The 60,948-nt window shown below is 46.3% G+C and overlaps 1 protein-coding gene across 1 annotated transcript; it reads left to right on the top strand.

Annotated features, from left to right (window-relative positions):
* The first annotated feature begins 14,379 nt into the window (after positions 1-14,379).
* Positions 14,380-33,222, top strand: LOC141050041 (olfactory receptor 6B2-like). The gene is made up of 3 exons (XM_073546876.1): positions 14,380-14,513; positions 19,355-19,373; positions 32,305-33,222. The coding sequence occupies exons 1-3, from the start codon at positions 14,380-14,382 to the stop codon at positions 33,220-33,222; spliced, it is 1,071 nt and encodes a 356-aa protein (XP_073402977.1).
* The last annotated feature ends 27,726 nt before the right edge of the window (positions 33,223-60,948 follow it).

Here is a 60,948-nt window from a genome sequence, read left to right as displayed (position 1 = left end):
CGTGTGCAACAGTGGCAGCTGCAGATGGAGTGCTCGTACGACTGCGCTCTGTGGATGAGCTTTCGCTTCTGGAGGAGGAGGAGGAGGAGGGTCGAACGCCTAAAGCCAACTGTTTCCTATACCGTGGGCTAGGCAGCACTGTCCCACCACCGCTGTCCCCTGTGGACCCTGCATCCACCACATTAACCCAGTGCGCAGTGATGGACACGTAACGGCCCTGGCCATGCCGACTGGACCATGCATCAATTGTGAGGTGCACCTTTCCGCTCACTGACTGCTTGAGTGCATGGACAATGCGGTCTTTCACATGATGGTGGAGGGCTGGGATGGCTTTGCGAGAGAAGAAGTGGTGACTGGGTAGGTCATAGCGTGGTACTGCATAGGCCATGAGTTCGCGGAAAGCTGCGCTTTCCACCAACCGAAAGGGCATCATCTCAAACGAGATTAGTTTGGCAATGTGGGCGTTCAAACCCAGTGTACGCGGATGAGAGACTGAGTACTTTCTTGACCTACTCATAGTGTCTGGGAGGGTGAGCTGGACTTGAGAGCTGCATATGGTGGAAGTAGCGGTGGACAGGGCGGACTGAGAGAGGGTTGATGATGGTGATGGAGTTGTTGTTCTTTCTGATGGCCTAGAATCAGTCTTTCGTTGATATAACAGTGGGATTCCCTGAGTGCTGTGGCCTTGCAACGACACCTCAACATTTGCTGCTGTGCTAACCGGTGGGCTTACAGTGGGGGAAACAATGTAGCGTTGCTGAATACCTTCGTTGTGATCAGTTGCACATGTGGCACTTGAGGTTTGGTGTTGTGTCCACGCATGCAAGTGCATGGTGGTTAAATGTCTAAGCATGCAACTGGTATTCAAATTTTTCAGATTTTTCCCTCGGCTAAAGGTCTTTGCGCACTTCTTACAGATAACCTTGGCCTGATCATGAGGATTTTGTTCAAAAAAGTGCCACACTGCACTCTTCCTACTTTGGCAGACATTTTGCGGCCTAGCACGCTGTGATCTTTTGACCCTCTGGACAAGCTGTCCAGCAACTCTTTTGATTTTTGGAACCTGTCTTTGGAGTGCTCCGGGCCTGCCAGATAACAGCTGTTGCGATGTCGATGTCTGCTGTGGATGCTCCTCATCTGAGCTATTGGAAGCGGCACCCTCTTCCCCCAATGGATGCCAATCTGGGTCAACAACTGGGTCATCCATCACCTCCTCTTCAATGTCATGTGCACCTTCCTCTGTGTCACCGTGTATGGTGGTATAGTGTGCGGGAAGGGGCACCTGAGTCTCATCAGGGTCAGAATCTGGCTCTGTACACTGCGAGGACAATGTAGTGCTCTGAGTGAATGTACCAGCAGAATCATCTATCAGCGGCTGTGCATCAGTGCACTCCATGTCAGATTCATCTTGGCCTGGGTAATTCACCATTTCACTTGATAATCCAGGCATGGTATGTGAAAACAGCTCCATGGAGTAATCAGTAGTATGGCCTGCGTCATCCTTCAATCTTGGTTGGGGTGAAGGACACAAGGAAAGGTGTGGTTCATGAACATGAGCCTCCAATGATGACTCAGTGCTTTTACTTTTTACAACTTCAGAAGAGGAGGCGATAGAGCTGGAGGCTGAGTCAGCAATGTAAGACAAAACTTTTTCCTGATGCTCTGGCTTTAAAAGCGGTGTGCCAACTCCTAGAAAACTAAGCCTTCGAAGCCTTATGGAGCCAGACGATGACGCAGGCTCAACACCTCCTGCATTCGGTCCTATTTTGCTCTTGCCACTACCATCAGATCCACCACCAACACCATCATTACCAGCTGCCAACCCCCGCCCAATTCCACGGCCTCTTCCACCAGCCTTCCTCATTTTTTGTAGAAATGTAGACAAAATCCAACAAACTATATAGTAATGTAAAACAAGGTACAAGGTGTCTATAGGACAGGGGAGATTATGATTTTCTGCACACACTTGTGGACACTGGACACTTTTGGATTGTGTGAGGCCCACTGAATATCTGAGCGCTATGTCACAGGCTCGATGGCACAGGTGTGAAAAAAGTGACTAGAGGATAAGGGAGATTTTGAATTTCTGCACACACTTGTGGACACTGGACACTTTTGGATTGTGTGAGGCCCACTGAATATCTGAGCGCTCTGTCACAGGCTCGATGGCACAGGTGTGAAAAAAGTGACTAGAGGATAAGGGAGATTTTGAATTTCTGCACACACTTGTGGACACTGGACACTTTTGGATTGTGTGAGGCCCACTGAATATCAGAGCGCTCTGTCACAGGCTCGATGGCACAGGTGTGAAAAAAGTGACTAGAGGATAAGGGAGATTTTGAATTTCTGCACACACTTGTGGACACTGGACACTTTTGGATTGTGTGAGGCCCACTGAATATCACAGCGCTATGTCACAGGCAGAAATTGGCTAGTGTATCACAAACTACAAGGTGTATGTAGAATTGGGCAGAATAGGAATCTCCCTAGAGTGTAGGTCTGTAAGAACGGAACAAGTCCTCCACTTATCCTTCCACAGTGACACACAGATAGCTTCACTGTGGCCGTGATAACAGCCGTTACACGGTACTGAGAGGAGCGTGCACGTACACAGCTGTCCGGTGTACGTTAAATTGTCAAGCTCCGTGTTTTTTAAGTATACGGACTGACACACGCTGTCTCTCTATAGTTTTGAATGCGATCAAACAGCAAATATATTTAACTGTTTGAAAGCTAGACAAAACTAGTAGGTGCAGGTCTGTAAGAACGGAACATGTCCTCGACTTATTCTCACAGAGTGACACGCAGATAGCTTCACTGTGGCTGTGATAACAGCCGTTACACGGTACTGTGTGAGGAGCGTACACCGCCGTGTGGTGTGAAAAAATGCACGCTCAGTACCTCAGCAGGACAAAAAAAAAAATTGGGATTGCTTTTAAAAAAGCAGTTTGCAGAGCAGTGGGTAAACAGCAATGCAGCCGTCAGGAAGCCTTAGAAGGCAGCCTAACAACCAACACCACTGATACACCACAATATAGCCTCCCCTTGCACTGCACACACAGTGACTGGTGTGTTGTACAGGCAAAATCGCTAGCAGCAGAAGCAGGTTTTTTTTCTTCTTCCCTGCCTAACGCTCTCTCTACAGAATCAGCAGCAACCTCTCCCTATGCTAAGATCGGCAGAAGTAAGATGGCGGTCGGCGTGCACGCCCTTTTATACCCCCTGTGACGCCCACCAAAGCAAGCCAATCACTTGCATGCCCTTCTGAAAGATGGTGGTGACCCGTGCCTATATCATCACGTTGCCCACAGTGGATCCTGATTGGCTGAAAAAGAGCGCAAAACAAACTTTTGAAACGCAACTTTGGCGCGTAAGTCGCCGACCTCGTGGCCAACCTCATCCTAGGGTCGGGTTTCGTTTCATGAAACCCGACTTTGCCAAAAGTCGGCGACTTTTGAATTTTTTCGACCCGTTTCCCTCAACTCTACTCTCAATCCTGAATATTTTTCTACACAACTCCATTAACCCAAGAATGAAAAGTTTAGAGGAACTAGAAAGCAACCATTTATTTTTTACAAATCTGCTATTTGTTTTCACCATTAAAAAAAACTTATTCTAGTATGGTATCATCATAATCACAAAAAGATAATTTCTGAATGACATTTGTTTTTCACAGTTTCAGCCCAGCTGAATGTGTTTCTTCAGTTTTCAGTGAATGTAATAATTACTGTAAGTGTCATTCAAAACTCCTTATAAAAGAAGCCCTTTTACAGTATGTCTTTATGAAAGGAAAAATTATAAAGTTATAGCTTTTTGGATAAGAGGAGAAAAAACAAAAGTATAAAAACTAAAAATTTCCTGTTCAGGAAGGGGATAATTTATATTTGATGAAATTCATGTCACATAAAAGTTAAAATTGGATCATGGTGGTGGCTCCAATCTCTTGACAATTACAAAAAATGGAAAATAATCGCCATGTTCTTCACGATTTCAATAATACCAGCACCTAAGTTTAGATCCTTTCAATTAATACAAAGGTGGGAAAAAGAGTCTAAAGCCTGCTTAATCAGATTCATGCATGCATGCACGCATCCCCTCAGCAAAGCACCCCGGCAGCTAAGCATCTAGAAAAATCAGTTAATCCATGGCAAGAAATTAACATCCATCTTTGCTCTTCACACAGGTATAGAACCCTGGTTCCTGTCTATCATCTACTACCTTGTTATCCTGCAACAACTTTAATGTTATTGAAATTTGCCTGCTTTCTATCATCTGCTGCCTTTTTATCTTGCAACAACTTTAATGGTATAGAACTCTGCTTGCTGAATCCTTACTATAATTCATCTGTTGCATTGTACTCAATACTCACTAATGTATATCCATGGCTGTGGTCACTGTAGATATTATCTTGGGAAAGGTGTTACAGCATAGAGATGGAGCCAGGACTAGTGTCTTTGATCATCTACCCACCCGCTGGTGTGTTGAGCAGCTGCTAAATTATCACAAACCAGCTCCCACAATTGCTCTCTCCTGACCTTGTAGTGTGACCTATAAATTTAGAGTAACTTGGCACTCAACTGAATTGTCCTTTTTAAGTGAAGTTTTTATTTATGTGCAGTCCTACAAAAAGACGTTTCTGCCGCCGTTTGGAAGCTTCCAAATGGCGGTGGATACCGCGTTCAGCCCTGCACACTTGCAACCTATTTCTATAAGCCCCATATTAGCCTTAGGCTGCCGGTCTCACCTGCACACCTGCAAGCTACTATTTTATGCCCCATACGGGCCTTTTGCTACCGGTCTCAGTACAGACATTTTCTACTGGTATATTTTCACACCGGTCTCAGTACAGGCATCTTCCACAGGCAAATTGCTTCAGCAATCCAGCGGGAACCTCTCCTCATTTCCTTATGGAATATATTGTATCAAATTGAATTACCAGCACAGCACGCCTTAAGGGTAGCTGGAAGCCTGCTATATGCCTACACCATATTTAGAAGCAGGAACTTACAAAAAATTATTTTGCTCGTGGACATACGCTTGTTCATACTATATAGACAGCAGTCGGACTGACGAAGGCCAAGTGTAGGCCGAAACGTCTTTTTGTAGGACTGCACATGAATAAAAACTTCACTTAAAAAGGACAATTCAGTTGAGTGCCAAGTTACTTTATTATTATTCACTTGGGTCTGGGTAACCTACTTGTGCACCTTGTGGTAGTGCCATGCTATACTTGACACTATAAATTTAGAAGCATTCTAAGGGGTACACACAGCGTGGGGTGCATGCACGCATTCCCTCAGCAAATAAGCAGTTAATCCATGGCAATTAGTAAGGGCAGGAGACAGGTAACCCACACTTTGCTCTCCTTTTTATACATGTACTTTATTTCTATCCTCCTGTATTCCCTTGCCATCCACATTCACCACCCCATCCCCCCTGCATCACGACTCATACACATCAGCCCCTCTATACTTCCTTGTACCATGTACAGCTCCCATGCACTTCTCACCTTCCTGAAAAACCTCTGACCATCTTGCCCAAACATATTGCACAAAAAAATTTCTTACAATTCCAATAACTACTTGCTGTTTATCATCCTACTCCTACTGATTTTGGGGGACATCTCCCCCAACCCTAGGCCATCATCCCCCAACCTCAACCCCTACCCTACATCACATCAAAACCTTACTAACCTTAATAATATTAGTTGCACTCCTTCATTTCCTTCTTTTAATTGTGCCCTCTAGAGTCCACGGTCTGTATGTAGCAAATTTCCCTCACTGAAACCTGAATTCAGGATTCTGACACTGTCTCCCCTGCTGCCATTTATCATGGTGGCTTACAATTCTCCCATTCCCAGAGACCCACAAACAGACTTGGGGGTGGAGTCACATACTCCTGTCCCCAAAATGCATTTTCCAGGTCATCCTCAAGTTCCATCACTCTCATTCCCTTCTTTTGAGGTCCACACCATCAGCCTCTACCGTCCCCTCTACCTCAGAGTAGCTGTTATATACTGGCCCCAAGGCTCACCCACCCACTTCCTTGATCATGTTTCTGCCTGGCTGCCGCACTTCATGTCCTCAGAACTGCCAACCCTTATCCTGGAAGACTTCAACATCCCATTAACAGCTGCACTTTCACATTTGCATCCCAACTTCTATTACTAACCACTTCTCTTGGCCTCTCACAGCTCTCAACCTCTGAAACACACAAGGACGGTTACACCCTTGACCTGGTCTTTGTCAGGCTCTGTTCAATTTCCTACCTAGATAACTCACAGCTTCACCTCTCTGACCACAACATTCTATCCTTCATGCTCACAAATCCTCACCCATCAAAGCACACTCCTACCCACCACACATTCAGAAATCTACAAGTCATTAACCTTCATACACGTTCAGACTCCCTATACTCATCACTGTCCCCAATCTCCTCTTTTTCCTGTCCGGATCTGGCTATAAATCACTACAATGGCACTCTTAAAAGCACCCTTTACCAAGTAGCTCCCCTCACCCTAAGAACTCTCCGAGCACAGAGTAAAACAGCCCTGGCTCACATCGCAAACTCGATTTCTCTAACGATGCTCTAGGAGTATTGAACACTTATGGAGGAAAGCTCGCACACCAGAAGACCTCATCCACTTCAAATTTATGTTAAGAACCTGTAACTCTGCCCTTCACCTCGCCAAACAGACCTACTTAGTCACTGTGATCTCCTCACTATCCATCAACCTCAAGAAACTTTTTGTCACCTTTCTCTCCCTCCTCTGGCCGAAAGCACAAGCCCCTATCACAGACATCTGTGCTGATGATCAGTCCTCCCAATTATAGAGAAAATAGGTAATATCCATCAGGAAATCTGTTCCCAGCCACCAGGTGCCATGAATTCCATCCCTCCCTGCATCTCCCCTGGCTCACTCTCCACATTTGATCACACCACTGAAGATGAAGTTTCCTGGCTCTTCTCTTCTTCTTGTCCAACTACATGCACTACTGACACCATTCCCTCACATCTCCTCCAGTCTCTCTCTCCATTCGTTACAACTCACCTAACTACAATCTTTAATCTCTCCCTCTCCTTGGGAAATTTACCCTCTGCCTTCAAACACTTTATCATTACTCCATTATTAAAGAAACCCGCTCTCAACCCATCCTGCACAAACAACTACAGACTAGTCTCCAATCTCCCCTTCATCCCTAAATTCTTGGAGCACCTGGTCTACTCCTGCCTTACCCATTGCCTCTCCACTCACTCCCTCCTAGACCATTCACAGTCTGGCTTTCTCCTCCTGCATTCAACAGAAAAAGCACTCATCAATGTGACCAATTACCTTCTAACAGTAAAATGTAACAGTGACAACTCTCTGCTCATTCTGATGTTGATAAACCTCTCTGTAGCTTATAAACATTGTTGATCACCATCTCCTACTCTCTAGGCTCCAGTCACTAGGCATTAAGGATACTGCTCTCTCCTGGTTCTCTTTCTATCTTTCTGACCGGTCCTTCAGTGTTTCGTTCACTGGCTCCACTTCATCTCCTCTTTCTCTCACTGTTGGAGTACCTCAGGGCTCAGTCCTTGGCCCCCTTCTCTTATCTCTTTACACGGCCCCAATTTGACAGACCATCAGCAGATTTGGCTTTCAGTACCATCGTTATGCTCATGACACACAACTATACACATCATCCCATGACCTTACCCCTGCTGTACTATGGAGCGCCAGTGACTGTCTGTCTCCAGTCTCCAACATCATGCCCGTTCTCTATCTGAAACTCAGCCTTTTCAAAACTGAACTTCTTCTGCTCCCACTGTCTGCTACCTCCCTAAATCTGACATTTCCCCCTCCAAAGGTAGCACCATAATAATACCTCGGCAGCAGACGTGCTGTCTGGGTTCTATGTTTGACACTAATCTCTCCCTCACCTCCCATATACAATCTCTTTCCTGCTCTTGCGGCTTACTCTTAAAGAACATCTCTATAATCCTCCATTTTCTCGCCATGGAAACAAAAAAAAACCCTCACTATCACCCTGTTCCACTCCCCCTTGGACTACTGTAGTGCTCTATTAATTGGCCTCCCCTCACTCAACATTCCCCTCTCCAGTCCATCCTTAATGCAGCAGCTTGGGTCATCCCACAGGCCAATCCAGAGCTATCACATCACCAGAACAGGAGACGTCAGACCACCAATAGGAAGAAGCCACATCACGTATATGCTCAGTAGGATGAATTCCAGACTTAGACTCCAGAGCGTCCAGTTGCCGCTGCCAATCGCTGGTTATCATAGACCTGGATGGAGAGCCAGCTTTGAGCAGGGGGTTGGACCAGATGGCCCAGGAGGTCCCTTCCATCTCTACGATTCTATGATTTTAACCAAGTGAATAGCACGAGCCTGAGCAAGATGCGTCTATGCTCAGCAGCACCCGCAGTGGCCGAAGCTGAATAGGAGACTGCAGAGACAGATAAGGCTTAGGATCTACCCCGTGCAATGGGAGAATGCCAGTGCCTAACATTACACCCCGCTAGCATCCTCACGGCGATGCTCACCACGCTCGAAAGCCGTAATAAGCTGGGGGTCACAAATGTCCTCTATAGACTCCCAGGTCCTATGCTCAGGCCCATGACCCTTCCAGTCCACCAAAATAATTTTTTTGCTGTGCACCACCTTGGACAATGGCATTGACCTCAAAATTGTCTGAAGATGTATCCGAGCTCCCAGCAGGAGTCCCAGAAGACCAAGTCATATAAACTGGTTTTAACAGATCACATGGAAGGTGTCGATGATGTTCAAATGTGGTGGAAGGCTGAGGCAATAAATTACAGGATTCACCTGTTCAAGGAGCTTGAAAGGACCTAGGTAGTGGGGAGTAAACATAGAGGACTTTACATGCTGCCTCATGTTACGAGCAGATAACCACATCAAATAACCAGGGGCAAAGACTGGAGCAGGACGACAACACGTGTCAGCAAAGGTCATTAATCTCTCCTTAGAGTCTTGAATTGCATACTGTGTGTGATCCCAGATGGCACGAGCCTTCATTGTCCAATCCTCCACCCTAGAGTCAAAAGATGAGATGGGCATGGGCACCGGAACATGAGGATGTTGCCCATAATTAAGGAGAAACAGAGTCTGTCCCGTAAAGTCAGAAATGGCATTATTCAAGGCAAACTCCACCCAAGGCAGCAGGGATGACCAGTTGTCTTGTCTGGTGGACACAAAATGCCAGAGATATGTGACCAGCATCTGATTGGTCCTCTACACCACTCCATTCGTCTCCGGATGGTACGCAGAGGCTAAATTAGGCTCAATACTAAGTAGATTACAGAGCTCCCTCCAAAATCGAGATGCGAACTGGGGACCGCGATCACTGACAATCTTTTCAGGAATCCCATGCAAGGCCACCAATGCTCGTGCAGAAGGTAAGCGTGGAAGGTGGACCAAATGCCCAATTTTAGAAAAATGATCCGAGAAGACACAGATGACTGTATTATTACAGGACGTCGGCAGGTCCACAATGAAGTCCATCCCAACCATCTCCCAGGGCCTGTCCACTACTGGCAAAGGATAAAGCAAGCCCGTGGGTCTCTGCTTGGATGACCGATTCCTGGCACATGAGACACAGGCTTGCACATAATCCCATATGTCCCGCGCCATCCGAGGCCACCAATACAACCTCACCTGTAACTTAGCAGTCCTTTTGGTGCCGAAATGACCATCCAATTTGGACATTTATGCCCACGATAGAACCTCCAGCTGCAGATTAGGGGAAACATAGGACTTGCCAGGAGGTACCAGCTCTAATGACACCGGAGCCACTGTCCGAAGACTAGATTCCCTGTCGTGAGAAGAGACATGGCTCGTCCCCATCCTCGGACGAGACAACAAAACGGGATAGAGCATCAGCACGTAAGTTCTTGTCCTCGGAAAGAAAATGGATAGGGAAATTAAACCGGTAGAAGAACAAGGACCATCTGGCCTGGCAAGAGATCAGTTGTTGAGCTGTCTGGAGACACCAAAGGTTCTTATGGTCCGTAAATACCATAAAGGGATGCTGAGCTCTCTCCAAAAAATTTCTACAATCTGCAAAGGCCAACCTCATGGGGAGCAGTTCCCTGTCATCGATGGAATAATTCCTCTCTGCTGGAGAAAATGTCTTGGAGGAAAAGAAACTAGGATGTTTCCGACCCTGAGCATCCTTTTGATATAGGACTGCTCCAGCCCCAATGGAGGAGGCATCCACCTCCAAGATAAAAGTTTTATCAACATCGGAATGATGCAGAACTGCCGCCTTGGCGAAATGGGCCTTAAGGGAGGTAAATGCCTTGGAAAAATCCACTCACCACTGCTTAGGATTACCTCCTTTCTTGGTGAGGGCTACCAAGGGAGACGCCAGAGTGGAGAAGTGGGGAATGAACTGGCAGTAATAGCTAATGAATCCCATAAAGCACTGCACCGCTTAAAGAGAGTGAATCTCCTGTCAGTTCAAAACTAACTCCAGCTTGGCAGGATCCATAATTAGGTCCTGGGTAGAAATTAAGTACCCCAGGAATGGTAGGGACTCCTGCTCAAACATAAACTTTTCGAGTTTGGCATAAAGGGAATTTGCGCGTAGAAGCTCAAATACCCTATAAACATCTCTATGATGAGAGTCAATATCTGGAGAATAGATTAAAATGTCATCCAGATATACTACCACAGATGTGGATAACATCTCCCGGAATATGTCATTCACAAAATCCCTGCAACCTATCAAAGAGCTCAGAGATTAGTGAAAAAGGATATTTATTTTTTACTGTGATAATTCAGACCCCTATAATCTATACAAGGGCGTAACTCCCCTTTCTTCTTTTGGATAAAATAGAAAACTGCCCCTGCCGGAGACAATGACTTTCCGATAAACCCCTTGGCCAAGTTCTCCCTGATTTACTCTGACATAGCCTCAGTCTCTGGGAGAGACAAAGGGTAGACATGACCTCGAGGAGGCTCTGCCCCCAGAATGAGGTCTATAGGACAATCATAGGGGCGATGAGGAGGAAGAGTCTCCACGGCCTTTTTGGAGAACACATCCGCAAACTGCCAGTAGTGCTTTTGTAGGGAAGTTAGATCTGTAGGGACCTCAGAGAACCCAATAAAAATTTGGGTCTGATGACACTGTCCTTCACATGTATTACTCCATCCTAGTATGCTCCCTGTTGGGATGCAACCAAGGTATACCCAAAAGTATCTCATCAATGCCCTCAGAGAGTAAAAGGAAAGAAATTCTCTCCTGATGTTTAGGGGACTCCATGAGGGTAAGGGGTATTGTCTGATGAGTAATTTGTTTAGTTAAGGCAGACCCATTAACTACCCGAATAGTGATTGGGCAATAGAGCCTCACCAAGGGAATTGCGTGTCGCAGGAGAAGATAAGAAATTACCCTCAATCGTGGAATCCACACAGGACTCAGCAGTGAGATTTGTCGCACCATAAGACAGGGAGACTTTAAATGTTATCTTGGAGGACAAGTCAACTGAGTCTAGTGATCCTCCTTTGATATCAACCTGACGCAGACATTTTCCCAGACGCTTGGGGCACTTATGGGTGTAGTGACCAGCTTGCCAACATGCAAAGCATGTCAGTTGGAAGCGTACCGGATGGGATTTAGATTTCACCAGGGAGAACTCCATGAGCTGCACCAGATTGCTCATTTGAGGAGGGGAATCCAAAGGATTGGTAAAGTTTGGGGTTAGTCGAATCCTTTGCCTACACTGGGCTCGCTCCAAACTTCGTTCTGTGTTCCAAAGATCAATGCAAGTCGAGATAGATATTAAACTCTCCAGTGTAGCTGGAATCTCCCTCATGGTAAAGCATCCTTTACGTGATTGGATAGGCATCAAGATCCCATCCAACCATTCCAACTTGGCAGCTAAGGTCCGAAATTGTATGGCAAACTGGCTGAGAATGAGCCCTGAGTTAACGCCAAAACTTGTAGCGTGGCACAATAGGTGACCTGAGGGCCTAGAAAGACCTGCTTCAGGGCACCCAGGAAGTGAGAGGCGCTCCGGACCACCTGGTCTTTACGCTCCAATAGCGGCGAAACCCACTCCAATGCCCTGTCTGACAACAGAGACACCACAAATCCCACTTTGGCCCATTTGAATGAGAAACGTGAGGCCAGTAGCTCTAGCTGAATCGAGATGGAAAATTGCTGCTAGTGAATAATGACGGATTACGCGGCGAGTACTAAATGCTTTACCCTGTTAAACAGCACAGGACTAGCATGTGAACAGAACTTGCACACAGAAACAAAACAGCTGCTCTGCAACAGAGCTGTGTCACACGTACACAGAAATGAAATAGATGCTCTGCACCTAAGCTGTGTCACTTGCACACAAAAATGGAACAGATGCTCTGAGCTTATTACCCTTACTAGGGTGATGCTTGCTCTGGAACTCTACTTCACACATGAAGAAACCAGTTGCTAAGCCAACGGCTAATTGCCCCTACTGATGCTAGCTGCCTGCCTACGTGTACAGTTCCAAGCTAGACAGACACATAACACTTGCAGACAGAGTGGTAGAGACTCCCCTCACATAGTCGTACATAAAGTGATACAAGCACGCCCACGGTCACCATTCGGTATCTTTTATACAAAAGGTTCCACATCAAACACTCACACCCATTCAGCCATAACATCACCAGAGCAGGAGACGTCAGACCGCCAATAGGAAGACGCCATATCACAGACATACTCAGTAGGGTGATTTCTGGACTTAGACTCCAGAGTGTCCGGACACCGCTGAAAATCGCTGGTTATCAAAGACTTGGCTGGAGAGCCAGCAGTAACTAAACGAATAGCACGAGCCTGAGCAAGGTGCTGGGACTGACGTTTTTGCTCAGCAGCACCTACAGTCGCTGAAGCTGAATGGGAGACTTCAGAGGCAGATGAGGCTTGGGATCTATGCTGTGCAGTGGGAGAATCCTGGTGCCTAACAGTGACTTTATCTTGTTTTATCCACACAACAAGACTAAATGAACGGCACCCCAAATATACCTATTGGCTCAGTAATTATCCGTGTACTACCAACACTGCTGGCAATTAAACCTGAATCTTCAAGTGCTCATCCAGAAAAAAACAATACTGACAGTCCATGTAAAAGAAGAAGGGATAGCATGCACCATAGAATCATAGAATCGTAGAGTTGGAAGGGACCTCCTGGGCCATCTGGTCCAACCCCCTGCTCAAAGCAGGATTCGCTAAATCATCCCAGTCAGATGTCTGTCCAGCCTCTGTTTGAAGACTTCCATTGAAGGAGAACTCACCACTTCTCGTGGCAGCCTGTTCCACTCATTGATCACTCTAACTGTCAAAAAGTTTTTTCTAATATCTAATCTGTGTCTCCTCCCATTCAGTTTCATCCCATTGCTTCTAGTCTTTCCTTGTGCAAATGAGAATAAAGTTGATCCTTCTACAATGTGACAGCCCTTTAGATATTTGTAGACAGCTATTAAGTCTCCTCTCAGTCTTCTCTTTTGCAAACTAAACATTCCCAAATCCTGCAACCTTTCCTCATAAGACAGGGTTTGCAGACCGGTCACCATTCTGGTCGCTCTTTTCTGAACTTGCTCCAGTTTGTTGATGTCTTTTTTAAAATGTGGTGCCCAAAACTGGACACAATATTCCAGATGAGGTCTGACCAAAGAGGAGTAGAGGGAAATAATGACTTCACGTGATCTAGACTGTATGCTTCTGTTAATACATCCTAGAATTGCATTTGCCTTTTTTGCTGCTGCATCACACTGTTGACTCATATTCAGTCTGTGATCTATTAGTATACCCAAGTCTTTTTCACATGTGCTGTCACTTAGCCCTATTCCTCCCACCAGTCTTCAAAAGTCTCCTATACTCACTTTCCCATTCTCCCGTTGAAGATGTTGAGAAATTCTGTATTAAAGATTAACTTTTGAAGATTGGTGAGTGCCGTCCTTCCTTCTTTTACATGGTTTATCTTGTTTTAGCTTCCTGTCAAAATTCATTCTGCGTACTACACCACTGTCGAACCCAGACAAGTGCGAAGATGTTGTGGGTTGGATGGCAGACAGATGCTCCAGTGTGTTGACAAGCAATACCACCAAGTCTTCCACACAGTCCAAGCTCAGTAGCCAGGAGTCTGGGCCTCTGTATCCTCAACCTGGTCCTCCTTCCTCCCCCATCAAGAGTACCAGGAAAAATATGACCCCAATGCTTGCCACTCTAAGGAACTGTTACATTCCATTGTAATTATTCCGGACTCTCACAGTGCACAGTTAAAGAGCATCAAGAAGAGGAGGAGTTCAGTGATGCACAAACGTTTGAGCACCCATGTCCTGGAGAAAGCCAGGTTTGTGAAAATTAATTCATGTCTGAAATGGTGGAGGATAATCGTGATGCACAGCTGCTATCAGGTCATCCTAAAATCGCAACTCAGAAAGAGGACCAGATTGATGAATTGGAAGATGATGTGGTTGATGATGAAGCCACTGATCCAACCTGGTAGGTGGCACAGCTAGTGATCACAGCAGTGCAGAGAGGGATGGATCCATAGCAATAAAACAGGTAAGAAGAGGTAGTGGCTTGACCAGAGGGAGAACCCGGTCAACTGTTCCACAGAGCCTTCCCCCCACTCGGCTAGATAACAGGCCAAGGGTGCATAGTTCCAAGTATGACATTTTTTTCTGAGAGTCCTTCAGACTAAACAATTGTACTTTGCAACATCTGCCATACCAAGCTGAGAAGAGGCAAGGACACTGCCAACTTGAGCACCACAAGCATGCAGAAGCACATGGCAGCCAAGCACACCAGTAAGTGGGCGAAATACCTGGGTACAAAATCTGTGTCTAAGGATGAAACCACTGCCCCTTCCCCTGTGTTATGGCCTTCCCAATCTGTCAAGGAAGCAGGCACTGATGCCTCCTGCCCACATCCTGTAGTTGTACAGACACAACTTTCAGTAACCTAGTCGAGTTCGTTGTTTCAGCACAGCGTTCATTTGTTCCTGACCCAGATGTTTCACAGGAAGCAGAAATATCCACCCACCAACTGGCCAAAACGCTAAACATTCACATTGCCAAATTGCTAGCCCTGGAAATGATGTCTTTTCGTCTTGTGGGAATTGAGTCTTTCCACGACCTCCTGGTGGTGGAAGTCCAACAGTACTCGATTCTCAGCCACCACTATTTTTCCGGATGTTCCGTCCCCACATTACATAAGCACTAGTGATGAGTGATCATGCTCACCACTACTCGGTACTCACCTGAGTATCGCTGTACTAACGGTACTCTGCAAGCACCAAGCATTTCCGGGATTATTCGGCGGGAGCTCGGGTCTCTACCAGGCAAGATTGGCCCTCTTTAGTTGCCAATCAACATGCAGGGATTGTCTGCCACACACTGTAATGCAACAGCCATCTTTGTTGTGGTATTACAGTGATTGGCTGGACGTACAGCATCATCAGGTCTATTAGGGACCTGCCACTGCCCTGCTCATCACAGTCACGTCTGGAATCAGACAGTGTAGGGAGAGCTGCGGCTGAGATAGGGAGAGATTTGTGCTTTTATTAGTTAGTGTGGGTATACCATTGTTGATTCCAGTAATTACGGGGTATATAGATTGCAGTGCTAGGTAGCAGGGTGATTATGTGCGTATATACACATCAGTGCAAGGTATGCAGGCACTGTATGTGGGCATATAGATATCATTGCATACATCAAAAGGGTCAATTACTTTCTGCTGCTGCTGCACTGTGCCTGTCTGCTCATACTTGTCTGAGCTCTTCTGTCCATCCGCCGGTCACCTGCCAGTGCCCATCTGTCTAACACCTGGTCCAGCTTGCACCTGCAAGTGCTTTTCTATTCCTCAGCCGGTCCCATCAGCACCCGTGGTTCCAGAGTCCCTACAGTGCCTGCCTGCATTTTTAATCCCTCTTTTGGGATGTAGCAGCTTGCCCAAAGTACTAGGCCAGCTGCCACCTTCTGTAGGTCAGTGATAGAGTAGCACCTGGTGCCACATCTTTGTCCCTCCTTGGGTCACAATTTTTGCCTGCTGCCACTTGTGTGAGTAGGGATTTCGTAGGCCACCTATATACTCCCCTTCTGTGGCTACGAAACAGTGATTCCACCACTGAATGAGTATGAAAGCAGGTAGAGGTGTTGCACGTGTTATCAGGGCTCCCAGCAAAGGAGGCCTACACCGATCCCTCACCAACCTCTTCTTACTGTGACGTTCAATTGAAAGCTGTGAATGCTGTCCCGGACGCTGATAACTCATGCCTGGATGATTGCTGCAGTGTCATGCTAAAATCTGTACTGTGGGTGACTTGAGGCCACTTTCCTGGTGTCTGTCCCTCATTTGATGTGTTTTGGCAGCATTTGAGGCCGTTAAAAGGTGTTGTGCATGCGTTTGGTTTTGCCTCCCATTGACATGAATGGCGTTCGGTAATGTTTCTATGAACATTCGACAAATTAATCAGCCAATATTGTAAATTCGGTGAACGAAATCCAAACCAGACATTGAAATATTCGCTCATCTGTATCTATTATTTATTGGTCCTGTTTGTAAAAGATCCTATTTTAAAGATCCCATATGTGATGTACAATGTCTACAAGATATGATGTTTTCGGTTGGAACGTTCTAGAAAAATCCGGCATTCTATGACATTGCAAACTGCCAGCCTGGCAGTGGGGCTGCAGCCCCCTCTCCTCCCCTTCTGAGTTACATGGTACACTGTAGTAGTTTCCCTTCCCCCAAGTGTTATAAACCAGGAGACTTCCTGTTACACCATTTGGCTCCTCTCAGCCTCAGCTGAAGAAAAAAAAAAGTGAGGGAAAAAATTTTGTCTGAAACCAGGAGTTTTGAATAAAACTATGAGAGTTTGTCCCGCAAAAACCATACACAGCAGAAATATAAAAATCATATTTTTGTGATAAGAGCGGTCCCAGCTTCGCTAAAGTGTCTCTTTCGAAGTTCTAACATGTCCAGAACCTGAGATATGATTTGCTCCCAAATAGAAGGTAGTACCTATGGCGTGCATGGTATTGTTTGATTCTATTCGGTAAATTACAACCATTGATACCACTGATGAGTCCATACTTTGGAACTCGCAGCTCTCCGGCGCCCCCTTACCCTCAGGTCAGTCAGGGAACTGCACCTAGGATAATTAGTCGCCGGACGGGCTGCCTGTTGTGAACCGGCAATTAGGCTTCTTCAGTAAGGGAATTATCAATGCTGTTGCCGCAGCCCCTCATTCAGCAATATAAGACCCTTCTGGACTGCCAGCAAGCCGCAATCACCGTACACAACGTGCTAAAGAGTCATGAACAACCGTGAGTGTACCTCTGTTTTTAATCCCTTTATTTTATATTTGTACCTGTATATATTTTATGTCTCAACTTTATAGCAACTTTTATCTGTAATCACTGCCCTACTTTTTCGGGGAATAAATGATTTAATATTTAGTTCTGTCTCCATGCTCTAAGAATCGAACTATACGCCTTTGTTAGATAATCGCTACTAATTTGTCGGGTTGGCTTCGAACCCCTCCCTTGAGTCTATAACTTAAGCGGAGAAACCAGGAGCTGGTAGCAGTACGTTGTGTACGATGATTGCGGCTTGCTGGCAGTCCAGAAGGGTCTTATATTGCTGAATGAGGGGCTGCGGCAACAGCATTGATAATTCCCTTACTGCAGAAGCCTAATTGCCGGTTCACAACAGGCAGCCCGTCCGGTGACTAATTATCCTAGGTGCAGTTCCCTGACTGACCTGAGGGTAAGGGGGGCGCCGGAGAGCTGCGAGTTCCAAAGTGGAACTGAGAAAGTGGGATATACATAAATCCCCACAGTACTTGGAAGATTGATAGCAGTGGTGGGGTATCCAAATTAAACCCCCCTGCGGCAAATTGTTAGAGCGAGATTAGCTTGCTGGATATTTTTGTCACATGGTGCCAGTGGTGGGATAACTAAGATAAGCCCCCACTGCGCCTGTGATAGCCGTGTGCCAGCAGTGTGTCTCGTCCCTCCGTCCGCTGATACACCTGTGTCAGTGGTGGGATCGTGACATAGTGGTGACACAGGGTCCGATGTCCGTCGCATTTTGGTGGAAGCGGGACCCCCGTTAGTCGTCCCCGTATCGGGCGAACAGCGGTGGGCTGTTCGTCACACCATAGTTCTTGTTAATTACTATTAGCTGGCACCCCAAAACTCAACAGATTCTACTTATACTGTATATCAGTTCTAATTGAAAGAATATAAGGATGAATAGAATTGTAGAATTCTGTTTTTTATCTTTTTTTCTTGTAGTAAATGACCTGAGTGATCTTGAGGACAATTATCTTTTTAGTGCCTCATTTTATTTTCTCATTAGACTGTTACGCAGGAGGTATGAAATGTAATAATAACTACCATTCCCTTCAGTCATCAGGGTATATATAGAGGTCCTCATAATCCATTATACGGCTGGTAATCACACATCATCCCACACGTTGCTTTGTTTGTGAATATTTTCTTTAATTTTGATAAATTATTCTAAATCTATTAAGAAAAGATGAATCTGCTTACGTTATTCTAATCAGTAGAAGATCATGGATGCACCTGATGTAAGTACAGAAACAGACCAGTAATTGTAACTTTTCTCAAATATTAATTTAACTTTTTTTGCATATACAGCATCTAAGAGATGAAGAGACACATTACTGTAAGAATGTAGATTTATTCTGTAGGTCGCCTCTCATTGTCTTCATTGGGTAGACTTGTTCAGTCACTAGTTTTGGAGATGGTGGAGCTGCAGAAAGACCTTCCAATAATCATCATTTTGTAAACTTGTTTTTTTCCCACACTTGATTCAAATTGCATTATTTCATTTTTCCACATTTGGTGATTTTTTTTCCAAGTGCAAACACTCCTAGAAAATGATTTCCCTAAACCTTCCTCGTATTTCAAGGGTTGCCAGTTAACAGTTTGGATCGTGATCTTCCCTCATCGACAGCTAGGTATAATCCACCCACATTAATTCTCTAAACCTTTATGCATTGCTTCCTTTTCAGTTGAGCGATTCTTGCAGATTTCAGACTTTAGAAGTAGATCTCCCCATGTCCACCATCACACTCCGCTATGGTCTTGCTTTGTGACAGTATTTTCTCCTCTCTACTTGTCTCTTTAGTTTTTGACCCTTCGGGTACATTCCCATACGCGAGAAAAAAAATGTTCCGATATCAGGACCGAAAAAATGGGCGAGTGTCATGCGAGTTCAATGCGATTTTTCTCACCTTGCATCCGTATGACATCCGTATGACTTGCGTATGCAATGTTTTTTTTTTCAGTCATTTACATCATCATTTACAGTGTTCTATGCCATAGAATGGTAAGGCATCTGTAAAAAACAGATGGCATACGGATGGTCGTACGCCGAGCAACTTTTTCTCGCACCCATTGACTTGCACTGGTGTAAGCATCGTTCCTATTCTGCTGTGTTCCGGACTTTGCCCTTACTGTTGCCCTTAAGCCTGGCTTCATTCGGCCATACTGGTTCCTGTGACATCACCGCCTGTTGGTCCTGCCCGCCGGGTTTAAATAGCTTTCCTGGACGTGACTACCTTGCTTGTATATCTCGTCCTGTACCTGATCTGCTAGCTGGGAGTTGCACGCTGTGCTACCTCCTTCCTTCCTTCTGAATCCACCTGGATTACCTGCTGCCTAACCGCCGCCGCCTGGACCTTCTGACGGTGTCTGCCTGAAGGCTCCTTCCAGCCCTGCCTCCACCGCTCACCGCTCCTACAGCACTCACGGTATGCGCTGAAGATCTTGACTGCTGTGTGCGTTTCACCTGAGAGACTTATCCCTGCTACCTTTACACATTCAGTATCAATTACCTAGTGACTTTCTCTGCCACTGCACTGTGCCCGAAGATTCCCCTCCCGCAAGGGAGAGGGCGAAGTGACTATCCTTGCCTGCATTCTTAAGACTTTGTCTGCTTACATCTACATAGTGCTGGTGTACAACTTGCTATCTACTGGACTGAGTTCTGCTGCTGTTACCACTGCTGTCATTGTCTGGCTCCGCCAGCACCTGTGCTGTTCTGTGCTGCTTGTTTAATACAAACTACTTTCACGTATACCTGTGTCTGTGACTCTATCATCTAGCCACTGTCTTCATAGAAACCTACTATACATCATTACAGGATATACAAGCCACCAATATGGAGACCGCAGGTGTAGAGTCCCTGGAGAAACGTGTAAGCAAGCAACTTGCTTTGATACGGCAGGATGTGGCAGGCATTAGGACCCAGCTGGACACACTGGAGCAACGTATCGAACACAACGCCGGGGCAGCAGAGGCACAGTTGCAATGACTGGCAAATCGGATTACGGCGCTGGAACAAGCAGCTCCTCTTCAGGGTGATCGTGTTCTGGCGTTGGAGCAAGCGATTCCTATGCAGCTCGATCGGATTGCTGCTCTGGAACAGGCCCCAGCCGCGCAGGTAGCAGGTGCTGCCCGGGATACTACACCGACCTTCCCGAAGCTTCCACCCTTCCGGTTCGCTGGTGAGAGGGATAAATTCCGAGGATTTTTGAACCAGTGCCGGATCTTCTTTGCTGCTCATGCCCCACAGTTCACTACTGAACGCTCCAAAGTTCTGACTATAGTCATGCTGCTGTCTGGTAAGGCGCTCGCGTGGGCCAACCCTTTGATTGAGACCGACGACCCCCTGCTTAACTCTATGGACAATTTCATTGCCGCAATGACGCAGATGTTTGATGACCCGAACCGAGCTAATACTGCTGAGACGACGCTGCTGACCCTTCGGCAGGGGAAGCGTTCGGTGCTGGAGTATGCATTGGACTTCCGTAGATGGGCTTTAGACACCACCTGGAACGGGGCAGCCAAGCAGGCCATCTTCCGCAGGGGATTGTCTACGGCAGTTAAGGATGAACTGGCACGCGGGGACTCGCCCGTGCTTCTTGGGGACTTCATCAATCACTGCATCCGCATTGACAATCGACTCTCCGAGCGCAGACAGGAGCGCTGGTCTGATCTACGGTTTAATAACACTGTTCCGTTCTCTTCTCCCTCCAGAGATGTCACCAGCAGGAGGAATCCCGAGCCCGAGCCCGAACCGATGCAGGTGGATGCCATACGTAGAAATCCTCCTGATGCCCGCAAGGAGCATCGCTTTAAGGAAAACCTGTGCTTCTACTGCGGGGGGACCGGTCACTTCATCTCCGAGTGTCCAGTCAGGAGACGTAAGACGGCTGCAGCTATCATTGATTGTAACTCCGAGGCGGGGGAGTCCTGCGTCCTAGATCTGAACAATTCGGGGGGCAGAGACAATCAGAGAGACCTGGACTTTGCCGATATGAATTCGCTGGCATCTCTTCCATTGAACGCAGTGGTGATCTCGATGACATCCGTCGTTTCCTCCTACTTCGCTACTAAGAAGAATTCCCACTATTACCTATCCTTGAGGGTCTGCTTCCAGGGTCGGTGTGTCGAGAGCGCCGCCATGTTGGACTCCGGGGCCAGTGGGAACTTCATGGATATCGCGTTTGCAAGGAAGCATGGAATCAGGGCACTGAAGAGGGAGTCGTCAGTCTTGATGGAGACAGTAGACGGGTCGCCACTTACATCTGGACCGGTAACCATGGAGACTGAGTCGGTGAAGGTATGCATTGGAGAGGAACATGTGGAACATTTGTCCTTTTTACTAATATCTTCTCCTCACTTCCCTATTATCCTGGGGTTACCTTGGCTCCAGGTTCAGAATCCTCGCATCAACTGGGAGACCAGGGAAGTGCAGTTCCCTCCAAGTTCTAACAGCAACCCCGCTATTCCTAAGGTCGCTGCTATCCCCAAGGTAGTAGCTACGACTGAGGAACAATTACCACCGGAGTATCAGGATCTGGCAGAGGTATGTGACAAGAAGAGGGCAGATATGTTACCTCCCCACCGGCCTTATGATTGCCCGATAGAACTGGTATCTGGGGCGGAGATCCCATTCGGGCGTATTTACCCTTTGTCTGGTCCTGAATTAAAGGCCTTGAAGGACTTCATCGACGGGAATCTCGCCAAGGGCTTCATCCGACCGTCTACTTCTCCTGCAGGTGCACCAATCTTCTTCGTGAAGAAAAAGGACGGGGGTCTGCGTCCTTGCATGGACTACCGTGATTTAAACAAGGTAACGGTCATGAATCGGCACCCGCTACCCTTAATCTCTGAACTACTGGAGAGGGTGAAGCAGGCTAAGATATTCACCAAACTGGATCTTCGGGGAGCCTACAATCTCGTGAGAATTCGGTCTGGAGATGAGTGGAAGACGGCCTTCCGCTGTCGTTATGGACACTTCGAGTCACGGGTCATGCCGTTCGGACTACGAAATGCTCCTGCAACCTTTCAGCATTTTGTTAATGACATTTTCCGAGATGTGCTTGATGTATTTATGGTTGTGTATCTCGATGACATTTTAATCTTTTCCAGTGATCTCGAGGAACATCGGCTCCACGTGAGGACAGTGCTGCAACGCCTGCTGCATAACCATCTTTACATCAAATTGGAGAAATGCGAGTTCCACAGGGCAACAGTGCAGTTCCTCGGTTATGTTATCTCTCCACAGGGTCTCCAGATGGACAATCAAAAGACCAGAGCGATCCAGGAGTGGCCAGCGCCTGGATCGGTGAAAGAAGTTCAGAGGTTTGTGGGATTCGCCAACTTCTATAGGCGCTTCATCCGTAACTTCTCTGAGATTGTGGCACCCATCACCCAACTGACTAAGAAGGGGAACCGTTCCGGTGGACTCCGCAAGCCCAGGAGGCGTTCACACGGCTGAAGGACAAATTTGTGTCGGCTCCCATCTTAAGACATCCAGACCCAGACCTGAGCTTTACTCTTGAGGTGGACGCATCGGATGTCGCCATCGGCGCAGTGTTGTCACAGAGAGGAGGTGAGAAGGCAGTTCTTCATCCTTGTGCCTTTCTTTCTCAGAAGCTATCCCCGGCGCAGAAGAACTATGACGTAGGGAACAAGGAGTTACTGGCGATTGTGACGGCATTCAAGGAGTGGAGACACTTGCTGCTGGGGTCCTCAACTCCGATTACAGTTCTTACCGACCACCGGAACTTGGAGTTCATGCAGTCCGTAAGATGTTTGAACCCACGTCAGGCACGTTGGAGCTTGTTTCTAAACCAATTCAACTTCATCATCTCCTACAGGTCGGGGGCACGGAATGGTAAGGCAGATGCGCTATCTAGGATTGCTGCTCCTGAGGAAGTGATTGAGTCGTCTCCTAGTACTGTTGTGTCTCCCGCTCATTTCATCTCTGCAATCCATCATCAGGATCTTCTGTCTGAGATCAAAGCAGCATACGCAGCAGATCCGTTGCTAAGGCAACCTACCCCCGAAGTAAGCCTAAAATTCAGTGGAGGAGTGTGGTTACAGGAGAATCGGCTGTATGTACCAGAGGTGACAAGACTTGAAGTCCTCCGACTGATCCATGATTCTAAGATTGGGGGACATCGTGGAATAATGAAGACCCAAGAGTTCCTGGCTCAGTACTTCTGGTGGCCTTCGTACCGGAAGGACGTGGAGGGATACGTGTCATCCTGCGAGGTATGTGCTCGGTTCAAGACGCCTCGTGCGTCGCCTTCCGGGTTGTTACAACCCTTGCCTATACCATCTCGTCCCTGGAGATCCATCTCAATGGACTTTATTGTTGAACTACCGGTCTCCAAGGGTAAGAACACCATTCTAGTGGTCGTGGACCGCCTCACTAAGGCAGCACACTTTATCCCTTGCGCTGGATTACCCACAGCAAAACAGACTGCAGACTTGTTATTCAAGAGGTGGTCCGTCTGCACGGGGTCCCGGATGAGGTGATCTCGGATCGTGGGGTGCAGTTCACGTCTAGGTTCTGGAGGTGTTTCTGCGCGGCTCTGGATATTAGAGTAAGTCTGTCTTCGGCTTACCATCCACAGACCAATGGACAGACGGAACGTACGAATCAGACCCTGGAGCAGTACCTCCGTTGCTACTTAAGTCATCTGCAGGACGATTGGGTAGATCTGCTTCCCCTGGCAGAGTTTACATATAACAACTCGCAGCACTCCTCGACTAAGCAGTCACCGTTCTTTGCTAATCAGGGTTACCACCCAAGCATCTTGCCGCAGTTCCCCAAGGAGGCTGAAGTGCCTGCTGTGTCTGACCATCTTTCCTTCTTACAGCAGAATTTGGAAGCTCTAAAGACCACCTTGACGACAGCGCAGGAGAGGTATAAGAGAGCAGCAGATCGTACCAGGAGGCCGGCTCCGGTGTATAGGGTGGGAGATACGGTCTGGTTGTCTACCAAGAATCTGAGGGTGAGGGCACCGACTGTCAAGCTTGGACAGAAGTTTGTAGGGCCATACAAGATCGTGGCTCTAGTGAATTCGGTAGCGGTGCGTCTGAAATTGCCCCCTGCCTGGAAGGTTCACCCGGTGTTCCATGTTTCCCTACTAAAGCCAGTTGTACCAAATTCCTTCCCAGGGCGTACTTCCTCTCCTCCAGCTCCAGTGTTCGTTGATGGACATGAACAATATGTCGTGGAGAAGATTCTGGATTCACGGATCTTCAGAAGGAAGCTTCAATACCTGGTCAAGTGGCAAGGATACTCTGTCGAGGAGAATTCCTGGGAACCGGTGGAGAATATCTGTGCTCCGCGGCTGCTGGAGCAGTTTCATCTAAGGTACCCGGACAAGCCTGGTCGAAGATTGTCCGGAGGACATTCTTTAAGGGGGGAATAATGTAAGCATCGTTCCTATTCTGCTGTGTTCCGGACTTTGCCCTTACTGTTGCCCTTAAGCCTGGCTTCATTCGGCCATACTGGTTCCTGTGACATCACCGCCTGTTGGTCCCGCCCGCCGGGTTTAAATAGCTTTCCTGGACGTGACTACCTTGCTTGTATATCTCGTCCTGTACCTGATCTGCTAGCTGGGAGTTGCACGCTGTGCTACCTCCTTCCTTCCTTCTGAATCCACCTGGATTACCTGCTGCCTAACCGCCGCCGCCTGGACCTTCTGACGGTGTCTGCCTGAAGGCTCCTTCCAGCCCTGCCTCCACCGCTCACCGCTCCTACAGCACTCACGGTATGCGCTGAAGATCTTGACTGCTGTGTGCGTTTCACCTGAGAGACTTATCCCTGCTACCTTTACACATTCAGTATCAATTACCTAGTGACTTTCTCTGCCACTGCACTGTGCCCGAAGATTCCCCTCCCGCAAGGGAGAGGGCGAAGTGACTATCCTTGCCTGCATTCTTAAGACTTTGTCTGCTTACATCTACATAGTGCTGGTGTACAACTTGCTATCTACTGGACTGAGTTCTGCTGCTGTTACCACTGCTGTCATTGTCTGGCTCCGCCAGCACCTGTGCTGTTCTGTGCTGCTTGTTTAATACAAACTACTTTCACGTATACCTGTGTCTGTGACTCTATCATCTAGCCACTGTCTTCATAGAAACCTACTATACATCATTACAACTGGCGAGTCTCGTCCGAGATACGCAGCGATACACAGCATGCTGTGATTTTTTTCTCAGTACGATTTGAACTGAGAAAAAAATTGCAGATGAGATGTTACTTATTGAATAACATTGGACAGAATGCAATCTGGTTTTTTTTTTCGGATGGCACTCATCCGTTTTTCTCACACATGACCATGAGCCCTTCTCGTGAAGCTCCAGCTTTGTTACGATTTAGTCAAAGATAAAGACATGGAGCCAACAAAGTATCAAGCCAGTAAATAACGTGGTGCCATAAATGTATGTCCCCGGTATTGTGATATTTCTACATATTTCCCATAAGGGATGGGGGATTTGGTCTAGAATCACTGCGTTGAGAAACATGTGATGGTATCTCCGCAGTGTTGGATGTTGATCTCCATGAGTTCATTCATCCTCATTTTTCTCAGTCTTCTACTAGACATTGCTCCTAATGGCCAGTTTACTACTCCACACTGATGAGGGGCAATACCCCGAAACAGCTGTCTGTGGATTTATACCATTTTTGGCATAGGTGTTTTCCTTCATTGGAGACTGCCCTTCCCGTGGTTGTTCCTTCCCGGGGAAAGACCTGGCTGGTCATTGCTTGCGTTGAGAAACATGTGATGGTGTCTCCGCGGCTTGTGTTTTGCATATTTCCCATAAGGGATGGGGGCTTTGCTCTCGAATCACTGCATTGAGAAACATGTGGTGGTGTCTCCGCAGTGTTGGATGTTGATCTCCATGAGTTCATTCATCCTCATTTTTCATAGTCTTCTACTAGACATTGCTCCTACTGGCCAGTTTCCTACTCCATACTGATGAGGGGCAATACCCCGAAACAGCTGTCTGTGGATGGATACCATGTTTTGGCATAGGTGGTTTCCTTCATTGGAGACTGCCCTTCCCGTGGTTGTTCCTTCCCGGGGAAAGACCTGGCTAGTCATTGCTTGCATTGAGAAACATGTGATGGTGTCTCCGCGGCTTATATATTTGCATGTTTTACATATTTCCCATAAGGGATGGGAGCAATGCTCTAGAATCACTGCGTTGAGAAACACGTGATGTGTCTTCGCAGTGTCGGATGTTGATCTCCATGAGTTCATTCATCCTCATTTTTCCCGGTATTGTGATGTCACTGTCAGATTTGTAGTATACCTGTTTGGTTGTAGTTTGGGTTAAATATGACAGATATCTTAAACGAAAAACAAAAACCTCTTTGACCTATATTGTAATCGCTTATGTCTACAAACTATTGATATGTTGACTAGAGATGAGCGAACTTGATTGGGTGAGGGGTTATTCGGCAAGCTATAGCACTTACCGAATAAGCCACAGCGAGAACCCGACATTCTGGATCACTCCAGATTATCAGCTGTCCGGCTCCGCAGCACCATGTGTAGCGGTTGTGTGACAGTCACGACACATGCATGGAGAGCCTGTTTGTTTGGCTCTCCATGCATGTATTGTGATTGTCACACAGCCGCGACACATGCAGCTGCGGAGCCGGACAGCTGATAATCTGGAGCAATCCTGGAAGCAGCTTATTTTGTAAGCGCCATAGCTTGCCGAATAATCCCTTACCCGATCAAACTCGCTCATCTCTAAATGTTGACCACTGTATTAAAAAGAATAAAACTAAACATAGCTAAAAATCGAGCTGTAAAGATGAATCTATCTTTAAATATAATGAAGGGATTATATAAGATTTTTTTGTTGCCTCTTGTGCTTTTTTGTCTCTAATCTTTGTCTTTCAGTCAATGATCTAATGGAGATAGTGACGGTGTCCGTGTGATAACTTGGAAGGTTATTGCCATCTCCAAGTTCCTATCCCAATATGTGGTAGGTGTTATAAAAAAACCCTCCAATTAGAAATGTATTATAGTTCTCCTGATAACTTATGTCACTTACCTCATGTGCAGGGCAATGCAGTAGCTTAGGTATCCACTCATATAGTGACAGTTATTAATGATCGTAACCATTGATACCTAAGCTGCCACAATGACCTGACGTGGGATAAAAGACAGAGTGAATCAGAAGAACTAGTCTACATTTCTAATTTGCTTATACTATTATCCCTACAAAAACTTTATATTGGGTAAGGAGCTTAGAAACGGGAATACCCTTTTAGTACAATAATGCCTGTGTTGCCTGAGCATCTTCCTCATAAAAGAGTGCATAGTAGAATTAGGCTAGGGTCACACGAGGGTATAAAAAATCTGTTGATTTTCATTTAGAAAGATGGGACAATTTTTCCCTCATCCATCCATATATAATCCGCTTTTTTTTTTCATTTAGCAGCTGTTAATCATTTACAGGACAATTTTCAGTTTCCCGTCTTACAGAATTACAATGTATCCAGAGAAATCAGATGTCAAAATGATGGTCCGATTGGCATCCAACTCTTCTCTCGCACCTATCTGATTTCGGAGTGAAATTACAGCATGCTGACATTATTTTTGTCAAACTGAGAAAAAAACTCAGATCTTCACTTCCTCATTGACTAACATTGGTCTAAGTGCAATCCTTCATTTATCGTGTTGCCCTAGCCCGCGTTATGCGGTCTTTGGAACGAGCACTTGGTAGTAATTTACTTACGCGACATATTACCCTTCATCCAACATGTGTGGTTGTTCTCTCCATAATTTCTTATAGAGAGAGTGGAAGAAAGGAACGTCCATCTGAATAATCTGACAGCTTTATAATGTTGGCATCTCTCAGGCTAAACCTTTATCCTTGAGCAAATTTAGTTGGTGTCAGTTAGATCCAAAATCTTTTTATTGGTGTGAGTCATTATGTCTACAGGTGCTTCTCACAAAATTACAATATCATCAAAAAGTTCATTTGTTTCAGTTTTTCAATAAAAAAAGTGACTCTCCTCTATTCTATAGAGTCATTACACACAGAGTGATCTATTTCACGCGTTTTTTTCTGTTTATGTTGATGATTATGGCTTACAGCCAATGAAAACCCAAAAGTCATGATCTCATAAGTTAGAATACTTTATAACACCAGATTGAAAAATGATTTTAAAATTCGAAATGTTGGTCTATTGAAATGTATGGTCAGTAATTGCACGCAATACTTGGTCAGGCTCCTTCTGCATCAATTACTGCTTCAATGCGGCGTGGCATGGAGGTGATCAGCCTGTGGCACTGCTGAGGGGTTATGGAAGCCCAGGTTGCTTTAATAGCAGCCTTCAGCTCATCTGCATTGTGGGATCTGGTGTCTCTCATCTTCCTCTTGACAAGGTCAGGCAAGTTTGCTGCCAATCATGCACAGTGATACAGTTGTTTGTAAACCAGGTATTAGAACTTTTGGCAGTGTGGACAGGGGCCAAGTCCTGCTGGAGAATTATATTTCCATCTCCAAAAGACTTTTTGGCAGAGTGAAGCATGAAGTGCTCTAAAATTTCCTGGTAGACGGCTGCGCTGACTTTGGTCTTGATAAAAAAAAAAAACAGTGGTCCTACACCAGCAGATGACATGGCTCAACAAACCATCAATGATTGTGGAGACTTCTCACTAGACCTCCAGCAGCTTGGATTGTGGCCTCTCCACTCTTTCTCCAGACTCAGGGACCTTGCTTTCCAAATGAAATGTAAAATTTACTTTCATCTGAAAACAACACCTTGAACCACTGACCACAGTACTGCTCTTTTTCTCCTTGGCCCAGATAAGACGCTTCTGGCATTGTCTATTTTTCATGAGTGGCTGACACAAGGATTTCACCACTTGTAGACAATGTCCTGGAGATGTCTGTGTGTGGTGGCTCTTGAAGTAATGACTCCTGCAGCAGTCCACTCCTTGTGAATCTCCCCAAAATATTTGAACGTATTTTTCTTAATTCTTTCAAGGCTGCGGTTATCCCGGTTGCTTGTGCACCTTTTTCTACCACACTTTTTCCTTCCACTCAACTTTCCATTAATATACTTGGATAGAGCACTCTGTGAACAGCCAGTTTCTTTAGCAATGACCTTTTGTGGCTTCCCCTCCTTGTGGAGTGTGTCAGTGACTGCCTTCTGGAAATCTGTAAAGACAGTAGACTTCTCCATGATTGTGGAGCTACTGAAACAGACTAAGGGACCTTTTTAAATGCTTAGGAAGCCTTTGCAGGTGTTTTTCGTTAATTGTTCTAATTTACTGAGTTAATGACTTTTGGGTTTTCATTAGTGTTGAGCATTCCGATACCGCAAGTATCGGGTATCGGCCGATACTTGCTGTATCGGAATTCCGATACCGACTTCCGATATTTTTTCAATATCGGAAGTCGGCATCGGAATCGGAAGTTCAAAGTTGATTGACAGCCTGACGTCATCATGATGCGCGGTGTGTGCGCATCATGATGCGCCGTCATTTCGGGCCTTCCGGGGGTCTCTGCCGGCCTGCCGGGGGGCTGTGTGGACTGCCCGGGGTCTGTACCGGCCTGCCGGGGGGCTGTGCCGGCCTGCCGGTGGTCTGTGCACCCTGTGGGGGTCTGTACCGGCCTGCCGGGGGGGCTGTGCCGGCCTGCCGGTGGTCTGTGCACCCTGTGGGGGTCTGTACCGGCCTGCCGGGGGGCTGTGCCGGCCTGCCGGGGGGCTGTGCTGATGTCCGGGGGTCTGTGCAAGCATCGTCCGATGGGACTACAAGTCCCATCTGGCGATGCCTGCTACCATGACAGTGATTGACACATTAGCCAATGATGGGACAGTAGTAGTCCCATCATCCGGCTAATGTGTTAAATGTTAAAAAAAAAAAAAAAAAATACTACATACATACTACATGCATGCTACATACATACTACATGCTACATACATACTACATACATACCACATACATACTACATACATACTACATACATACTACATACATACCACATATATACATACATACTACATACATAACACATATATACTACATGCATGCTACATACATACTACATGCTACATATATACTACATACATACTACATACATACATACTACATATATACTACATGCATGCTACATACATACTACATGCTACATACATACCACATATATACTACATACATACTACATACAATACATTCATACAATACATACATACATGTGTGGGAATTTCCCACGCAGCAATGGCATAAAGTGAGACTAGGGACTTTTTTTTTTTTAAGTGGCGGAGGAATACAGTGCGGAAGGATACCTACCTTCCGTCATTGGATTCCTGCAGCCCGTAGAGAATGGCAGCAACAGCTGATGCTGCAGTTCTCTACCCAAGATCGTCGTGGGACACACTCGTGGACTGCTTCAGATCGTGGGTGAGTATTTTTGTGGTTTGTTATGTTAATATTTATTCCGTAAAAGACAATGGCTTCGGGGAACAATGTGACAAGTATTGGTAAGTATGTTACTCTATGTTATATGTACTGTATGTCTATGTATGTATTGTATGAATGTATTGTATGTAGTATGTATGTAGTATATATGTGGTATGTATGTAGCATGTAGTATGTATGTAGTATGTATGTAGCATGCATGTAGCATGCAGTATGTATGTAGCATGCATGTAGTATATATGTAGTATGTATGTAGCATGTAGTATGTATGTAGTATGTATGTGGTATGTATGTAGCATGTAGTATGTATGTAGCATGTAGTATGTATGTAGTATGTATGTAGCATATATGTAGTATGCATGTAGCATGTAGTATATATGTAGCATGTACTATGTATGTAGTATGTATGTGGTATGTATGTAGCATGTAGCATGTATGTAGCATGCAGTATGTATGTAGTATATATTTAGTATGTATGTAGCATGTAGTATATATGTAGTATGCATGTTGCATGCATGTAGTATATATGTAGTATGTATGTTGCATGTAGTATATATGTAGTATGCATGTTGCATGCATGTAGTATATATGTAGTATGTATGTTGCATGTAGTATATATGTAGTATAAATGTAGCATGTATGTAGTATGTAGTATGAATGTAGCATGTATGTAGTATGCATGTTGTATGTATGTAGCATGTATGTAGCATGTAATTTTTTATTTTTTATTTTTTTGTACATTCAACACATTAGCCGGATGATGGGACTACTACTGTCCCATCATTGGCTAATGTGTCAATCACTGTCATGGTAGCAGGCATCGCCCGATGGGACTTGTAGTCCCATCGGACGATGCCTGCACAGACCCCCGAAGCCTGCACAGCCCCCCGGCAGGCCGGCACAGCCCCCCGGCAGGCCGGCACAGCCCCCCGGAGCCTGCACAGCCCCCCGGCAGGCCGGCACAGCCCCCCGGCAGGCCGGCACAGCCCACCGGAGCCTGCACAGCCCCCCGGCAGGCCGGCACAGACCACCGGAGCCTGCACAGGCCCCCTGGCAGGCCGGCACAGCCCCCCGAAAGGCCCGTACAGACCCCAGAGAGGCTGTACAAGGGAAAAACAGGATTTTTCTTATTCCGATACCGGAAGTCCCATAGACTTGAATGGGACTTCCGGTATCGAAATCGGCGATACCGATACTTTTTTTTAAGATCGGCCGATCCATTCCGATCCGATACTTTGAAGTATCGGACGGTATCGCTCAACTCTAGTTTTCATTGGCTGTAAGCCATAATCATCAACATTAATAGAAATATACACTTGAGTTACATCACTCTGTGTGTAATGACTCTATAGAATACATGAGTTTCACTTTTTGTTTTGAAGAGCTGAAATAAACTAACTTTTTGATGATATTCTAATTTTGAGAGAAGCACCTATTTATGACTCTTGACAGATACTGAATAATGTTCCATCTTTTCTTCTTTCATTTTAAACATAGGGAAAAAATATTACTATAGTCACAGTTTTTTTTCTAGTAGGATTTCAAGCAAGCAAAAGTTTGGGAACTTTACTATTCTACGTGTTCCTGGTGGTTTACTGTGGGACAATATGTGGGAATCTCCTGATCATCACCCTGGTGTCCACCAGCAGGAACCTCCACACTCCAATGTACTTCTTCATCTCTCAATTAGCTATCGGTGACATCTTGTTGACCACAAATATTGTTCCTAAGATGCTTCAACTCATTTTATACAGTGGGTGGACCATTACTTTTATTGGTTGTATCACCCAACTTTATATGTTTTGTTCCTCAGAAGCATTTGAATGTCTTCTCCTCGCAGTGATGTCTTATGATAGATATGTGGCCATCTGTAATCCCCTCCGTTACGCGTCTATAATGACAAAAACTTTTTGTATGAAACTGGCCTTCATTTCTTGGAGTTTTGGATTCTCCATTTCAGTCCCTACAACTGTTGTAACAGCATTGTTAACATTTTGTGGACCCAATATAATTGACCATTTTTACTGTGATATGAATCCTCTACTGAACATTGCCTGTTCCGACACAATCATTGTTTATCTCGAAATCACCTTATTGGGTGTTCCCACTATAGTGATTCCAACCATAATAATAATAGCATCATACACCAAGATTATTGTTGCCATATTAAGGATGCCATCCAATACTGGCAGACAGAAAGCCTTCTCCACCTGTAGCTCCCACCTCACTGTGGTCTCCATATTCTACTGGACAATGTTCAGCGTTTATGTTTTCCCAACAAAAGGACAACCATCAGCCATCAGTAAAATGATATCACTGCTATATACTGTGTTTACTCCTTTCATCAATCCTATAATATACAGTTTTAAGAACAAAAAAATAAGTAAAGCTGTAAAAAAAATTATTTTCATGTAATTTTTTTGTATTGACCAAAATCTATAGAATTATTTGGATTCTTTGCATCTACAGAATTAGTGTCAGGGTTGCCTACTGTACAAAATTTCCATGACAATCTGTAAAAATAGGACTCTTTTTGCATAGGCCAATACAAAATTTGACATGTGCATGATTTTTTTGAAGTTGAAGAAACAAATGGCTTGCAAAAGTATTCACCACACCTTGGCATTTTTCAAGTTTTGCTACCACCCAACCTGGAATTTCATATTTTTTTAGGGTTTGCCTCAGTTCATGTAAAGAGAATGCCTACAACTATGAACATTGTTTTATTTTTACTGTGAAGAAAACAATAAATAGGAATAAAATCTGAAAATTCAGGATCCATAAATATTCACCACCCTAAAGTCAGCAACTTGTAGAGCCTCTTTTTTTATGCAATTCGAGATGCAAGTCACTTTCGATTAGTCTCTATGAGCTTTCGACATCTAGCTACTGGGATTTTTGCCCATTCCTCAAGGCAAAACTGCTCCAGCTCCTTCAGATTAGACATTTCCTCTGGTGAACAGAAATCTTCAAGTCTGACCATATATTTTCAATTAAATTAAGGTCTAGGCTTTGACCAGGCCACTCTAGAACATTTACATATTTACCCTTAAACTCAAGTGTTGCTTTAGTAGTATACTTTGGTTCATTGTCTTGTTGGAAGGTTAAACCTCCATCCTAGTCTCAAATCAATGACAAACAGGTTTTGGTCAAGAATATCCCTGCATTTCACATCATCCATCTTCCCTTTGACTCAGATCATTTTGTCTTTCACTGCTGATGAAAAACATCTCCACATCACGATGTTGCCACCACCATGTTTCACTGTGTGGATAGTGTTAATGGGGTAATGAGCTTTGCTAGTTTAGCACAAGACATAGAGTTTACCTTGGTGGCCAAAAGTTCAATTTTAGTCTCATATGACCACTGCACCTTCCTCCATATATTTGCGGAGTATCCCACTTGTCTTTTTGCAAACTCAAAATGAAGCCTACAGTTTTTGTGTGTAAATAAAGGCTTTTTCTTCCCACTCTTCCATAAACGCCACTTCTATGAAGTTTTCGGTTTATTGTGGTTGTATGGATAGATACTCCAGTTTCTGCTTGGCAACTCTGCTGCTCCTTCAGGGTTACCTTTGGTCTTTGTGCATCCGATCAGATTAATTTCGAAAGCTAAGCATTTTGGTGGATGGCCCGCTCTTTACATGTTTATTGTGGTAGCATTTTCTTTCTTTTTGATGATAATGGATTCGATGGTGCTCCTGGAGATCATCAGATATTGGGATATTTTTTCTAAGCCAACTCTGACTAGTACTTCTCAACTTGGTTACTGACTTGTTTGGAGAAATCCTTCATGGTGTTTGGTTATTGGCACCTCTTGCTTAATGGTGTTACAATCTCTGTGACCTATCAAGACATACTATGTGACATTTAGATTGCACACATGTGGACTTTCTTTCACTAAGCATGTGCTACACCAGAAATTTTTAGGGGCTTCAAATGGGATGAATATGTGGCGCCCCTGAGGCTCGGTCGCCACAGAGGTACTGCACCTTCTCCTAAGGTGTAGTGCCCCACCATCCAGGTAAGGTGGGAACTCCCTGCCACACTCCAACACCTGCATCCCACACACAGGATAGTTCAGCAGGGACACCTAGCAGCTTCAGGCTGGGGGTAGCAGAGCACTCTTCGTGGAACCCTGCTTCGTAACACGAGATGTGCTGGAAGGTGGGTGGAGTTAGTATAAAAAGAATGGGAAAGATAGAATTACAGGTCAGTCCCTTAGAGGGCTGTCAGAGAGAGTTAGGTCAGTCTGACCAGAGGGGAGTCTGGAGTCAGTCCCTGAGGGGGACAGGCTGACAGAAGGTCAGTCGGGAAGGAAGCCGCTCAGACAGGAGTGAGGGTCCCTCGAAGAAAGAAAGAGAAGAAAGAGTGCTGCAGCTGCATTAGTGACCAGAGCCAGCTGGCACGGGAAAGAGAGAGAGAGAGAGATGTAAAATTGTAACCTGCATTTCCATAAGAGAGAGAAAGACAAGTACGGAATGAAGTGGAAGGAGAACAGAGAGGAGGAGTGGGTTGGATAGGAACCCTGCCTATAGGTTCTCAACCCACGGCCGGGGCCCGGTCCCCGAGGTTGTATGGACACTTATGGTTCTGCAGCAAACACCGGTGGAGTAGTTGGCTCTAAATGCACTCCTCCCATCCAAGACTTGGGACACAACAGCGAAACAGACAGAGAGTCAGGATTCAGGAGAAGGGAGTCCCCGAAGCAGGCTACAGCTGTCTGTCATACAAGTGAGAGAGTTGTTAGGAACATCTGACAGGAGGAACTTCAGAGAACCACGGTGCTGGAGCTCTTCACACCAATAGGTGCTTTAGAGGAGTCGTTCAGCAAAGCCACATGTTGGAGGGGTGCTGGCGGGGAGAGCTGTTGTGAACTCATTGTCTGGTCTGCCAGTTGGGAGCTCACCTTCCGTTCTCCCTCTGGTGGTGATGGGAGGTAGTGAGGTTGATTTAAGTGGTGGAGATCTGCCACCTGATGATGAGGACAACGATTGGATCTCTGGAATCTTTGACTGGATTTAAGACAGCCGACGCCCTATTCAGTTGCTGGTGATACTTCTGGCTTCTCAGGTCTTGGTTTTCAGCTCTTTTCCAGTCATCTCAAGCTAAGTCTTTCTGCTATTGTTCACACTGGATTTTGTTGATCTATTCAGTTTTTTGAGAGGTCAGCCAGCCCCGGCTGGGGCTGTGCTGAATTTCCTCTCTTATTCATCTGTATTTGCCAATTTTCTTTTTCTGTCCCTTATTAGATTGGCCTCTTTTTGCTCTGTCTCAGAATATTTCAGAGTGCTGATACAGTGGGAGAAGTCTAGTGACTTCAGGGTTAATTTTGTTATCAGAAGTGTTGGACATTATTTTTTGTAGGGTTTTTGGCAGATTGCAGACAGTGTCTTTCCTTTCATATCCTTTCTAGTTAGTGTGGGCCCCATCGTTTGCTCAGCCTATTTTCCTGCCTGTGTTTGTGTTTTCATCTTTTCTCACCGTCAATACATGTGTGGGGGCTGTCTTTCCTTTGGGGTCTGCTCTGGAGCAGTTAGTTTTCCCCTTTTCTTGCTTTAGTCTTATTTAGTTCTCTGGTTGTGATGAGGCGTCTAGATTCATCATAGGAACGCTCCACGACTGCTGCTAGTTGTGTGGTTAAGATCAGGGATCTGCAATCTGCATAGTTACCAACCTCTCTGGTTTTCTGAGACTAGCTTGTTTTGTTTTTTCTCCTCGGTGACCCATTCAAAACAGAATCATCAGCCATACCGCAGATTCTAGGGTACTCAAAAGCAGGGAAAATTGTTTAAAAAAAAAGAAAGAAAAGAAAAAAGTGTCAGAATTTTTTTTTTTTTTTTTTTTTGTATTTTTTCCTCTTTTTTTTTCTGGGGCCGTAGGAGGAATGGAGATTAAGCAATTGTTTGATCATGTGGAGCAACTTGCTGCTGAAGTGCAGGGAATTTCCACCTACCTCATTCAGTCACATGCTGCTGAATCTAAGATTCCTACTCCTGATGTGTTTTCTGGGGATCGGTCTAAATTTCTGAATTTTAAGAATAATTGTAAATTATTTCTTGCCTTGAAGCCTAACTCATCGAGGAGCTCTGTGCAGCAGGTTAAAATTGTCATCTCCTTGCTGCGCGGCGATCCCCAGGATTGGGCATTTTCTCTGACACCTGAAAATCCTATTCTGACTAATGTGGATGCATTTTTTCAAGCCTTGGGGTTGCTGTATGATGAACCTAATGCTGTTGATCAAGCTGAGAGAACCCTGTTGGCATTAAACCAGGGTGAGGATTCTGCAGAGTTATGCTGTCAAAGATTCCGAAAGTTTGCGGTCCTCACTACATGGAATGATAGTACATTGGCAGCTCTCTTTCGGAAAGGTTTATCAGAAACTGTAAAAGATGTTATGGTGGGATTTCCTGTTCCCTCTGGTCTGGATGATTCTATGTCATTAGCCATTCAAGTTGATCGGCGTTTACGTGAACGTAAAACTACACGGGAGGCACTGCCACCTTGTAAACAAATGTCTGAACCTATGCAATGTGATGGGGTTTTGTCTAGGGCACAACGTCAGGAGTTTAGAAGGCGTAATAAGCTGTGTTTTTTCTGTGGAGATGCCTCTCATACTATTTCTGTCTGCCCTAAACGAGAGAAACGTATTGCACACACATTTGCAATGGACAGTATACAACCTAAGTTCCTTTTGGCAATTACTCTGATCTGCTCCTTATCCACGTTTTCCACTAAGGCTTTTGTGGATTCAGAGCAGCTCTGAATCAGATGGATTTGGACTTTGCTAAACGTTGTGGTTTTTCCATGACGCCTCTGCGGACGCCTATTCCTTTGAGGGGTATTGATGGTACTCCTTTGGCGGAGAATAAGCCTCAGTTTTGGATTGGTGATAATGAGAGTTGCCCCAGACCACCAAGAAAAATGTAAATTTTTGGTTCTGCATAATTTGCATGATGCTATTGTTCTGGGTTTTCCCTGGTTGCAGACTCATAATCCAGTTTTGGATTGGAAATCTGGGTCTGTGGTGAGTTGGGGTTGTCAGTGTGTTCCTAGGGAGGCTCCTGTTTTCGCCACCTTCCCTCAGTCTCATGATATTCCTGATTATCTGGCCGATTTTTCTGATGTATTTAGTGAGAGAAAGTCTGCGTCTTTGCCTCCTCATAGGAGATATGACTAGAGTTGAGCGAAACTGGTCGAAAAATTTCAAAAGTCGCCGACTTTTGGTAAAGTCGGGTTTCATGAAGCGAAACCCGACCCTAGGGTGAGGTCGGCCACAAGCTCGGCGACTTTAGCGCCAAAGTCGCGTTTCAAAAGTTTGTTTTTCGCCCTTTTTCAGCCAATCAGGATCCACGGACACTGTGGGCAATGTGATGACATAGGCAGGGGTCACCACCATCTTTGAGAAGGGTATGCAAGTGATTGGCTTGCTTTAGGGGGCGTCACAGGGGGTATAAAAGGGCATGCACGCCGACCGCCATGTTACTCATGCTGATCTCAGAATAGGGAGAGCTGCTGCTGCTGCTGATTCTGTAGGGAGAGAGTTAGGCAGGGAAGAAGACACCAAAAACTGCTTCTGCTGCTAGCGATTTTGCCTGTACAACACACCAGTCACTGTGTGTGCAGTGCAAGGGGAGGCTATATTTTGCTGGATCAGCTGTGTTGGTTGTTAGGCTGCCTTATAAGGCTTCCTGACGGCTGCATTGCTGTTTACCCACTGCTCTGCAAACTGCTTTTTTAAAAGCAAACCAATTTTTTTTTTTGTCCTGCTGAGGTACTGAGCGTGCATTTTTCCACACCATACAGCGGTGTACGCTCCTCACACAGTACCGTGTAATGGCTGTTATCACGGCCACAGTGAAGCTATCTGTGTGTCACTCTGTAAGAATAAGTCGAGGACATGTTCCGTTCTTACAGATCTCCACCTTCTAGTTTTGTCTGCTTTTCAAACAGTTAAGTATATTTGCTGTTTGATCACATTCAAAACTATAGAGAGACAGCGCGTGTCAGTCCGTATACTTAAAAAACACGGAGCTTGACAATTTTACGTACACCGGACAGCCGTGTACGTGCACGCTCCTTTCTCAGTACCGTGTAACGGCTGTTATCACGGCCACAGCGAAGCTATCTGTGTGTCACTCTGTAAGAATAAGTCGAGGACATGTTCCGTTCTTACTGACCTCCACCTTCTAGTTTTGTCTAGCTTTCAAACAGTTAAGTATTTATTCTGTTTGATCACATTCAAAACTATAGAGAGACAGCGTGTCAGTCCGTATACATAAAAAACACAGAACTTGACTATTTTACGGACATCGGACAGCGGTGTACATGCACGCTCCTCTCTCAGTACCGTGTAACGGCTGTTATCACGGCCACAGCGAAACTATCTGTATGTCACTCTGTAAGAATAAGTCGAGGACATGTTTCGTTCTAACAGACCTCCACCTTATAGTTTTGTCTGCTTTTCAAACAGTTAAGTATATTTGCTGTTTGATCACATTCAAAACTATAGAGAGACAGCGTGTGTCAGTCAGTATACTTAAAAAACATGAAGCTTGACAATTTTACGGACACCGGACAGCGGTGTACGTGCACACTCCTCTCTCAGTACCGTGTAACGGCTGTTATCATGGCCACAGTGAAGCTAAGTGTGTGTCACTCTGTAAGGATAAGTCGAGGACATGTTCCTTTCTTACAGACCTACACTCTAGGGAGATTCCTATTCTGCCCAATCCTATATACACCTTGTAGTTTGTCATACACTAGCCAATTTCTGCCTGTGACATAGTGGTGTGATATTAACTGGGCCTCACACAATCCAACAGTGTCCACAAGTGTGTTCAGAAATTCTACATCTCCCCTGTCCTATAGTGACATTTTTCACACCTACGACATTGAGCCTGTGACATAGTGGTGTGATATTAACTGGGCCTCACACAACAGTGTCCACAGGTGTGTTCAGAAATTCTAAATCTCCCCTGTCCTATAGTGACATTTTTCACACCTGCGACATTGAGCCTGTGACATAGCAGTGTGATATTAACTGGGCCTCACACAACAGTGTCCACAAGTGTGTTCAGAAATTCTACATCTCCCCTGTCCTATAGTGACATTTTTCACACCTGCGACATTGAGCCTGTGACATAACGGTGTGATATTAACTGGGCCTCACACAACAGTGTCCACAAGTGTGTTCAGAAATTCTACATCTCCCCTGTCCTATAGTGACATTTTTCACACCTGCGACATTGAGCCTGTGACATAGCGGTGTGATATTAACTGGGCCTCACACAACAGTGTCCAAAAGTGTGTTCAGAAGTTTTACATCTCCCCTGTCCTATAGTGACATTTTTCACACCTGTGACATTGTGCCTGTGACATAGCGGTGTGATATTAACTGGGCCTCACACAATACAACAGTGTCCACAAGTGTGTTCAGAAATTCTACATCTCCCCTGTCCTATAGTGACATTTTTCACACCTGCGACATTGAGCCTGTGACATAGCGGTGTGATATTAACTGGGCCTCACACAATCCAACAGTGTCCACAAGTGTGTTCAGAAATTCGACGTCTCCCCTGACCTATATACACCTTGTACCTTGTTTTACATTACTATAAAGTTTGTGGGATTTTGTGTACATTTTTATCAAAAATGAGGAAGGCTGGTGGAAGAGGCCGTGGAATTGGGCGGGGGTTGCCAGCTGGTAATGATGGTGTTGGTGGTGGATCTGATGGTAGTGGCAAAAGCAAAATAGGACCGAATGCAGGAGGTGTTGAGCCTGCGTCATCGTCTGGCTCCACAAGGCCTCAAAGGCTTAGTTTTCTAGGAGTTGGCAAACCGCTTTTAAAGCCAGAGCATCAGGAAAAAGTTTTGTCTTACATTGCTGACTCAGCCTCCAGCTCTATCGCCTCCTCTTCTGAAGTTGTAAAAAATAAAAGCACTGAGTCGTCATTGGAGGGTCATGTTCATGAACCACACCTTTCCTTGTGTCCTTCACCCCAACCAAGATTGAAGGATGACGCAGGCCATACAACTGATTACTCCATGGAGCTGTTTTCACATACCATCCCTGGGTTATCAAGTGAAATGGTGAATTACCCAGGCCAAGATGAATCTGACATGGAGTGCACTGATGCACAGCCACTGACAGATGATTCTGCTGAGACATTCAGTCAGAGCACTACATTGTCCTCGCAGTGTAATGAGCCAGATTCTGGCCCTGATGAGACTCAGGTGCCCCTTCCCGCATACTATACCACCATACACGGTGACACAGAGGAAGGTGCACATGACATTGAAGAGGAGGTAATGGAAGACCCAGTTGTTGACCCAGATTGGCATCCATTGGGGGAAGAGGGTGCTGCTTCCAATAGCTCAGATGAGGAGGAGGAGCATCCACAGCAGACATCGACATCGCAACAGCTGTTATCTGGCAGGCCCGGAGCACTCCAAAGACAGGTTCCAAAAATCAAAAGAGTTGCTGGACAGCTTGTCCAGAGGGTCAAAAGATCACAGCGTGCTAGGCCGCAAAATGTCTGCCAAAGTAGGAAGAGTGCAGTGTGGCACTTTTTTGAACAAAATCCTCATGATCAGGCCAAGGTTATCTGTAAGAAGTGCGCAAAGACCTTTAGCCGAGGGAAAAGACATTTAACCAGCATGCACTTGCAAGCGTGGACACAACACCAAACCTCAAGTACCACATGTGCAACTGATCACAAAGAAGGTAGTCAGCAACGATACATTGTTTCCCCCACTGTAAGCCCACCGGTTAGGACAGCAGCAAATGTTGAGGTGTCGTTGCAAGGCCAAAGCAGTCAGGGAATCCCACTGTTATATCAACGAAAGACTGAATCTAGGCCATCAGAAAGAACACCAACTCCATCACCAACCCTCTCTCAGTCCGCCCTGTCCACCGCTAGTTCCACCATATGCAGCTCTCAAGTCCAGCTCACCCTCCCAGAGACTATGAGTAGGTCAAGAAAGTACTCAGTCTCACATCCACGTACACTGGGTTTGAACGCCCACATTTCCAAACTAATCTCGCTAGATATGATCCCCTATCGGTTGGTGGAAAGCGCAGCTTTCCGCGAACTCATGGCCTATGCAGTACTACGCTATGACCTACCCAGTCGCCACTTCTTCTCTCGCAAAGCCATCCCAGCCCTCCACCATCATGTGAAAGACCGCATTGTCCATGCACTCAAGCAGTCAGTGAGTGGAAAGGTGCACCTCACAACAGATGCATGGTCTAGTCGGCATGGCCAGGGCCGTTACGTGTCCATCACTGCGCACTGGGTTAATGAGGTGGATGCAGGGTCCACAGGGGACAGCGGTGGTAGGACAGTGTATAGGAAACAGTTGGCTGTAGGCGTTCGTCCCTCCTCCTCCTCCTCCTCCTCCTCCAGAAGCGAAAGCTCGTCCACAGAGCGCAGTCGTACGAGCACTCCATCTGCAGCTGCCACTGTTGCACACGATGTGTCCCCCTATCGAGCAGCTAGTGGAAAGCATCAGCAGGCTGTGTTGCAGATGATGTGTTTGGGCGACAGACACACCGCGGAGGTGCTGGCCGAGTACTTTCAGCGACAAATAGAATCATGGCTGGGCAGTATACTTCTTGAGGCAGGCAAGGTAGTTAGTGATAACGGCGGTAATTTTGTGGCAGCCATAGCCCTTTCAAAACTCAGCCACATACCTTGCTTGGTTCACACCTTGAACCTGGTGGTGCAGTGCTTCCTCAACAATTATCCGGAGTTAACAGCCCTGCTCCAGAAGGTGCGAAGACTGTGCGCACACATCCGCCGGTCGCCTGTACACTCCGTTCGTATGCAGAAGCTGCAGCGATTGCTCCACCTTCCCAACCACCGCCTCATTATCGACATTGCAACAAGGTGGAACTCCACCCTGCACATGGTGGAGCGGCTGTGCGAACAGAGGCAGGCCGTAATGCATTTGTGGGAGGATACACGGCCAGGCACTTTGAGAGCAGACATGGAGTTGACAGGTGTGCAGTGGTCGAAGCTGAAAGACCTCTGTAAAGTCCTTCAGTGTTTTGAGGAATGCACACGGCTGGTAAGCGCAGACGACGCCATCATAAGCATGAGCATCCCACTTATGCGTCTGCTCATGCAAACTTTGACGCACCTTAAGGAGCAGGCGTCTGCAGCCAATGTTGACGAGGAGGAAGAGGAGGAGGGAATCCTTGATGACATTCAGCCATTGTCTGCTCAGGGACCTCTCCTGGATGAGGTGGAGGAAGACGAGGAGGTGGAGGATGATGATGGGGATGATTACTTAGGGGAGGAGGATGCATCTCGTGGGGCAAGTGAAAATGTTGGCATGGCAAGGTCTGGTACAGGGTTTGTGCGTGACTGGAGGGATGTGGATTTGCGAGAAAGTGCTCCTCCAACCAGCACTCGCAGTGCATCATTGACAGCGGGAACATTGGCCCACATGTCAGATTATGTCTTGCAGATCCTAAAAAGGGACCCCCTCATTGCCAAAATGATGAACGATGACGACTACTGGTTGGCCAGCATCCTGGATCCACGCTATAAAGGCTAATTACAAAACATCATGCCACACAAGAACCTTGACCTAATATTGGCTAATAAACAAGCAACTATGGTTAACCGGTTGGTTCAGGCATTCCCAGCACACAGCAGCGGTGATGGTTCTCACACGAGCCGTACGGGCCGAGGGCAGCTTGGCAGAGGTGTTTGTGGTGCACACAGCAGAAGTGGCATTGGAGACAGGGGTTTCATGACAATGTTGTGGACTGATTTTTCAAGTACCGCTCACACAACTGGTAACAGTGCATCGCTGGAAAGTGACAGGAGACAGCAGTTGTCAACTATGGTTACAAACTACTTTTCCTCCCATATCGATGTTCTCCCGCACAGGTCATTCCCCTTTGACTATTGGGCCGCTAAACTGGACACCTGGCCTGAATTAGCACAATATGCCTTACAGGAGCTCGCTTGCCCAGCTGCAAGTGTGCTATCGGAAAGAGTCTTCAGTGCAGCTGGATCAATCCTGACAGAAAAAAGGACCCGTCTGTCAACCCAAAATGTGGATGATCTAACCTTCATTAAAATGAACCATGCATGGGTTTCCAAGGATTTTGTCCCACCTTCCCCTGATGACACATAGGGTGACATAAAAATGGCTTGCTTTGGTCCTCCTCTTCCTGGGACTTGAACTATTTCGCCTTTTGCATCAGCAGAATGTCCAACATCAACATATGCCACTTTCTAAAACTCCCTAACTGTGCTGCCTCCCCCCATGGCCGGGGTCACCACCTAGCGCACGAAACCGTGTGAGTGCCGTTGCCCTGGACAGGTGGGCAGGCCGACTCTTGGGCGCGGGCACTGGCACAGGGTCCCTCATAGTGCAATCAAGTGTCTCTGACGGTGGTGGTGCACACCCGCCGTCAGACACACCGCCGTACTATGAGGGGCCCAGTGCCAGTACCGACGCCCACGAGTGGGCCTCTCTTGCTTGGGCAGGGCCCCAGCATTTGCAATCTTTACCTCTCCCTGCTCCTCCGCTGTGTAGTCTGGGCCGTCAAATCCATACTGGGCCTGACACCGTTTGAGCCTGCCTCCTGATCTATAGACATATATTTTGAATGTGTACACTATGCTATCCATACATGTTATCCGGGGATACGGTACCCTTTCTCACCTTTGTGCAATCACGTGTAATCCATACTGGGCCTGACACCGTTTGAGCCTGCCTCCTGATCTATAGACATATATTTTGAATGTGTACACTATGCTATCCATACATGTTATCCGGGGATACGGTACCCTTTCTCACCTTTGTGCAATCACGTGTAATCCATGCTGGGCCTGACACCGTTTGAGCCTGCCTCCTGATCTATAGACATATATTTTGAATGTGTACACTATGCTATCCACACATGTTATCCGGGGATACGGTTCCCTTTCTCACCTTTGTGCAATCACGTGTAATCCATACTGGGCCTGACACCATCTGAGCCTGCCTCCTGATCTATAGACATATATTTTGAATGTGTACACTATGCTATCCATACATGTTATCCGGGGATACGGTACCCTTTCTCACCTTTGTGCAGTCACGTGTAATCCATACTGGGCCTGACACCGTTTGAGCCTGCCTCCTGATCTATAGACATATATTTTGAATGTGTACACTATGCTATCCATACATGTTATCCGGGGATACGGTACCCTTTCTCACCTTTGTGCAATCACGTGTAATCCATACTGGGCCTGACACCGTCTGAGCCTGCCTCCTGATCTATAGACATATATTTTGAATGTGTACACTATGCTATCCATACATGCTATCCGGGGATACAGTACCCTTTCTCACCTTTGTGCAATCACGTGTAATCCATACTGGGCCTGACACCGTCTGAGCCTGCCTCCTGATCTATAGACATATATTTTGAATGTGTACACTATGCTACCCATACATGTTATCCGGGGATACGGTACCCTTTCTCAACTTTGTGCAATCACGTGTAATCCATACTGGGCCTGTGAATGGCTGGCAAGCCGTTAAGAAAGCTACAGCACCTGTGGTTTGCACACGTAAGTTTTTCATTTTTTCAGGAATGACGGTTAGGCCAAATTCCGGAACTGCGGTTGACATGCACTTACTGGGAAATCATCGTTTGCGGGTAATAATTGTAATCCCAGATCCCCATCACTAACGTTGTTCAGCGAGTTATCTGCACCTGTAAGCGACAAACACTGGCCTTTTCAGTGTAGCGCACATGCAGCCACGGACATGTAAGAGCATGACACACCAATTTTTGGCCAATCTCACGTGCCAGAGCCTCGCGTGTCCCTCTAGTAAGCCGGACTCAGACCGCGGGGCATGACGGAGTCTCGTTCGTTAACGGAATTAAGCTTGCAATGTGTGCATCTTTTTTGTGGCTGGATGGTTGAGGTTGCCCATGTTGAGTCAAATTACGCCGTAGGCTCCACTACTGGTGGTGCCCTTCTGGACATATCTTTAAGGTTCAGCTTTGCAACCATACTGCCCACGTAAAACAAACACTTTGCCTTCTTGAACGCTGTTTGGAGGGTCGTGACTCGTGGGAATAACGCCGCCCAATAAGTTAACCTGCTAGAGAGATCCTTCGTTGCTCCCAAGCATGACATCACACTCCCTAGGAGGAAGGTAATGCCACTGTGGCGACCGTACTCCTGGGGGCGACACAAGTGCACTGATGCCCAGCCACTGCTCGATGAATCTGCTGGTGCATGGACCCAGACCACTACATTCCCCTCGCACGCTACACAGCCTGAATCTGACCCTGATGAAACTCAGGTTACCCTTCCCATATACAGTTCCATCTTACACGGTGATAAAGAGGAAGCTGCAGATGAAAGTGCAGGTTCGGCACACTCGCCATCAAACACACCACCATACTATCAGGGGCCCTGTGCCAGTGCCGTCGCCAATGAGTGGGCCCCCCCTGCTTGCTCAGGATCACAGCACTGGCAAGGTTGAAATGCTGTGCAGTGAGATGGAAGATGGGGACGACGAGGAGTCCAGACTAGTACAGGGATTCCCTAGTGAGGAGACTTATTTCATTGTTTTCAATGTTGGGACAGCAATATTTGGGCAGCACTATACTCTGGAGAATGATAGATGGGGCCCACCATACACTGGAACATTCCAAAGGTGGACATCAGACACTGGAGCAGCATTTACAGGGCCCATTATACACTAGAGCATTAGAAATGGGGCCCATTATGTTTAGAGCATTATTTGGGCCCAAAAGACAGTGGAGCTTCATCCATGGGGACCAACATATACTGTAGCATTATGTGGAGCTCATCATATACTGTTTCAAACATTATATGGGACCAATGATTCTGTATGGAGAAATAGATGGGCCTCGTCATGAGATGTAAAAAGTGAAGTATTTTTCATTGTACTATACCACTATTTCTCTGCCGTATCGGAGCATCATGAGTTGTGGTATGTGTTAAAGGGGCGCTCTTTTGCCCAGGGCACATGAAAACCTGGAGCCAGCCCTACCCCCCCACAACTTTAGTAAGAAGAATTGATGCTTTTGACATTCAAATGGGCACTGTAGGTGTGTTTCCTGTCCTCCTCTCACAGCCGACTTTAATTCCCCATTGACTTACATTGGGTTTCATGTTTCGGTCGGACCCCTGACTTTTCCCTATAGTCGGCCGATTTTGCTCGACCTGACTTTTGGAAAAGTCGGGTTTCATAAAACGAAACTCGACCCTAAAAAAGCAAAAGTCGCTCAACTCTAGTTATGACTGTGCAATTGAGTTGATGCCTGGGTGTAAATTTCCCAAGGGTCGGCTTTTCAACCTATCAGTACCCGAACATGATGCTATGCGATCCTATATTAAGGACTCGTTGGAGAAGGGTCATATTAAACCATCCTCGTCACCTTTAGGTGCTGGGTTATTTTTTGTGGCCAAGAAAGATGGTTCATTAAGACTGTGTATTGATTATCGTTCCCTTAACAAGATGACGGTTAAATATCAGTACCCGTTACCCCTGATGTCTGATTTATTCTCCAGAGTTAAGAGTTCCTGCTGGTTTACAATGCTTGACCTCAGGGGGGCGTATAATCTTATTCGCATCAAGCACGGGGATGAATGGAAGACGGCGTTTAATACTCTGGAGGGACATTTTGAGTACCTGGTGATGCCTTTTGGGCTCACTAATGCCCCTTCTGTCTTCCAGTCCTTTATGAATGATATTTTCCGAGACTTTGTGGATAAGTTTTTGATCATCTATCTGGATGATATTTTGATCTTTTCTAGTGATTGGGATTGTCATGTGGAACATGTCCGGACTGTGTTTCGGATTTTGAGGGAGAATTCCCTGTTTGTTAAGGGATCGAAATGTCTCTTTGGTGTACAGAGGATTTCATTTTTGGGATTTATCTTGTCTCCGTCGACTATTGAAATGGACCCGGCCAAGGTACAGGCCATTTATGATTGGGTTCAGCCTACTTCTTTGAAGGCTCTCCAGAAGTTTTTGGGTTTTGCTAATTTCTATCGTAAATTTATAGGTAATTTTTCTGGGATTGTCAAACCACTGACTGATCTGACCAAGAAGGGAGCTGATGTGCTGAATTGGTCTCCTGACGCTGTCTCAGCATTTCAGAAGCTTAAGCGGAGATTTACTACAGCTCCGGTTTTATGGCAACTTGATGTCTCACTTCCATTTCAGGTGGAGGTAGATGCTTCTGAGATTGGTGCAGGAGCTGTTTTGTCCCAAAAAGACTTTGTGACTTCTAAGATGAATCCCTGGGCATTCTTTTCTCGAAAGTTCTCCCCATCTGAACGCAACTATGACGTGGGGAATCGGGAATTGTTGGCCATGAAATGAGCATTTGAGGAGTGGAGACATTGGTTGGAGGGAGCTAGACATCAAGTTGTGGTCCTCACCGATCACAAGAATTTGATTTATCTGGAGTCGGCCAAACGCTTGAATCCTAGACAGGCTAGATGGGCCTTGTTTTTCACGCGTTTTAATTTTGTGGTCTCCTTTCTTCCGGGCACTAAGAATATTAAGGCAGATGTCCTTTCTAGGAGTTTCTTTGCTGATTCTCTTAATGTGACCGAGCCTACTACCATCCTAGGTGAGGGGGTAGTTCTTTCTGCCATTTCGCCCGATTTGAGACGCGCCCTGGAGGAATTTCAGGAGGATAAACCTGAGCGTTGCCCTATGGGAAAATTGCATGTTCCTGACCAGTGGAGAAAGAGAGTGATGTTTGAAGTTCATTGCTCCGCATTGGCTGGTCGTCCAGGTATTTTTGGTACCAGAGATTTGGTGAGTCAGTCTTTTTGGTGGCCTGCCTTATCTCGTGATGTCAGGAATTTTGTACAGTCCTGTGGGACTTGTTCTCGGTCTAAACCCTGTTCTCGTTCTAGTGGGTTGCTGATGCCCCTGCCGGTGCCCAAGAGGCCATGGACCCATATCTCAATGGATTTTATTTCTGATCTTCCTGTCTCTCAGAGAATGACTGTTATCTGGGTGATTTGTGATAGATTTTCGAAGATGGTCCATCTTGTACCACTCCCAAAGTTGCCATCTTTAGGTGAGCTGGTATCCTTGTTTTTACAACAGGTGGTTCGGTTACACGGGATTCCTGAGAACATTGTGTTCGACAGAGGAGTCCAGTTTGTTTCCAGATTCTGGAAAGCCTTTTGTTCCAATCTGGGAATTCAGTTATCCTTCTCCTCCGCGTTTCATCCCCAGACCAATGGGCAGACTGAGAGAACAAACCAGACCTTGGAGTCTTATTTACGATGTTTATATTTGCTGATCAGGATGATTGGGTCTCATTTTTACCCTTGGCCGAATTTGCGCTGAACAATAGAGCTAGTTCTGCCACTTTGATGTCAGCCTTTTTCTGTAATTTTGGGTTTCATCCTCAATTCTCTTCAGGGCAAGTGGAATCTTCGTCCTGCCCAGGTGTGGACACTGTGGTAGAGAGAATGCAGCAGATATGGGACCAAGTGGTGAATAAGTTGTCACTCTCTCAGGAAAAGGCCCAGCGATTTTCCAACCGGCATAGGACCATTGGTCTCCGGTTTAAAGTGGGTGATATGGTTTGGTTGTCATCTAAGAATATTCCTATGAAGGTTGCATCTCCAAAATTTAAGCCAAGATTTATTGGACCGTATAAGATTTTGGAGTTTCTTAATCCTGTTTCTTTTCGATTGGCTCTTCCAGTTACATTCAAGATCCATATCGTATTTCACAAATCACTGTTGAAGAGGTTTGTCGATCCAGTAGTTCCTATGACGGCACCTCCTGACCCGGTATTGGTTAAAGGCAATGTGGAATATGAGGTAGAGAAAATATTGTATTCTCGTTTGGTTAGACGGGGACTACAGCATTTGGTCAAATGGAGGGGTTATGGCCAGGAGGATAATTCCTGGGCCTCTGCCTCTGATATTCATGCCAATAGATTGGTTCGTGCTTTTCACTGGGCCCATCCTGATCGGCCTGGTGGCATGGATGAGGGTTCGGTGACCCCTCCTCAAGGGGGGGTACTGTTGTGAACTCATTGTCTGGTCTGCCAGTTGGGAGCTCTCCTCCGTTCTCCCTCTGGTGGTGACAGGAGGTAGTGAGGTTGATTTAAGTGGTGGAGATCTGCCACCTGATGATGAGGACAACGATTGGATCTCTGGAATCTTTGACTGGATTTAAAACAGCCGATGCCCTATTCAGTTGCTGGTGATACTTCTGGCTTCTCAGGTCTTGGTTTTCAGCTCTGTTCCAGTCATCTCAAGCTAAGTCTTTCTGCTATTGTTCACACTGGATTTTGTTGATCTATTCAGTTTTTTGAGAGGTCAGCTGATGGGTTTATCTCTCAACGGGAGATCTTTAGGTATGCCGGATGGTAGCCAGATTGATAGCGTGTTGCCCGGGCAAGGTGACAAACCGACACAGAGACAGGGTATGTATCTGTAAGATGCCACGCTACGCCTGGCTAATTTTAATCAGGTCAAGCTTATATGCTCATTTGAGTAGGCGGTTACATTACATAATCATATTTCATTGGACAATTGATCATTCAACAGTAAGCATAAATGGTTCCAACCAATCATATTCATATTCGTTAACCAATCAGATTGTACTCGGCTGTTAATTATTAGTATTTGTGTAGACGTGCTGAGAGCTTTAATAGGTTTTGGGTAAATTACACAAAACCCCAATATTATTCTCATTAATCTATCCTCATGACAGTTAAAGCTCTATTAGCCTCATTAACCTGTCTTACTAAGTATTCATAGCCCCTTTATCTATAGTGATTTATCTATTTCTAAGAGTATGAACTCATTAGGCCTACGTGGAACTCGTGATGTATCCTTCAGTTACATGAATCATAAGTATTACAGAGGTAAGAGGAGAGAATAACAGGATTAGGTGAGAAGTGATTTCTTCTGTCAGCTAATATCATAGAGGTATGGAGTGTGAGACCCTAAGAGTGTATGAAAGGACCCCACAGAGGCTGGGGCTGTGCTGAATTTCCTCTCTTATTCATCTGTATTTGTCAATTTTCTTTTTCTGTCCCTTATTAGATTGGCCTCTTTTTGCGCTGTCTCAGAATATTTCAGAGTGCTGATTGTTGTGAGTTCATTTTCCCCTTTACCACTGAGGCCCGATGAACTCCCTCTTCTGGTAAAGAAAGGTAGTGAGCCTGATTATCAAGCGTCTGGGCCTCATGATGATGATTGGCTGAGTGGAGTTACGGACTGGATATAAGGCTGTCGACGCCCTTCTGCCCTGCGGGTGATTTCTCTGTGGGATCCTTGGATACCAGTCTGAATTCCTGCTCTCCTAAAGCTAAGTTTTCTGCTCTGCCTTTTGCATTTGTACTTTGCCTTTGTTTTGCTAGATTTCTGTCATTCCCTGCTGGGGTGAGCTGAATTCCTTTAGCTCTGTCTTCAGAAAATACCTGAGTGTTGATATAGTTTTTGAAGCCTAGCTGCTTCAGGGCCTTTTTCCATATCAGCCTGTTGGCTTTTGTCTTTTATAGGGTTTTTGCAGATTGCAGACAGCAGCTTTCCTATCCTGTCCTATGTAGTTAGCTTGGGCCCCATTGTTTGCTCAGCCTATCTTTCTATCTGTGTGAGTGTTTTTCATCTTGCTTTACCGTCATTATATGTTGGGGGCTGCCTTTTACTTTGGGGTCTGCTCTGGGGCAGTTTAGATTTCCTTTTCTGTCTTTAGGTTATGTAGTTCTCCGGCTGTGATCGAGGGGTCTAGGGCACGGTAGGAACTCCCCCACGGCTACTGCTAGTTGTGTTGATAGGTTCAGGGGTCTGCAATCTGATAGTTGCCAACTTCTCCGGTTTTCTGGACGTAGCTTCTACTTTTGTGTCTGCCTCCTACGGTGACTTGTTCATAACAGCTGAAATAGTGGGAGAAGTCTAGTGACTTCAGGGTTAATTTTGTTATCAGAAGTGTTGGACATTATTTTTTGTAGGGTTTTTGGCAGATTGCAGACAGTGTCTTTCCTTTCCTATCCTTTCTAGTTAGTGTAGGCCCCATCGCTTGCTCAGCCTATTTTCCTGCCTGTGTTTGTGTTTTCATCTTTTCTCACCGTCAATACATGTGTGGGGGCTGTCTTTCCTTTGGGGTCTGCTCTGGGGCAGTTAGTTTTCCCCTTTTCTTGCTTTAGGCTTATTTAGTTCTCCGGTTGTGACGAGGCGTCTAGATTCATTGTAGGAACGCTCCACAACTGCTGCTAGTTGTGTGATTAAGATCAGGGATCTGCAATCTGCATAGTTACCAACCTCTATGGTTTTCTGAGACTAGCTTGTTTTGTTTTTTCTCCTCGGTGACCCATTCATAACAGAGAACCCTATCTTGCCTGGAGGTTGGCTGGGCCTCGGTACCAGAGGACACAGTACCGAAGCGGGCACCTGTGTGCACTACGAACTGTGAGTAAAGCTTTGGAACTGGAAGCCCTGGTGTCCTCCATTCATTCCCGCATCAGCACCGCTACATTGGGGGTATCAACATTTACACCATTCTTTGCCCCTACTCCTCCATCGCACCTATACACTGCCCTGGGACTACAGCTCCATCTGTCGGGAGCTACACCATCTTAGCTACATCACACCATCAGTCCCAGTGGATCTGCAAGCAGCGTTGTCTTACCATCTTACTTGCCAAATACCACGGGTGGCTTCGCGAACTTTATATTACAACCAAACACCACCGCCATTGATATTGGGGCCCAGGGCCACGGACCAAGTCACCGCTGCTGTGACACATCACTCCCCTGACACCGGCCCGGTACCGAGTACCCCACAGCCCTGGGGGAAGCCAGCGGGGGGCGACCCAAATGCATATTAGTACATTCCAATTTTTAGTTATATGGATCCCACAAATTTAATTTATGTCTATATGTTGTTTCTGACTTCACCAAATTAGAATATTTAGTGCTGATGCATCACATACAGGAAAGTTATATATCGCTGTACGTGTTCGCCAGTAGATAGAAAAATATTTAGAATTGAGAGTCCTCAGTGGTTGATACCTTTTAATGGCGAACTAAAAAAATGGTAACACATTGAAAGTTTTTGAGACTACTCAGGTCTCTATCAGGCATTGACTAATACAACATCTGAAGAATCACATATTTATGCACAAAACAGCACAGAAATAACGCAATAGATAAGACAAGTGACGTGAAGCAGAATTGTCTTTATGAGAGAGGGAGAAACATAAATACTGGAACAATTCATAGATTAGTAGTGTTAAAGTTTTATTGTCCTCTGATTGGTGTCTGGTACTGTGTTTTGATGCCCCCAGAAGGTCTGAAGAGCAAATTCCTTAATTGATATGAAAAGACATAAATCCATGCGACACATTCATTCCTGCATTGAGTGTGTCAAAGGTTGTGATAAATTTATACTCCCACTCCTCCTGTCTCTCTTAGACTTGAAGTTACCTTATAAAACTAGTAATAGTTTGTCCATCATGCTATGACCGGGATACAAAAATGTTTTGCCACAGGTAGATACATTCTTTTTTCTCTTATTGTGTTGCCTCAGAAAGACCTTTTTGAATAAGGGCTACCATCCAAGGACAATTGAAAACCAAATTACAAGAGCCATCAGAATGTCAAGGAATCATCTGCCACATTACAAAGCTAAAAATGGAAATGGTCATCTATAGAGTTGAGCGACTTTTGGTTTTTTAGGGTTGCGTTTCGTTTCGTGAAACCCGACTTTTCCAAAAGTCGGGTCGAGCAAGATCGTCCGATTATAGGGAAAAGTCGGGGTCGTCCCGAAACACGAAACCCAATGTAAGTCAATGGGGAATAAAAGTCGGCAGTGAGAGGAGGACAGGAAACACACCTACAGTGCCCATTTGAATGCCAAAAGCATCAATTCTTCTTACTTAAGCTTGTCAACCTTAATTAACTTCATAATACAAGTTACGCACTGAAAAATGGGGGTTATTTGGCTAAAGTTGTGGGGGGGGGCTGGCTCCAGGTTTTCATGTGCCCTGGGCGAAAGAGCGCCCCTTTAACACATACCACAACTCATCATGCTCCGATACGGCAGAGAAATAGCGGTATAGTACAATGAAAAATACTTCACTTTTTACATCTCATGACAAGGCCCATCTATTTCTCCATACAGAATCATTGGTCCCATATAATGTTTGAAACAGTATATGATGAGCTCCACATAATGCTACAGTATATGTTGGTCCCCATGGATGAAGCTCCACTGTCTTATGGGCCCAAATAATGCTCCAAACATAATGGGCCCCATTTCTAATTCTCTAGTGTATAGTGGGCCCTGTAAATGCTGCTCCAGTGTCTGATGTCCACCTTTGGAATGTTCCAGTGTATGGTGGGCCCCATCTATCATTCTCCAGAGTATAGTGCTCCCCAAAAATTGCTGTCCCAACATTGAAAACAATCAAATAAGTCTCCTCGCTAGGGAATCCCTGTACTAGTCTGGACTCCTCGTCGTCCCCATCTTCCATCTCACTGCACAGTATTTCAACCTTGCAAGTGCTGTGATCCTGAGCAAGCAGGGGGGGCACACTCGTTGGCGACGGCACTGGCACAGGGCCTCTGATAGTACGGTGGTGTGTCTGATGGCGGGTGGGCCGAACCTGCACTTTCATCTACAGCTTCCTCTTTGTCACCATGTAAGATGGAACTGTATATGGGAAGGGTAACCTGAGTTTCATCAGGGTCAGATTCAGGCCGTGTAGCGTGCGAGGGGAATGTAGTGGTCTGGGTCAATGCACCAGCAGATTCATCGAGCAGTGGCTGGGCATCAGTGCACTTGTGTCGCCCCCAGGAGTACGGTCGCCACAGTGGCATTACCTTCTTCCTAAAGAGTGTGATGTCATGCTTGGGAGCAACGAACGATCTCTCTAGCAGGTTAACTGATTGGGCGGCGTTATTCCCACGAGTCATGACCCTCCAAACAGCGTTCATGAAGGCAAAGTGTTTGTTTTACGTGGGCAGTATGGTTGCAAAGCTGAACCTTAAAGGAATGTCCAGAAGGGCACCACCAGGAGTGGAGCCTACGGTTAAATTCGACTCCACCTGGGAAACCTCAACCATGCCAGCTACAGAACAGATGCACACATTGCAAGCTTAATTCCGTTAACGAACGAGACTCCGTCATGCCCCGCGGTCCGAGTCCGGCTTACTAGAGGGACACGTGAGGCTCTGGAACATGAGATTGGCCAATAACTGGTGTGTCATGCCCTTACATGTCCGTGGCTGCATGTGCGCTACACTGAAAAGGCCAGCGTTTGTCGCTTACAGGTGCAGATAACCCGCTGAACAACGTTAGTGATGGGGATCACTGATTACAATTATTACCCGCGAACAATGATTTCCCAGTAAGTGCAGGTCAACCGCAGTTCCGGAATTAGGCCTAACCGTCATTCTTGAAAAAATGAAAAACTTACGTGTGCAAACCACAGGTGCTGTAGCTTGCTTAACAGCTCGCCAGCCGTTCTCACGCCCAGTATGGATTACACGTGATTGCACAAAGGTGAGAAAGGGTACCGTATCCCCGGATAACATGTATGGACAGCGTACACATTCAAAATATATGTCTATACATCAGGAGGCAGACTCAGACGGTGTTAGGCCCAGTATGGATCGCACGTGATTGCACAAAGGTTAGAAAGGGTACCGTTTCCCCGGAGAACATGTATGGATAGCGTACACATTCAAAATATATGTCTCAGGAGGCAGGCTCAGACGGTGTTAGGCCCAGTATGGATTGCACGTGATTGCACAAAGGTTAGAAAGGGTACCGTATCCCCAGATAACATGTATGGATAGCGTACACATTCAAAATATATGTCTATACATCAGGAGGCAGGCTCAGACGGTGTTAGGCCCAGTATGGATTGCACGTGATTGCACAAAGGTTAGAAAGAGTACCGTTTCCCCGGATAAAATGTATGGATAGCGTACACATTCAAAATATATGTCTCAGGAGGCAGGCTCAGACGGTGTTAGGCCCAGTATGGATCGCACGTGATTGCACAAAGGTTAGAAAGGGTACCGTATCCACGGATAACATGTATGCATAGCGTACACATTCAAAATATATGTCTATACATCAGGAGGCAGGCTCAGACGGTGTCAGGCACAGTATGGATTGCATGTGATTGCACAAAGGTTAGAAAGGGTACCGTATCCCTGGATAACAAGTATGGATAGCATACACATTCAAAATATATGTCTCAGGAGGCAGGCTCAGACGGTGTTAGGCCCAGTATGGATTGCACGTGATTGCACAAAGGTTAGAAAGGGTACCGTATCCCCAGATAACATGTATGGATAGCGTACACATTCAAAATATATGTCTATACATCAGGAGGCAGGCTCAGACGTGTTAGGCCCAGTATGGATTGCACGTGATTGCACAAAGGTTAGAAAGGGTACCGTATCCCCAGATAACATGTATGGATAGCGTACACATTCAAAATATATGTCTATACATCAGGAGGCAGGCTCAGATGGTGTTAGGCCCAGTATGGATTGCACGTGATTGCACAAAGGTTAGAAAGGGTACCGTTTCCCCGGAGAACATGTATGGATAGCGTACACATTCAAAATATATGTCTCAGGAGGCAGGCTCAGACGGTGTTAGGCCCAGTATGGATTGCACGTGATTGCACAAAGGTTAGAAAGGGTACCGTATCCCCAGATAACATGTATGGATAGCGTACACATTCAAAATATATGTCTATACATCAGGAGGCAGGCTCAGACGGTGTTAGGCCCAGTATGGATTGCACGTGATTGCACAAAGGTTAGAAAGAGTACCGTTTCCCCGGATAAAATGTATGGATAGCGTACACATTCAAAATATATGTCTCAGAAGGCAGGCTCAGACGGTGTTAGGCCCAGTATGGATCGCACGTGATTGCACAAAGGTTAGAAAGGGTACCGTATCCACGGATAACATGTATGCACAGCGTACACATTCAAAATATATGTCTATACATCAGGAGGCAGGCTCAGACGGTGTCAGGCACAGTATGGATTGCACGTGATTGCACAAAGGTTAGAAAGGGTACCGTATCCCTGGATAACAAGTATGGATAGCGTACACATTCAAAATATATGTCTCAGGAGGCAGGCTCAGACGGTTTTAGGCCCAGTATAGATTGCACGTGATTGCACAAAGGTTAGAAAGGGTACCGTATCCCCAGATAACATGTATGGATAGCGTACACATTCAAAATATATGTCTATACATCAGGAGGCAGGCTCAGACGTGTTAGGCCCAGTATGGATTGCACGTGATTGCACAAAGGTTAGAAAGGGTACCGTATCCCCAGATAACATGTATGGATAGCGTACACATTCAAAATATATGTCTATACATCAGGAGGCAGGCTCAGATGGTGTTAGGCCCAGTATGGATTGCACGTGATTGCACAAAGGTTAGAAAGGGTACCGTTTCCCCGGATAACATGTATGGATAGCGTACACATTCAAAATATATGTCTATACATCAGGAGGCAGGCTCAGACGGTGTTAGGCCCAGTATGGATCGCACGTGATTGCACAAAGGTTAGAAAGGGTACCGTATCAATGGATAACATGTATGGATAGCGTACACATTCAAAATATATGTCTCAGGAGGCAGGCTCAGACGGTGTCAGGCCCAGTATGGATTGCACGTGATTGCACAAAGGTTAGAAAGGGTACCGTATCCCCAGATAACATGTATGGATAGCGTACACATTCAAAATATATGTCTCAGGAGGCAGGCTCAGACGGTGTCAGGCCCAGTATGGATTGCACGTGATTGCACAAAGGTTAGAAAGGGTACCGTATCCCCAGATAACATGTATGGATAGCGTACACATTCAAAATATATGTCTATACATCAGGAGGCAGGCTCAGACGGTGTCAGGCACAGTATGGATTGCACGTGATTGCACAAAGGTGAGAAAGGGTACCGTTTCCCCGGATAACATGTATGGATAGCGTACACATTCAAAATATATGTCTCAGGAGGCAGGCTCAGACGGTGTTAGGCCCAGTATGGATTGCACGTGATTGCACAAAGGTGAGAAAGGGTACCGTTTCCCCGGATAACATGTATGGATAGCGTACACATTCAAAATATATGTCTATACATCAGGAGGCAGGCTCAGACGGTGTCAGGCACAGTATGGATTTGACGGCCCAGATTACACAGCGGAGGAGCAGGGAGAGGTAAAGATTGCAAATGCTGGGGCCCTGCCCAAGCAAGGGGGGCCCACTCATGGGCGTCGGTACTGGCACTGGGCCCCTCATAGTACAGCGGTGTGTCTGACGGCGGGTGTGCACCACCACCGTCAGAGACACTTGATTGCACTATGAGGGACCCTGTGCCAGTGCCCGCGCCCAAGAGTCGGCCTACCCACCTGTCCAGGGCAACGGCACTCGCACGGTGTCGTGCGCTAGGTGGTGACCCCGGCCATGGGAGGGGAGGCAGCACAGTTAGGGAGTTTTAGAAAGTGGCATATGTTGATTTTGGACATTCAGCTGATGCAAAAGGCGAAATAGGTCAAGTCCCAGGAAGAGGTGGACCACAGCAAGCCATTTTTCTGTCACCCTATGTGTCATCAGGGGAAGGTGGGACAAAATCCTTGGAAACCCATGCATGGTTCATTTTAATGAAGGTTAGATCATCCACATTTTGGGTTGACAGACGGGTCCTTTTTTCTGTCAGGATTGATCCAGCTGCACTGAAGACTCTTTCCGATAGCACACTTGCAGCTGGGCAAGCGAACCCTGTAAGGCATATTGGGCCAATTCCGGCCAGGTGTCCAGTTTAGCGGCCCAATAGTCAAAGGGGAATGACCTGTGTGGGAGAACATCGATATGGGAGGAAAAGTAGTTTGTAACCATAGTTGACAACTGCTGTCTCCTGTCACTTTCCATCGATGCAGTATTACCAGTTGTGTGAGCGGTATTTGAAAAATCAGTCCACAACATTGTCATGAAACCCCTGTCTCCAACGCCACTTCTGCTGTGTGCACCACGAACACCTCTGCCAAGCTGCCCCCGGCCCGTACGGCTCGTGTGAGAACCATCACCGCTGCTGTGTGCTGGGAATGCCTCAAGCAACCGATTTACCAGAGTTGCTTGTTTATTAGCCAATATTAGGTCAAGGTTCTCCTGTGGCATGATGTTTTGTAATTTGCCTTTATAGCGTGGATCCAGCATGCGGGCCAACCAGTAGTCGTCATCGTTCATCATTTTGGCAATGCGGGGGTCCCTTTTTAGGATCTGCAAGGCATAATCTGACATGTGGGCCAATGTTCCCGGTGTCAATAATGCACTGCGAGTGCTGGGTGGAGGAGCACTTTCTGGCAAATCCACATCCCTCCAGTCACGCACAAACCCTGTACCAGACCTTGCCACGCCAACATTTTCACTTGCCCCACGAGATGCATCCTCCTCCCCTAAGTAATCATCCCCATCATCATCCTCCTCCTCCTCTTCTTCCTCCACCTCGTCCAGGAGAGGTCCCTGAGCAGACAATGGCTGAATGTCATCAAGGATTCCCTCCTCCTCTTCCTCCTTATCAACATTGGCTGCAGACGCCTGTTCCTTAAGGTGCGTCAAAGTTTGCATGAGCAGACGCATAAGTGGGATGCTCATGCTTAGGATGGCGTCGTCTGCGCTTACCAGCCGTGTGCATTCCTCAAAACACTGAAGGACTTTACAGAGGTCTTTCAGCTTCGACCACTGCACACCTGTCAACTCCATGTCTGCTCTCAAAGTGCCTGGCGTGTATCCTCCCACAAATGCATTATGGCCTGCCTCTGCTCGCACAGCCGCTCCACCATGTGCAGGGTGGAGTTCCACCTTGTTGCAATGTCGATAATGAGGCGGTGATTGGGAAGGTGGAGCAATCGCTGCAGCTTCTGCATACGAACGGAGTGTACAGGCGACCGGCGGATGTGCGCGCACAGTCTTCGCACCTTCTGGAGCAGGGCTGTTAACTCCGGATAATTTTTGAGGAAGCACTGCACCACCAGGTTCAAGGTGTGAGCCAAGCAAGGTATGTGGCTGAGTTTTGAAAGGGCTATGGCTGCCACAAAATTACGGCCGTTATCACTAACTACCTTGCCTGCCTCAAGATGTACACTGCCCAGCCATGACTCAGTTTGTCGCTTCAAGTACTCGGCCAGCACCTCGCCGGTGTGTCTGTTGCCCAAACACATCATCTGCAACACAGCCTGCTGACGCTTTCCACTAGCTGCTCGATAGGGGGACACATCGTGTGCAACAGTGGCAGCTGCAGATGGAGTGCTCGTACGACTGCGCTCTGTGGACGAGCTTTCGCTTCTGGAGGAGGAGGAGGGTCGAACGCCTACAGCCAACTGTTTCCTATACCGTGGGCTAGGCAGCACTGTCCCACCACCGCTGTCCCCTGTGGACCCTGCATCCACCACATTAACCCAGTGCGCAGTGATGGACACGTAACGGCCCTGGCCATGCCGACTGGACCATGCATCAGTTGTGAGGTGCACCTTTCCGCTCACTGACTGCTTGAGTGCATGGACAATGCGGTCTTTCACATGATGGTGGAGGGCTGGGATGGCTTTGCGAGAGAAGAAGTGGCGACTGGGTAGGTCATAGCATGGTACTGCATAGGCCATGAGTTCGCGGAAAGCTGTGCTTTCCACCAACCGAAAGGGCATCATTTGAAACGAGATTAGTTTGGCAATGTGGGCGTTCAAACCCAGTATACGCGGATGAGAGACTGAGTACTTTCTTGACCTACTCATAGTGTCTGGGAGGGCGAGCTGGACTTGAGAGCTGCATATGGTGGAAGTAGCGGTGGACAGGGCGGACTGAGAGAGGGTTGATGATGGTGATGGAGTTGGTGTTCTTTCTGATGGCCTAGAATCAGTCTTTCGTTGATATAACAGTGGGATTTCCTGACTGCTGTGGCCTTGCAACGACACCTCAACATTTGCTGCTGTGCTAACCGGTGGGCTTACAGTGGGGGAAACAATGTAGCGTTGCTGACTACCTTCGTTGTGATCAGTTGCACATGTGGCACTTGAGGTTTGGTGTTGTGTCCACGCTTGCAAGTGCATGGTGGTTAAATGTCTAAGC

Source organism: Dendrobates tinctorius, unplaced genomic scaffold (assembly GCF_039654945.1).
Source record: "Dendrobates tinctorius isolate UK_male_01 unplaced genomic scaffold, ASM3965494v1 ptg000151l, whole genome shotgun sequence".
Lineage (NCBI taxonomy): Eukaryota > Metazoa > Chordata > Amphibia > Anura > Dendrobatidae > Dendrobates > Dendrobates tinctorius.
Note: the sequence above shows the minus strand (reverse complement) of the source record. Positions and strands in the feature narration are given on the sequence as shown.

Excerpts from the sequence above, each read along its gene's own strand:
- LOC141050041 (XM_073546876.1), top strand. The coding sequence starts at position 14,380 with ATGTCTGAAATGGTGGAGGATAATCGTGATGCACAGCTGCTATCAGGT.